Source organism: Geotrypetes seraphini, chromosome 18 (genome assembly GCF_902459505.1).
Source record: "Geotrypetes seraphini chromosome 18, aGeoSer1.1, whole genome shotgun sequence".
NCBI classification, from domain to species: Eukaryota; Metazoa; Chordata; class Amphibia; order Gymnophiona; family Dermophiidae; genus Geotrypetes; species Geotrypetes seraphini.
In genome coordinates this window covers 8,654,972-8,705,612 of record NC_047101.1, presented here as the reverse complement: position 1 = coordinate 8,705,612, position 50,641 = coordinate 8,654,972, and the positions used below count along the sequence as shown (strand labels likewise).

General features: G+C 42.1%; 1 protein-coding gene across 2 annotated transcripts; it reads right to left on the bottom strand.

Moving 5' to 3' along the window:
* Positions 1 to 3,188: 3,188 nt before the first annotated feature.
* Positions 3,189 to 39,569, bottom strand: LOC117351909 (solute carrier family 22 member 5-like). Of its 2 annotated transcripts, none has more exons than XM_033927779.1 (10): positions 38,886 to 39,569; positions 35,235 to 35,338; positions 33,477 to 33,631; positions 28,891 to 29,014; positions 25,520 to 25,646; positions 21,864 to 21,967; positions 21,155 to 21,369; positions 11,087 to 11,269; positions 9,586 to 9,721; positions 3,189 to 5,481 (listed from the first exon to the last, which is right to left on the bottom strand). In XM_033927779.1, the coding sequence occupies exons 1-10, from the start codon at positions 39,276 to 39,278 to the stop codon at positions 5,394 to 5,396; spliced, it is 1,629 nt and encodes a 542-aa protein (XP_033783670.1). In that variant the 5' UTR covers positions 39,279 to 39,569; the 3' UTR covers positions 3,189 to 5,393. The 2 variants fall into 2 exon arrangements, with proteins under 2 accessions (XP_033783670.1, XP_033783669.1); XM_033927778.1 differs by having other exon boundaries at positions 28,891 to 29,062; positions 38,886 to 39,568.
* Between the last annotated feature and the right edge of the window lie 11,072 nt (positions 39,570 to 50,641).

Genomic DNA, 50,641 nt, shown 5'->3' with positions numbered 1-50,641 from the left:
CAACGTTATTGACTTCTCTAACCCCCACTTTCCTTTCTTGCACCACCCTCACTGACAACCACTCACTTTCTTTTAGTCAAATCATTAAGCTCCTTGGGGTCACTTTTAGGAAAAACTACATTAGAACCTTAAAAGGGGAAACTGCTTATCGCTGGATTTTTAGACAACTGGGTTAAAATTGTGGTATATACGGTAATTTTTTGGGGTGTTTAAATGTTGGATGTATTTGGGATATACTCATTTCTGAATACAACTATAGAACATTTATGATAGATCATGATGTGTAATTAGTACCAATCCGTCAGAGAGTGTGAACTGACGCTTTAAATATGGCAGTGATGTTTAGGTAGGATTTTACTTCATAGCATAACTGAGAAATCAAAACAGACACAAGGAGGAGTTTTCATGACAAAAGAACAGTTCTCCCCTTTAGGGAAGCAATGGCTTCTCAAGTCACATTTACTGACATTCAAGGAAGTATATTGTCATTGTATACAGCTCTAATGTTGAGCTTTTTGGACCCCTGATGAAGGCTTCTGCCAAAACATGGCCTGTGTTGAGTTCCATCAGTGTATTTCTACAATAAAGAGCTGTTTTACTTAAATGCCAGATTCGTTTGCCTGGTGTTGCCCACTATACTATGTTGCTGTTTGCTGCGTTTTGTGGGATTCTTCTGATTTTCTACTTTGTTTTTATGGATATTAAGATAGCCCATGAATTACAATTGATATTTTTATAGTTGTATATATTTCATGTGTATGCTGATTTAAATATGTTGTAATAAAAAACATACCTGATTTTATATATGTTTTTTTAAAAATAACTTTGGGTTCCTTTTACAAAACCATTGAACAGCTTCTTACCGTGGGCTGATGGGATAAATGCTCCGACGCTCATTCAATTCCAATAAGCATTGGAGCATTTAAGAACATAAGAATAGCCTCACTGAATCAAGCCCAGTAGCCTGTCCTCACGATGGCCAATCCAGGTCAATAGTAACTGGCCAAACGCAAAGAATAGCAACATACCATGATACCGATTCAGGGCAAGCAGTGGCGTCCTTTTTAATAACAGACTATGGACTTTTCCTCCAGGAAATTGTACAAACCTTTCTTAAAACTATCTACGCTATCTGCTCTTATCACAACCTCTGGCAATGCATTCCTCGCCAACCCACAGTAAGAAGCTCTTCTGTGGTTTAGTAAAACCCAGCGATTGTTATTTGGGAATTATTGAGAGTTATGATAAAATATACATATATTTTAGCATGCATCTCTTAGTTGTATGTGTCTGTGAGAGGCTTACGAGTAAACGATTTTTTGTTACATGTCAATAAAAGGTTAAGGATTATGGTGCACCTCGCTTTCTTTCTTATCTCTAGGCTCCAGGCTTCCCTCTCCTGCAGTCTCAGATACATTCTGGAAGTCACTATGAATTCACATCTTAAAAAGAGACCTGTTAAGTGGGTGCTCCCAGGATTGGAGATGGGTGGAGTTTAAGATGCATAGATAAACTTTGCAAATTGTGTATGTAAGTCCCAGCAGATACACACATGCTTGCCACCACCAGACATATGTAAAAGGAAGTTTTAAAAGAAAGTATGCATGCCCTTTTCCTTTCTAACACTGATATCATTTACATATACACAGGCAATATTAACTTGTATGACTGGTAAAATTGCCCTCTTCATGTTACAGTGAAGCAACACTGGTGCTTTTAATTTTTTAGATATATGCAATTTTTTTTAACAAAACATCCACAAAAAAAGTAGAAGCAAGAATCTACAGGACTTTTGTAACCACTACAAGTTCCAAGTGGGAGAACACATACTTCTCTGAGAGGTGTAGAAAAGTCCATTAGCAAAAATGTTCTTGTAGACTTCCTTAGCATGAGCCATTTGACAAACTGTTGCTTCTGCCTTCCACAACACATAGGACTACCACGTGAATAAGTGGAAATGCTGTTGGCCAAGGATTTGAGTCTTATAAAGAATCACTGTTCAATTTGGTAAAGAATTAATTTGAATGTTCTGATAGCCAGCTCCATATTGGTCTACCATATTATTTACTGTGTTACATGCAAATGCTTCCTACTTCGTTTACTTATTGAATTGACTTAACTGCCCTTCAAACTAAATCATTAAGACAGTTTACAGAATAAACCAAACAGATAAAAACACAAAGAAGTAGTTTTCCTGATATTAAACAAATTCCCAATTACAACAAAAACTGGTGGAGTTATGAAGAAACTCACACCTCACATTGGATAAATACAGATTTCAGTGCAATCAGCTTGCTTCTCTCATTAGCACCAAGGTCGCTAATATTAAAGTGACCCTAATATATTATAAATATATAATGATTCTTGTTTCAAAAGTGAACTCTTTTTGATTCAAATATATCTGTTAAAATATTAAAATAAAATTAAAAGCACTGGAATTAAAGAATGTATTTAAATATTAACAGTATAAATCTATCATAATTGCTAAAAATGCAAATATAAATTTGCACACCATTTAAGTACTACAAAAGTGTAAAAAAATCAATGCAGCAACTTAAGACATTGATGCAATCATAAAATAAGCAAATCAGTGTTCACCCAAAGTATGCCAGTAAACGTCAAAATAAAGTTTATGCTACTTGCTAGTAGGGCTTTTACTAACAAGTACTTTCCTACTAACGTCTTCAAGGAAATATAACTACAGTGGTACCTTGGATTACGAGCATATTCCATTCCAGGAGCATGCTCGTAATCCAAAATGCTCGTTTATCAAAGCGAATTTCCCCATAGGAAATAATGGAAACTCTTTTGCTTTGATAGGTTCCCACCCTCCACCCCCCACGGCCAGCAGCACTGTTCCCCCCCACGAGAACCGGCATTGCTCCCCCCAAAGGCCCCCGGCGAACCGGCACCCTCCCCCCCCCCCACGACCTGAGGTCCCCCAACCCACCCGAACCCTCTTCTTACTTCAGCCTCCGCACCGGCACCGGCACCAGCATGTCCTGCCGGTGCCCGAATATCTGCCTCCTGTGCTGGGCCTTGAGCATGTGTGCACGTAGAGAACTCAAGGCCCAGATCTTCGGGCACCGGCAGGACATGCTGGTGCGGAGGCTACACTGAAGTAAGAAGAGGGTTCGGGTGGGTTGGGGGACCTCAGGTCGCGGCGGGGGGTGCCCGATGGCGGCAGGGGGGGGGGCAGATCGTGGGGGGGAGGGTGCCGGTTAGCGGAGGTGCCGATTTTGCAAATGTTTTGCTCGTCTTGCAAAACACTCGCAAACCGGTGTACTCATAAACCGAGGTACCACTGTAATTACTTCTGTAGCATCACCATGTCATCTTGTGAAGTTTCAGATGGATATGGAATAAAGGATGAAAGATGGATCATCTAAAAAAATCAGTGGTACTTACTGATGCTCTTCAAAGGCCATAACAGGTTAGATTTTGAGGATGCTCCTAATGAACATGTTTAAGATTTCCAAACAACTGAGGTAGAATGCATCAAAATGCAAATTCATTAGGGACATCCTCAAGACCCCATTTGTCTGTGGTCCTTGAAAACTATCAGTGAATACCACCGATTTAAATTCTTTGCTAGTTCAGGATCAGGGTCACAGAAAACCAAAGACAAATCAGAACAGCATGCCTTGCAAATATTGTGCATCATTTTGTACTTTATGGCAACAGTGTTATTAAGTTGCTGATATTGTAAATGAACTCTATTTTGACCATCGGGTCTTTTGTATTTGGCATTGTTCACAAGTTCCTATTGTGCCTAATGGTTAATGAAGTGGGCTGAGAACCTGGTTAGGGTTAGGGTTCCACTGCAGTTCCTTTTGATCCTTGGCCCCAGGTACAAAACTTAGGCCCCCTTTTATCAAGCTGGGTTTCCTTTTTTTTTAATCGCCGACTGCTGCGGTAAAAGCACTAATGCTCATAGAATTCCTATGAGTGTCAGAGCTTTTACTGCAGCGACTGGCGACAAAAAAAAAAAAGGTAACGAAGCTTGATATAAGGGGGCCTTAGATTCTGGGCCCCTAGGGACAGAGAAAGAACCTGCATATATTACGTGTAAACCACTTTGGTTGTACCGTAGAAAGGGAGTATATCAAAACCATGACACTATATCCTCCTATTGTTTTTTTGTTGTTGTTTTTTTAGTTTGATGGACCTTTTGTAATAATGACCTTCTTTGTCAGGGGAGAGGAGGAGATTGTTCTAAAGTATGTTTTAAGATGACCTGTGGAGCACTAAAAGTTCCACTGGGCTGCACAATTGCATTAGCTAGGCGAGAATAACTTTACAAAGCCACAAAGAAGTGTCAAGTTGTTTTCAAATTGACAATTTAAATATTTTGGTAGAACTGTTTCATTTATGTTTTATTAACGACATATCACTTTTCCCCGTGGGTATCAGAGTGGTTTACCATATATACTCAAAGGAGAATTTGACCAATTCCCCCCACACCATGGGAAAAGTACATCTTGGTAAATATTTGAGTCCTCCCTACTGGTGTCTGGCATCCCTCCCCTTATCTCTCGCTCGAGTCACCTGAGGCTAACAAAAAGGACTTTTCATGCTGAAGGTCTCACTCTGTCTGATGGTGATCCTTTTTGTGTCAGTGTTGGCTGGCCCAGGAAAGGAATGCCAAGCACTGCAGGAAGGGGCAGGGGAGTAATGCTGGAATATATAAACCCTGGGTTTATTTATCTCTGTTTATAATTGGATGGGTTTATAATCAAGTATATATGGTATTTTAACAGTATGGGCAAAAGAGGGATTCTGGAAAATCATCTCCTTCTTACCCCAACTAAAACTTCTTAGGACAGCATTCTGTCTCTGCCCCTTTTGTGACAAACAATTTTTTGTCCAATAGCAGCTGAATTTCAATACATTTTAAGGTCATATTAACAATATAGCTCTTCTTTGGCCTTGTGCCAATTCAGGTAAATTTAATATGACCTCTATCACCATGAGTTTCTGGAAGAACAATCTGACATCAGATGGCATTTCTTTAAATAAAGTCTTACAAATGTGCAATAGCTCTTTAAAACAAATACTGATTTCATTTCTTTAGGAGTGAGTGCATTTGGCCACTCATCTTATTCAGTAGTTAATAGGACTATGGAACCGATACAGCTGCCACCCTGAGAACAGTAGAACACGCTCATCTTACGAAGTGGTCCATCACTCAAGTCTATGTACCAAGATTAAACATCTAGGTTCATATCAAAACAAGTGCATTAACAGTGATATATTCCAATAAATACTTAACAAGTTCATAATCACAAGATTAGAGATAAAGGGTTACCGATAAACCTTCTTGATCCATAATGTATTTAATAAAACATCAGTCAGAAAGGTTGCCTTCCAATCCTGCAGTATGTCAGTACTAATCATACAGCAGTGTTGCTAAGGATTTTGGGGCTGTAATCACATTCTTCTGTAACCCTGGTAGTATGGGACGTTTGTTTGTGCTTGATCCTACAAATAAAAAAGTACAAAAACGATTCTATTGGGGAAAACATCCCACAAATTTAAACACACTTAACTCCGTGTCCCTGCATCTCCTTCCATAGGTGTTTAAAACAAGAGGAAAATAAGCCTACCAAGCACAATGTTAGTGCATAGCACTAAGATGCTTGCAGTCCTGTACTGTAACACAACACCATGTACATCTCTGTCTGGAGTGCCATTCAGCAGTAATATAAGCAAAATAGAAAACAAGGAATTTGAGTGGTATTTTCTCTGAATTCAAGGGCTGCTAGAAATCAGTACTTCAAAATTCAGTCTCCCAGCCCTCAGTGAGCAAGGGGGATCAGGGAGGGGGGGGGGGAATATGAGTAAAGATTCGCCTAACACTTACTAGGAACATCCAGATTACACGATCCACATGTCTTGCTTTTACATAAACACTGTCACTGTTCATGGTACAATCTCATTTTACAGACCAGACAGATTGCAATCTTTCACATCTGAGAAGTAAAAACTATCCTGTTATCTAACTCACAGATTCATATTTAAGAGAATCTGGTAAAGCAAAATATAATTACATTCTGTACCACTGCTTATAATGCACTGAACATGGATTACCCCAGATAAAATGATTACTGTTAAATAAATGACCTGAACATTCTGTCTCCCTTCACCACATCCAACCCCTTTCCCTATTCCTAGCTATGCAGCAGCAACTATGCATCTGAGACCGATATGCTAAGTGCATTGCGCAGCCTGGACCATTTTCCCTGCCATTATGTTCCACCTGCCTGCTTCCAGTCCGATGCTGTGGCCACTTGAGCCACACAAGTACATAACAAAACTTCATTACAACACAACGGGTGAACATGAATAGACCAAGTATATTTGTCACAGTCTAAGAAAAGATACCAAGTCTTACTACACACTTACTTGAGAAACGATACAACAATGTCAGTTGGGTTCTATTTATAACTAAATATTTTTGTTAATTGAAATGGCAGATGAAATGATAGAAAGATGTGGTTTGTTGCAATTGAATCAGCATCTTCTTGATTACTTAGCCAGCTGAATAACTTAATTTCTAAGACCTGGTCCCTTTTCTTGGATTATGACACATATTGCAAACAGATGTGTTTCCCATGTCTCTGTATAATAATGCACACATATACAAAAAGTGCATTATGATTACTATACTTATGAAATGCCATTAATTTACAAAGCACAGTATATGGGTAGTAAACCATCAAGACAGCAAAAGTGCTGGAAAATCTCAGTATAGCTGTGTTCTAGTTGTTCCAGTCAAAGAAAAAGTAAAGTCTCAGAAATTTACCAAAATAACCTTTCTGTGTTGCTATTGTGCGCTCCATTTTATATATAAGGCATACCGAATTCCACCAAAAGTTATAACTTAATCTGTCATAATTTTGGTAAATTTCTGAAGATTTGGAGACCATTAGCAGATTTTTGTAATGATTAATAACATTTTCCCATAATAAGAGATTTGTTAAGTGGGGATGTGGGTGGATATTATTTTATTTACCTTACAATATGTATGAATTAATTAATGCATTTTGAAGTATTAGGTTAGAGTTTCTGAAATAGGAAGGGAGGGCTTGGGGGGGCTTTTTTATTTTATTTATATTTGTCATACATATTAAATGATTTACATATTATCTAAAACATTATAAAAATATTAATATAAATGTGATATATTGTACTTAAAGTATTCATGAAGGAAAATCAAGTGTGTGTTTATAAGATTATATGTATTTTTCTGATACACTTGTTGTAATATGAAAAAATGAATAAAGAAATAAAAAAAAAAAAATAAATAAATAAAGTCTCGACTATTCAAGGCAAATCTTGCAATACATTATCAAGTGAAACCTCACATAAATAACCAGTTCAGGGCAAGAACTTGCTAAACAGTAATTTTATGATGACAGCTTTCAAGTGGGAGATATTGGTTTAGTTGCCAAGCCCAAGGTGTGCCAGCCAGGTTTGGAAATACCGCACAGGCACTTTCACATTGTCCTGGGAGGGGAAAGAAGGGAAGTGCCATTCACTACACTGCATAATGGTGATGCATGGAGAATAATTTTGTAACAGAGTGAATAGTCATCTACTCAGGCATGATTTTATACACAGAAAGGTGTCTGAGTCACAGCAGAAATGAACCTGCTTTAAAGGAGTACACATCTAATCTAATCTAATCCTTAGGTTTGTATGCCGCATCATCTCCACGTTCGTAGAGCTCGACGCGGTTTACAGTAGGAGAAATAGGAAGGAACTACAACAGAGGGTTAGAGGTAGAAGTGTGAAGAAAATTTAGAGGACTTGGGATGCCAAGATATAAGAGTTTCCTTGATTCCTAAGTTGGAGGGAGACTTACATGAACATTTACTCCTATGTTTCTATTTACATGTGTAAGTTACTGTAACTTATAATTTATGTGTGTTCTCATATGTAATGGCATGTACTTTTATACCTGTCATTTTTATAAGGGGCTATTTGCAGAAATGGTTTTATAAAATTTCCATAATAGCTGAATTCAGGGCGCACTGTGTATTAGCTAAGGATTTATGATATAATCACTAAGAGATGTTCTTTCAGAGTTTCTGCAGCTGGCATTGTGCTTGTTGCAGGTTTCCGGGTCTCGCTGCGTCTTTGTCAGGTAGAAACTGATGTTTCAGCCATCATGCTGTAGCTTTCGTCAGGGTATACTCTGAAGTCTGCAATGTGACTTTGGAAATAGTGGGTTCACTGACTTGACTGGGAACAGGGCAGTCCACCAATTTGAATTTCCACTGTGAGACCTGGAAACCTGCAACAAGCACAATGCCAGCTGCGGAAACCTTGAGAGAACATAACCCAATTCCACAGGGAGAACATCTTTAAAGCTACCAGAGACTTTTCCATTCTGTGGACTTTCAACAACATAATTCAAATTTCTGACCAACTGACTTTCCCGCCAAAATTCAACTTGATGGACTGCCCTGTTCCCAATCAGGTCAATGAACTTACTATTTCCAAAGTCACACTGCAGACTTCAGAGCATACCCTATAGAAAGGCACAGCATGATGGCTGAAATGTCGGTTTCTACCTGACAAAGACGCAGTGAGACCTGGAAACCTGCAACAAGCACCGAGAGAGAAGTAAAAAAAAAAAAAAAAAGGGGGGGTGGGGTCAGAGGAACTGAATAGAGAATGACCTGGGGATAAATTTTCCCTTTTCCTCGTGGAATCTCTCCATCCCCGTCCCATTCCTGCAAGTTCTATCCTCATCTGCACAAGCCTCGAACACTTTAAAATCATAAGTATTTGAGGCTTGTGTGGAATGGGACAGGGACAAAACTCACAGGGAAGGGAAAGGGATATCGAGATCCCGCGGGGATGAAGACAAATTTGACCCTGTGTCATTCTTTAACTCTGAAGTTCATGCTGCCATACTCCAAAGAAAGGCTAGTTGCCGATAGGTTCCTTATAAGTGTCACATAAGAATAGTAGAAAAACACATGCTCTTTTTACTTTTCCGTCAGTCAAGGCATGTAAAAGCAAGAAATACTTTGAGTATACTCTCTCATATCAAGCAGCTCTTTATGATAAAGATTTTCGATTATTGCTGCTTACATGCTACTCTTATGGACATTTCAGAAAATTGTTGAAAACTTTCCTTTTTTTCAAAATTTTTGTCAAATTAGATCTTGTCATACTCTCTCATATTGTAATCTTTTGTAAACCACATTGAACTAATGGTTATTCGGTCTAGAAGTCCGATGTAACATAACATAACAATTACCTAGAGGCCCAAAAACAGCAAAAGGAATCGACTGGAAAAAAAAAATCTAATTTTACAGTGCACCATTAAGTACAGTTTAATGAGAGATGATTTGCTTTTAGAAAGGGTCAATTCAATACCACATTTATATCAAGCCAGTTATTCATTGTTCACACAACTGGTGTGCAAAACTTGCCCATTAATATCCACTGAAGAACTAGCTCAAGCTACAGAAGATACTACTAGGCAGAAATACTATTTCTGCATTTTCCTTAATAGGTCTCTCTCACACAAACACACACACGCTCTCTTATTCCTGCTAAAGTACTTACCATTTCACTTTTAGCATCTGTTCAATAGTCTCTGGAAGGGGTAATCCATAGGTCTCTGGGAGAAACAGACTGAGGATTCCTACCAGCACAGACATACTGCCCATGAGGATGAAAGGAAGGAACCTGTCATAGGCACCTAGTAGAGCAAATAATATGTTATTTATTTATTTACATACCATCTTTTTGAAGAAAGTCACCTAGTAGTGTATAACAAGAATAAGTAGGACACAAGCAATAGACAAACAACGGCTAAAATATTCAGACAGTATGTATTATGCTACTTACAGTGTCAATATAAGTAGTGAAAGCATGCAGAGACCGACTCATGGAACGGAGCCCATTCTCTAGAGACACTTAGGAGACTGAATATAAAAATACACCCATGTAGTTTTGGGAGGAGAGGGGAGGAATTTTTTCTTTGGGTTTTAACTCAGGCAGGATATGGTGCCATGAGGCTTCATTCACAATTATCTAAGTTATGGCCATTTATATCCCCTTATCATTAAAGTTTGAATTTCATTTGCACATTTCTCAGCTTTGGCTAAAGAAGCAGAAACTAGGCACAGAAATGGAATCCAGGTCTTTCCAACAGTACTGTATTATACTCATCACTGGGTTGACTTTTTTTTAGAAGCAGATCATTTGGTTACCTAACTCAATTTTTCAGGTACACTTCTCCCTCGTTATTCACGGGGGATAGGGGCAGAACCGGACCGCGAATTGTGAAAAACCGCAAATATTCGGCTCTGACCCACCCCCGCCTCCCTTCCGCCTTCCCCTGGCATCCTGGCCTTACCTGGTGGTCTAGCTGGTTTTTGGGGCAGGAACAATCTTCCTACGCTCCTGCCCCGTGCAGATAGCCATTAAGAAATGGCTGTGGGGAGTTCCCGTAGTCTCTCGAGAGACTAAGGGAACTCCCCACAGCCATTTCCTAATGGCTATTTGCACGGGGCAGGAGCGTAGGAAGATCGCTCCTGCCCTGAAAACCAGCTAGACCACCAGGTAAGGCCGGGATGCCTGGGGGAAGACAAAAATATGGGGTTTTTTCCCTCCTTCCTCCCCCCAAAAAATCACGATTATGTGAAATCGCGAGAAGGGAAACCGCGAATGGGGAGGGGGAAGTGTAATTGTTTCCTGAAATATAGGCACAGATTGAGCTAAACCAGGGGTAAGCAATTCCAGTCCTCAAGAGCTGAAGCCAGGTCAAGTTTTCAGGATATCCACCATGAATATGTATGAGATGGATTTGCATGCACTGCCTCCTTGAGATGCAAATCTATCTCATGTATATTTATTGTGGATATCCTGAAAACCTGACCTGGCTCCAGCTCTCGAGGACCGGAATTGCCTACCCCCGAGCTAAACAAACTTAAGCCAACTGAGATTCTATTAACTTCCTAAATAAAGTAAACAGTTCATCATAGGCAGCCTCAGGACATTCAAGCAACTATCAATATCTTGCTGCTTTTTAACAAAAAGCAGGTGATGCATTTTTTCTCACCCAGGTAAACCAAGTATGGAGCGAGCATACTGCCAAATCTGGAGGCCATTGAGCTGCCTCCAACTCCCATGTTCCTTACGACAGTGGGGTACAGTTCCGCTGTGTACACATAGACCATTGCAAAGGCTGATGTGACTCCAAACTTTCCTATCATCACCATAACAATGGATAAGACACTGAGGCCTGATAAAATAAAAACACAACAAATTCAAAACACTGCTGTAGTTCCTCTTAAGTTACACTCATTATTCTTAATGTGAACAGAATGAGGAGTTAGCCTGACACACTTCGGCTGAACTATATATTATGATCTAAATATATAAAAATGAGCACTAATACATAACCAATAGAGTGATCAAAGTCTCTTTCCTATGCAGTCTGCAGAGTGTGATAAGCACAGTTTATACTCCTGCCTATTAGATATTAAAAAAAGCTATTTCTAAGGAAAAAAACCTTTGAACTCCAATGGTTAAGATAGCAATTACATTTCTAGCACCATAGTTTCAAAGGTCATTCTTCCCTTACTTTCTGTTCTAAAAAAAGGAACATGCTGTGTCAGAGGAGCCAGCGATACATCAGAGAAAGAGCTAATACAGGGAGTGGACAACCTTGGTCTTTGAGGGCCACAACCCAGTCGGGTTTCAGGATTTCCTTAACAAATATTCATTGCCTCCATTGTATGCAAACAGGTCATGCACATTCATTAGAGAAATCCTAAAAGCCTGGCTGAGTTGCAGCCCTCAGTCACTGAGGCTGCTTACCCCCAAGGACACGAGCAACTCATGAGCTGTAAACTGGGAGACCCCTTCTACTAAACTGATCCTTAATGCACATTCTGGAAAGAAACAGGATGAACAAACCAACCTTAAAAAGGTCCTAACAGCCTGATTGTACTTGTATTTTTCTGGTAAATGTTGGGAAACAGGGTACCCCACTTTATTCTAGTTCTCAAAAATAAGCATTGTATGCAATTCTCTCTCATGGATATTCATTGTGGGTATCTTGAAAACCTGACTGGATTAAGAATCCCTGCTCCATCCCCCCCAAAAAAAAACAAACACAAAACACCCAATATTGCAAGCCACTATAAACAAAGCCATTGTTACAGCAAGTTATTCTAAACATAGTACAAACTACATTTCCCTATCCGTATTTGGGGTGGTTAGGGGCAGAGCCGACCTGCGAATATTAAAAAAACAGCGAATAATATTTGGGCTGGTTCTGCCCCTAACCCCTGCTTCCCCCCGGCTATTTTAAGTCCTGAAAGCCCCCCCCCTTAAGCCTTACCTGGTGGTCTAGTGGGTTTTCAGGCAGGAGTAATCTTCCCACGCTCCTGCCCCGTGCAGATCGCTCACAGGAAATGACTGCCTTGAGCTCCCGTAGTCTCTCGAGCCATTTCCTGTGAGCGATCTGCACAGGGCAGGAGCGTGGGAAGATTGCTCTTGCCCCGAAAACCTGCTAGACCACCAGGTAAGGCTTAAGGGGGGACTTACAGGGCTTAAAATAGCCACAAAAAAGAAAAAGGAATTTAAGGTTTAAAATCGCGAATAAATGAATCCGTAGATACAGAAACCACAAATACGGAGGGGAAAGTGTATAGGCAAAACTAAAACCAGCTACTATTTATTTATTCAGTTTTCTACACTATTCTCCCAGGAAAGTTCAGAATGGTTTACATGAACTTAATCAAGCATTTTTTCCTGTCTGTCCTAGCGGGTTCACAATCTATCTAATGTACCTGGGGCAATGGGGCATTAAGTGACTTGCCCAGGGTCACAAGGAGCAGTGTGGGTTTGAACCCACAACCTCAGGGTGCTGAGACTGTAGCTTCAACCACTGCACCACTCTAGAAATCGAAGTGTAGTAAAAATGAGCCAAGTAAAGGACGATCCAGCCATTGTGACATCACTGATGAGGTTGGCTCTTAGGCATTGGTGGAATGAGGCATTATGACATCACAATAGCAGCTCTGGTCATCAGAGGCTGAAACTTTTCACACTATTTATTTATTCAATTTTCTATGTTGTTCTCCCCAGGAGAGCTCAGAATGGTTTACATTAATTTATTCAGGTATTATTCAAACATTTTCCCTGTCTGTCCTGGTGGGCTCATAATTATCTAATGTACCTGGGGCAATGGGGGATTAAGTGACTTGCCCAGGGTCACAAGTAGCAGCGTGGATTTGAACCCACAATCTCAGGGTGCTGAGGCAGTAGCTTTAACCACCGCACCATACTCTCCCCCTATGTTGATATAAAGAAATAAAACTAAAAACAAATGAAATAGGGCGATACCTTTTTTATTGGACTAAGAATGCATTTTATGATGAGCTTTCAAAGGTAACCCTTCTTCAGATAAAAAAAGCAGCACATGTAGAATATCAATATATATGAGGAAAACATGAAAGCATTTTAGGGATAGGAAGAGGGAGGGGTGGGTGGGCAGAAGACAGAACTTTTCAAGCTTATCCATATCACTCGATATACTGCTTCAAAACATCCTAAGCAGTTTACATAATACAAGCTAAAAACAATTTAAAACAGGAAGGAGAGACAAAACAATTAAATTTGATACATAGTATGAGGGAGACTGCTTAGGATACAAAAGGAAGACAGTCAGGGTTTACATTGTTTCATAAAAATAAAAAAATTGAAGAGGGAAGGAACACACAAAAGGACTAAATTCTAGTTTAACTGAAACCAAACCCCAAAGACATCGTGAAAAAGAAAGGTTTTAAGGTTTGCTTTGAATTTAGCAATGTTAGATTCTTGTCTCATAATACCAATCAGGATGCCACCTCTGTTGGACAACACTGGAAAAACTGACCACTGCACCAATGATTTTATGGTGTGAATATTAAAAGAGAACTTTAAAACAATCCAAGAACGTAAAACCTTTGAAATTAAAATAAGATATTTTGACACCTATCAGACAGGACTTAACAGAGATCTAGGCTTTCTTTCCCACTATAAAGACATTTAAAACTGCTCTGCCACCTTTCTGTCTTCTGCTCATCCAACCACACTCCCCTTCCTATCTCTAAAATGCTTTCAAGTTTTCCTCATATATACTGCTATTTGTCTACATTTGCTTTTTTCTGAAGAAGGATTACCTTCAAAAGCTTATCATAAAATGCATTTAGTCCAATTTCCTTAGTTTTTTTTGTTTTATTTCTTTATATTACCTTGGAAAGTGGACTAACATGGCCACCACACCATTTTCCTAAATTAAGAAAGCAGTCATCTATAGTTATCAGGAGGGCTATTGTACTTATGGATACTCAGGACTATATGGCTGACTTTGTTAGGCATCTTGAAGATAGCTCTGTATACAAGCCTCTAGATGCCCTTCTGATTATGATTTTCACTGATTAATAAATTGACTACTGATGGACTAAAGAGGTTTTGTATCTCAAAAAGAATATGCCTATTTGAATTACCAATTTTTTAAAGTTTGAATTTTTTTATATTCTGCCTGAAATTCATAAGACACTGAGAAATCCACCAGGCCGTCCCAATGTTTCAGCCTGTTATTAGTTATTGGAGAGATCTTGAAAATATATATATATTTTTTTTAATTTTAAAACTTTATTTTATTCAACAAAATGAAGAACAATACACAGGCAGAATGCCAACAGCAGATCAACAATCCCCAACAAAAAACACCCCCCCTCCCCCAACCGAGTGACAGAGCATAATACAGAAACAAAAGAGGAATAGAAAAATCAGGTAAAAAACAAAACAGATGCAAAACTCAAAATAGGCCCCTCCAAGAGCCATAGCTATGCCAAATACGATGAAAAGCACCACAGGTGTCATTGTTCAAAGCAGTCAACTTGGACATCAAATAAATTTGATCTACCCTAAGTAAAAGATCAGAACGAGTGGGTAAATAAGTACGTTTCCAATAAGTGGCCACACAAAGTCTAGCTGCCGTAGCAACCAGGGCCACAAAGTGGGCCTGATCGCTATCAAGGCTCTCCAAAGAATAATTAAGCAAAAACACTTCCATGCGCAATAATATTGGTATATGCAATACATCAATCACCAGTTGTTGAACCATTCTCCAAAAAGGTACAATCTTAAAACAATCCCACCAAACATGCCCAAAAGTGCCCAAACCTCCACAATTACGCCAGCAGCGCACATCTCCACAATGATAGAAACGGTGCAACTTCTCAGGCGTAAGGTACCACTGAAATAACATCTTATAACCCTGCTCAATTAAGGGAGATGCTAAAGAAACCCTAAGCAAAGTACCATAAAGGCGGTCCCATTACTGAAAATCAAAGGTTTTGCCCAACAAGGTTTCCCACCAATATTCATATGTGCAAGCCTGAGGCCTGGTATATAAAAGAGCCTTATACAAACGGGAAATAAGGCCCACCCCTGATCCCATCCTAAAGACTTGAAGGAAGGCAGAATCCGCCCCTTCCCATTCAGGAATCACCTTCTTTTTCAGGAAGTCCCTAAGCTGAGCATAAGCAAAAAAATCCGTCGTCGGAAGGTCATATAAAGACTGCAAAGAAGCAAAGGGGATCAAGTCGCCACCCGATACTAACTGATCCAGCACCCTGAGGCCTTCCAATTCCCAACGTCGAAAAATCCCAGTATCTCTGGCAGACAAAAAACCAGGGGCAAATCTAATGGGCGTGGCATAAAAATACCGCTGACGCAGAAACCAAGTCCGTCGGACCTGGCACCAAGCCTGCAGGGTACACACCATCCCATATGAAGCCACGTTCTGCAAATCCCGAAGGATCTCAAAGGGTAGCCAAGGTAGGGCTGCTAATGGGTAAGTCGGCTGCAGGGCCTGTTCTAAAGATACCCAGCGTTGAGAGGGATAAGCCCAATGGAACAACACTTGCAATTGGGCAGCAAAATAATAAGTGAAAAAATCAGGAACACCCATTCCCCCATGTAACCTGTCCCAGTACATACGTTCCCTCCGTACCCTAGGCGGCTTATGTGTCCAAACATAAGCAAAGGCCTGCCGTTGAAGCCTAAGTAAGAACTGTTTAGGAATTGAGAGAGGCAGGCAGGAAAACAAATATAAAAAACGGGGCAACACATTCATACGCAAAGCACTAATCCTACCCATCCAAGATAACCGTAAACCTTCCCAGCGATCCAGATCCGCAAAAACAGTCCACAACAACGGAGGGTAATTCAGCTCAAAAAGATCAGAAAGCTTTCGAGAAATGCGAACACCAAGGTACCGAATAGACTTAGCCGCCCACCGAAACGAAAAAGTGGTACGCAAGGCAGTTACCAATGAATCCGGAAGCAAAACATTAAGCAATTCAGATTTGTCGATGTTAACTTTAAAGCCAGCCACCTTGCCGAAAAGGTCCAAAACTCGAAGCACCACGGCCAAAGATTGAAGCGGGCGAGTCAATGTAAACAAAATATCATCAGCATACAATGAGATCTTATGTTCTTCACCACCCACCACAATCCCCTTAATATCCACATGCGTGCGAATAGCGGCCGCTAAAGGTTCCAAAACCAACGCAAAAATCAAGGGTGACAAGGGGCAGCCCTGTCTGGTACCTCGATGAATCGAAAAAAAGGCGGTATATCTCCCATTAACCCGTAAGCAAGCCTCCGGGTCAGTATATAATAAAGTCACCCAATGTAAAAAAGCCCCTGAAATTCCCATGCGCTTCAAAACCGCTAGCATAAAGGGCCAATAAACCCTATCAAAGGCTTTTTTAGCGTCTACTGATAATAAAACAGATGGAACTGAAAACTGATGGGCCACTCCAATAAGATTTAACACCTTTCTAATGTTGTCACCAGGTTGCCTCCCCGAAATAAAGCCACATTGATCACCATGAACTAGGGATGGCAAAAAACGTTGCAAACGGACTGCCAAAATACGGGTAAACAGCTTATAATCAACTCCTAACAATGAAATAGGACAGTAAGATCCACAAAGGAGGGGATCCCTACCAGGTTTAAGAAGAAGAGAGACCGCTGCCTGCCGGAACGAATATGGCAAACACTCCTCCTCCAAAAAAGAATTAAACAACCGTGTAAGAGGGTCAACAATATAGGTCTCCATTTTCTTATAAAATAAAGGCGAGAAACCATCAACACCCGGAGCCTTTGAAGTGGTCAGATGACAAATTGCTGCCACCACCTCAGCGGGCTGAATAGGGGAAGAAAGCCAGGCCGCATCAACCTCCACCAAACAAGGCAAAATCACACCAGAAAGAAAAGCATCAATCTCCCCCTCCGTTGCTTCAGACTCCGGAGTGTACAGCAACTGATAAAAAGACAAAAACGCCTGATGAATAGCCGCATCATCCGAGCAAAGCTGACCCGACGCAGTGCGAACCCGCGTGATGGAATGCTGCGCCTGCGTTTGCCTAAGCTGTGTAGCTAGCAAGCGGCCCGCCCTACCACCCCATTCAAAATACCTTTGCTTCCGCCGTTGTAGGGCCCAAGCCATTCCCTCCAAATCAAGCTCCTGTAAATCCCTTCGACACGCCACCAGTGCCACACCACCAGCCACCGACGGGGCTCGTTTATGAGCATTCTCCAATCGCCGTAGACGGGTTAATAACTCCAACCGGCGAGCAACCCGACAGTGATTGCGGTAAGACCCTCTCGAGATACAACAACCACGAAGAGTAGCTTTAAAACTTTCCCATAGCACAGCTGCACTAATGCCGGCTACATCATTAAAAGCAAAAAACTCTTTAACATCAGTCTCCAACAGAGATAAAGTAGTGGGATCTTTCAACAAAAAATCATTCAAACGCCACAAACGACGACCACCCCTATCTAAGCCAACCTGTAACTCCAAGGTCAGGGGAGCATGATCAGACCATACACGTGATTCAATACGGGAGTCTAAGACCCGCGGAAGAATAACTCGAGGCAGCATCCACATATCAATCCTGGTATACGAATCATGCGTTGACGAATAGAAAGTATAATCCCGATCACCCAGGTGTAAATAGCGCCACACATCTATCAAATCCTGCCGACGAAGAAAGCGTAAAAGAGCCCGTCTATCACCTCTAGCATAACGGATGGAAGAATTAGAATTATCTTCCTGAGGATAGCAGGTAAGATTAAAGTCCCCTCCTAAGAGGAGAGTACCCTCAGCATGATCCAACAGCACACGTTCCAACAAGGTAAAGAAAGCCCCCTGACCAGTATTAGGTGCATAGATATTCAACAGGCTATATAAGTGGCCATCCAACTCAGCTTTGACCAGAATGTAGCGTCCCTCAACATCCCGCACAACCTCTCTCAATACTACCTGTATATGTTTGTGAATTAAAATACCCACCCCCTGAGTTTTTTTTCGAATCTTATTAGAGGAAAGAAAAACATGAGGATAACTTTTATGGGTAAGCAATTTCTCATAATGGGACTGAAAATGGGTCTCCTGAATAAATCCAACGGCTACATTCAGGCAACTCAATTCCTTAAACAACAGGCGTCGTTTTTGTGGAGTATTCAAACCATGAACATTATAAGACAGCAAAGAAAGCTTAGCCATTCATATAGAAAAAAGAAGAGCACAGCAACGCCAGACCCTTACCACATTCCAAAACACCCATATCATCCAACTCATTCAATCGCACCACAAAAGAAACCAATATACCAGCACACTCCCAAACATCCATACACAAGAACACTCGGCCAGAACCCATCCCACCACCCCCACACCCCCCACCCAACCCCCCATTAACACCCCACATGGCCCAGCTACCAAAGCACCTGGAAACCACGGAACAGAAAGTGTAGAAGAATAGCTCCAAAAGGACCCCCTATACAAACCTAAAGCAACCCCTGCAGAAGAAATCACACTGCAAAAAATAAACATACACCTCACTAAATCCCAGGAACAAGTCCCACATAAGCAAGAGTTCAGTGAGATGAGGACAAAGCTGCTTCCAAAGGACGACGAGCAGCGGCCGACCTAGCCACTCTCTGCCAGCCTAGCCATCGCACAGATTTGGTAGCAGGAGACCTCTGTGGAAGCGGAGCCATCTCCGAGGCCGACATCATTCCCGCCTCCACCAAGCGAGATTGTACATCAGCCACCGTTGTCGCAGAATAGTTCTTGCCTGCATGAGTAAAGGCCAGCCCTATAGGATAGAGCCAGCGATACCGAACATTGCGCTCCTGCAATATTCGGGTACAATCTCGGTATGTGCGACGGCGGGCCAAAGTCGCAGGAGCCACATCAGGATATACATCAATGTCAGTGTCCTCCCATTTAACAGCTCCTCCAGAACGCCGCACCGCCCGCAGCACATGCTCTTTGTCAACATAACGATTAAAACAAGCCACAACATCACGGGGGCGGTTGGCATCACGAGGTCCAGGAATACAATGGGCCCGATCAAGCAAAGGCTTCCCCACTTCCACAGGTAAGCCAGCAGACTCAAGTGCTTGAATGCAAATAAGATCAATCACTTCCATGCAACGAGAGTCAGATACAGTGTCAGGCACACCCCAAAAGCGAAGGTTGCTACGCCTAGAACGATTCTCCAGGTCTTCCAGCTTCAGAGTGTTTACATCAGCTCGTTCCTCCAGCGTGACAATCCTGCCCCGCAGCTGGGTCAACTCAGCGCTATGAGCCTCCACTGCAACTTCCGCTTCCCCCACACGGTTCCCAATCTCCCCCACCTCACGTTTCAGGTCAGCAACAACGCTATGAATATCAGCCCGAACCTCTGAAAGTTCAGTCTTCAGGTCCTGGAACCAGCTGCGCATCTCCTGTTGAAAAGTCGGCAGAGCGATATCAGGAGGAGAGCCCACAGCAGCTGCAGCCGAGTCGGGCGCCATCTTGGAAGCAGCTTTAGCCGGCTGTTCGAAAGCGGCGACGAAAAAGCCTTTATATCAGTTTGTTTTTTCCGCGTCGCCATCAAAACCCTGCAGGCTGATGCCACAAACAAGCAGAGGGAAGCGGGAAGTGCAGGCGCTCAAATTTGCGCAGGAGTAGCAGAAAACAGCACCGGGGTCCACGGAGCTATTACTCTAGGCTGCCATTAGCCACGATGATGTCACTTCCCTCTGAGATCTTGAAAATATTTTGACACCTTTTTGCAACCATTGGTGTCTTTATTTGAAAGATACAAAACATTTTTCATAGTTGTTAACTAAAATTTCTGAAATTCCATTTGATTGTTTGCTTATTACATTGGCTGTCTGTTCTTTGTATACTAGTATTCCCCAACAAGAAGCTTAAGTGTGGAGCAAGAACATCTTGATTCAGAACCCCCCCTCCCAATCACATAAGGTGCCCATTGACTTTTTGGTGAATTTGACAGCTATTGCTATGTCATATAATTATTTTATTTTTGCAAATAAAGTTTACCAACAGATTTCTGGAATAGCAATGGGTGCTTCATTTGTTCCCTCTATAGCAGGGGTGTCAAACTCAATCACATAAGGGGCCAAAATCTACAACATAGGCTAAATCGCGGGTCAAATTTTTTTTATTAAGATACTTAGGGGTCCTTTTATTAAGGTACGTTAACCGATTTAGTGCACCTTAATAAAAGGACCCCTTAGTCTTAGAAGAAGTATAGGGTTACAACCTGTCCAACCCCACGCCGGCTCTGTGATGTAAACAAAATAAATAAAAAAGACTTTTCCTCTTTCTTTTAGGTCCTAGTTCACACCTTCTGTCTAACACCAGCTCTGGCAGGATACGCCTTCCAAATCTGACATATTGTAATCACAAAACAGAAAATAAAATTACTTTTTCTACTTTTTGTTGTCTGGTCATTATTCAAATCATGTTGTGTTCCCAGGCTCTGGTTGTCTTTTGATAACTCGCTTGCCAGGGTCTCTTTCTTTCTTCTCTCCTTCCGTTTCCCTTCCCTCCCCTGGAGATCTGGCATCTTTCCTTTTGGCCCGAGATTTGGCCCTCTATTCCTTCCCTCCCTCTATCCTGGTCTCACATTAAAGAGCCTGCAGAGGATCGCCGGTCAGCTGTAGCGATCCTAGCAGGCTGCCGTCAGCCTCTGTAGCATGTTCCCTCTGCTTAATGTTACAGTCACAACAAAAGATGGAATAAAATGTGTTAGGATCAGACCTGGAGGTACCAGCTGTATGAAGAGAAGGACAGCTCCTCCAAGGAATAATGTACTGGCCATGGTATAGCGTCGAGGCAGGCTTTTCAGTAACAGCCACGCTGTAATGTATGCTGGAACTTCAATCACGGCAGACAGAAAGCAGTTCACGTAGGGGTCTCCATGCAGGTTTGGGGTATTCAGTGACAGGCCAAAGTAACCTACTGATATCGTCATCCTGCAAAATAAGAAATGTTGGGGCCAAATCTCAAATCTACCCACACAGATGGGGAGCCCAGGGACAGAAGTACCTAGGATTTTACATTCCTTTTTTAAAGGGGGAAAGAGAGACCAGCATATTTTTCCCTTTAGAGATCATCCAGGGGAAAAACAACTTGTAGCAATCAGCACCTAGTTTATCTGTGCACACATTTTCCTATTGAAAATAAAGAAATGTAACCCAAGATCTCCCCAGGATCTCTTAATATGCATACTTTTATCCAGTTAAGATGTGGGCAGCTTCTAGCTACCTAATTTATCAAATTACATTGCTTTTCAAAACTGAAGCATCCCCTCTTTCTTATCAAGTTAAGTCATCTCTCTCAAAAACTCTACCCACATTCTGTATCTGGGGTAAGGATGGGAGAATTTACAGGAGACTCTAATTGTGAGTTCTAGTCATCAGGATCATATTCTGAAACTAAAAAAATGCATCTAAGCATATTTACCTACCACAGCAGCACCGAAAGAATGGTGATAATGCGGATATTGCGGGTTTTGATTAAGTCCAGAATGTTATGAGACCTCTTCTGTAGCTGAGACTTCAAATCTTGAAGCTAGGCACAGGTACATGAAAAAGAGGATTCCAAGTCAATATAATGGAATTGCTTCAACACAAAAACTCAACTGTAATGTGGTAAAAGCACACAATAAGCCTCCAAGACATAAGTATAGGCAGATAATAACTGGAAATTGCATAGCTACTGTTTCTTTTTATATTATGTCTAGTATTGATTTATTTTCTCTTTACCTCTCATGATGTGGACTGTTTCACAATATGTATATAGCCTTTGGAATTTTGAGTTACCTGATTTGCTTGTTCATATGTGTAAAAACATACTGTATTAAAATAAAAAATTTTTAAAAACAAAACAAACATAGCTAGGTCTGCGTGGTAGATAGAATACAAATAAAGTGCTAAAAAAAGAAAGAAAATTAGCAATCCTAGCTGGGTTTGTATCGCAGGCTGGTGATGGTTAGGGGGAAGCCTTCTACCTAGCCAACGAGATGTTTGGGTAACAGCTGTGTTGTTTGGATTATTATGATTAGAAATAAAGCAGCAGGAAGTAGACTATAAGCTAATAAGGATGTCTTGAATACCTAGACTAGCAGGAAGGAGTATGAGGGAAGCAGCATACAAAAGCTTTCCTGGACAAGAGGCAATATCTTAGAAGTGGTCATATTCTCACTGGCAGAAAAGAACCAATCACCCTATCTATTATATTATTTTGAATAAATAAGAATAGCCTTACTGGGTCAGACCAATGGCCCATCCAGCCTAGTAGCCCATTCTCACGGTAGTCAATCCAGGTCCCTAGTACCTGGCCAAAACCCAAGGAGTAGCAACATTCCATGCTACCAATACAGGGCAAGCAGTGGCTTCCCCCATGTACTCTTAATGGAGTTATTTAAGCATTTGAGAAAAGGGACCAACAACCTTTTGTGATTCTCATTTCCTTATTTGACATTTTAACTCTTCTCGCTTTATCCTCTACAACTTGTATCCTCCTGCTGTTCTGTACAGACAAGGATGATTTATAAGACAGGACATCATCAGGTATCCAGAAATACATTATGCATTATTGTTCTTCTTGATCTGATCATGTGTAATACACTGGCCTCCTTCACAGGCATAAGAAGCGGACAGAGATTTTAATTTAAGACTTTCACAATAGAGCTATGAAATAAAGGAAACTGTAATTAATAGGTGATTTCAATATGTTGGCTATTAATTGCGATATTCTCCCTACCTTGGAGAGGGTAAACAACCTGACCTTATCTACTAAGTCTATTCCCTTCAGTACCTTGAATGTTTTGATCATGTCCCCTCTCAATCTCCTCTAATAAGGATATAGTGGAATTGCTTAACAAATATTTCTGTTCTGTGTTCACAGAAGAAGGGATGGATCACAGAAGACAATACAGATAGGAATGGAAGCATGGCAGACTGAACAATTTTCAGAAGACTGCGTTCATGAGGCTCTAGTTAAAGGTGGCAAAGCAATGGGGAGAGATGGGATACATCTGAGAGAAATGAAGGAATTTTTAAGGAAGGGATAAATAAAGTGCTGCATCTGAAAAGAAGTATCCACTTTTATTTTACAATCCAGTGACTTTAGTAAAGTAAAAGTGGATATATGGTTATCTTTTCAAATGCAGCACTTTATCCCCTGAAGAAGCAGTATGTGAAATGGGTTCCGTCGGGATTATCAAGATAAGTGCTAGCTTAAAATTTTGAATTTGAAGATCATCTGTTATCCTATATTATAAAGTGAAGAAGCTGCGATTGTGATCGGAAAACAGCTCTAAGGATTTTGATGAAACCGGGTCAATCTACATTTTTCAGTGCAAGAAAGTGAATTAGCTAGGTCTGGAGTTCAGCAAAATTAATTTAGGAGTTCAAAAAGGGGATTTTATGCTGTTCCCGCTTCCCCTTGCAGACCATTCCAGCCAACAGACTGCAGGGAAAAACAGGACTGAAGGTTTCTAAGCAGGTTGCTAAGACACTGTCTCTGTAGGTAATGCTCCTGTCTCCCCTTGCAGCCCACTGGTCATACATTCCTAAGGAAGCTCAGCTAGCCAATAAAGTATAATAAGGGAGAGGCTGAGGGAACAGATATATAACACAGGTGAAATTTAATCTGAAGGAAGAAATGTAGAAGCTTAGACAACCAACAGGCTAGGCTGCAGGAAAAAAAACAGAACAGAAGATGGCTGCTAAGGCACTCTCTCTGTAGCTAAGGGCTTCTGAGGAAAACAAAGGCTGATGGAAGAGTTAAAACAAGCTGGGAGAGGCATGGAAAGTGATATAAAGATAACTGCAGCCCAGAAGCTTAGCCAGCCAATAGGCTGAAGAGAACCCCCCCAAAACAAAACAGCACACAAGGTTGCTAAGGCACTATCTCTGTAGCTTTTGCTTCCATCTCCCTCTCCCCTGCAGCCCTTTGGCAAGAAATTCCTAAAGAACTTTAGCCAGGCAATAGGCTGCAAAGAAAACTAAGGCACTGTCACTGTAGTTATTGCTTCCGCATCCCCCTCCTCTGCAGCCCATTGCTGAAACATTCCTAAAGAATTCAAACAGCAAGGGTCTGATAGAGGGTTCTGAGAACAGAGAATCAGCTTGGAGGGAAGAAATACTAAGGGGTCAGGAAAACAATTTAAGTGGGAAGAGTTGAGACTATTTTCATTTTCAAATTTAGGACACATACTCCCCACAACTGAGTGAGCCAAGAATCACTGGGTGGGAATATGCACCCTAATGCCAACGCAATATAACCCAAACAACCATCCCTTAATAACCATTCAGCCACTTTTTAGAGCGAAGCTTGGTCTTCTAGGTACTGTATTTAATCTTATATCATTGGTTGGTATTTGTTTGTTTTTTTATTTTTTTAGACCTATGAATGTGTGTGTGAGACAGCTGTTTTTTGATAATGTAATCTGCACATTATCAGACTCCTGAGGTCTCTTTTTGCCCCATTCCATTTTTGAGTTTATGTTGTTCAGTGAACGTGATTTTTTATTCTATTTTGTTTCAAGTGCTATGTTTAAATCATGTTTATGTTCAAACAATTTTATTCATAAAACATGTCTTACAGAAACAAACAGTAGAATACAGAATTCACACAACGAGTAAGTACAAAGCGAAGAAGGACCAGGTACAGACGTCCTTCCTATGCTTCACAGACAACCGTGCCTCCACGGACTCAAATAATAACAACCTATGGAACTGGTTACACCACTACCAAAAGGTAGGCGGCGATTCATGCAACCAGCACTGGGTTATACATTTATGGCCCACCATACAGGCCTTTTAAATCATGTTTATTGAGCAATGAGAATAAGCAATTAGGAAAACCTGTAACATTTAAAGTTCATATAAAAGAGGAAAACAGTCAACAATTGAGTCATAAACATGCTCAAATAATTTTCAAAAAGTAATCCTTCCCACCCTGTTTGGAGTGCTATACTGGGTAACCATGCAGTTCCATCTAATTTGAGCTGTCTGCTTTTAGACCTGGGTTTACTCCCATTGATTGCAGCTATAGTACATGGTCATCCTCTCAAGCTGTAGCAACAGAAAGATGCACAAGTCTGAAAAACCATACCTCTGCGGGATCAAATATGATGGCTGGTGCTGAAACACCATTTCTTTTTGCAGCCTTTTGTAATATGGCTTCAGCCTCTTCAGTCCTTCCCTGAGTTATCAACCACCGGGGAGATTCAGGTATAAACCTGCAACAAGTTAAAACGTAGAACTTATTTTCAAAATAGATATTTTATTTGTCTTCTCACTTATGCTTTATGTAGTTAGAGTTAACTGAGTTAACAGAAGATTGGGAGGTTCAAATTTAATTCTATTCAATTGCCTCTCGGTATTCTCCATGGAGGTAAAATATAAACTGGACACGTGTTCAGCTCAGTTGGGCAAAAAAAAAAAAAAAAAAAAAAATCTCTTGGCTTCAGATAAAATATTGAACACTAATCCTAGATCAGTTGATTGTATTATTATTTAATAGGTTTTAAAACACCTGCTTTGGCAACTGTCACCAAATGGTGTCTAATAGGGTGTTAACGCCCAGAAGTGTACATAATTGCTCAATCTCAGCTAAAAGGGCCTCAACTCGTAAATCAGAGTTTAACCACTGAGGGCCAGATTCTCAAAACTTTAATGTGATCGCTAAACTGGTTGCAGACGGTTTATTTTAGCTTGTATGAATTTTAGCAGCAAATTTTCAAAACGGCTTATCGCGGTCTTTAGCGAGCTTTCTAGAAATCTCCAACACTGCCATGCAAATGGGTTCTTGAATACTGAAACGAGCACTCTGGTGGATTCTTAAAAATCACCAAGTCATTCTCCATGAGCTGCGTTGGCTTCTGGCGACAAAAATCAGCGACTAGTCTGGGGTTGCCAGTACAGTAACAGCACTGTTAAAAGTGCATCTTGTGGCATGTGTTTTGACTGTGGCTAATGAGAAAAATAAAAAATTACAGGAAGAATCATAAATTGTCTTTTTTTTTTAAATGGGAGTAGTAAAAGTACGCTTCTTGAATGCATGTATTATAGCCTCCCTCGGCAGTGGGAGAGATGCCCAATCTCTCTCACCACCAAGAAACACCTAACGGGAGAGATGCCCAATCAGCACACCCCCCCAGCAGCGGGAGAAATGCCCAATCTCTCCTGTCGCCAACCAACACCCCTCTCCCCCCCGGTAGCAGAAATTCCCAATCTCTTCTGCCGCCATCTGACACCTCCCCAACCCCTCTTGGCAGTGGGAGAAATGCCCATGCAACATCCTACCCCTACCCCCGTGCCTCCAACGATCCTGCCCTCTCTCTTACCATACTTTCGGATGGCTGGCCAGAAGGATGTCTACTCCCTCCAACCAGCTGGCCTTCCCCTCCCTGGTGCATCCTGGAATGCACCAAGGAGGGGCCTAAAGCTCTGATTGACCCAGGTTGTTTAAGCCCTTCCTATGGGTGGGGCCTTTTGCATCTGGGCCATTCAGAGCCTTAGGCCCCTCCCTGGATGCATACATCCTGCTGTTACTGGGGAAGGGAGGGTGTCGGTTGGTGGCAGGAGAGATTGAGCATCTCTTCCTCTACCAGGAATGTGTGTCAGTTGGCAGCGGGAGAGATTGGGCAACTCTCCCGCTGCTGGTAGGTGTTTCTTGGCAGCGGAAGAAATTGGGCATCTCTCCCAATGCCGAGGGGGGCTATTGGGTATTTTGTTGTTTGGCGGATCAGGTAGAGGATTACTTGCGGCTCGATTTTTTGTTCAGTTTTTTTGCCCTTATTTTGGACATGTGCACATCACTATCATCAGTAATTGGCACATGCAAATTTAGTGAATCTTCGCTACTCTCCGCCAACCTTATTTGCATGAGTGTTTTTTTTAGAGAATGACTTGCTTTTTTAAAAGCCCTACTATAACAGCTGCGACAGCAGCCCGTCGATTTTTAATACGACTTTTAGAAAATCTAGGCCTGAGGGAATAGATCATAAAATTCAATAGTAGATCACTCTTGAAGTCAAAGGCAATATTCCAAACTATTTACTTAGATCATAATTACTGACCCTTTTAAAAAATATATAAATATATCTGAAGTTAAGGTTACATAAACATCTTCCAACAAAGAGTACATTTTTTCCCTTAAGCCTAAACAGATCTTGTTTAGGCTCTGGGCCAATGTTTAGTAATTAGATCTCCCTTTTGGCATCTTGTTGGCTAAAATCAACTGTAAGTCAAAAACTGAAGACAGTCTCTTGACCCACTGCCCGGACTGAGAACCTGTTAGAGGATTAAACCTTCTTTTAAATCTCCCTTTGTGCTTAGTTTGCTTGAGAAAAAACTACTAACAGCTAATATTCAGAACATTTTAAGATCTATTCTGTGCATTACAGGCAGTCCCCGAGTTACAAATGCCCAACTTAACATAGAAACATAGAAATAGACGGCAGATAAGGGCCACGGCCCATCTAGTCTGCCCACCTTAATGACCCTCCCCTACCTTTCTCTGTGAAGAGAACCCACGTGACGATCCCATTTTGTCTTAAAATCGGGCACGCTGCTGGCCTCAATCACCTGAAGTGGAAGACCATTCCAGCGATCTACCACTTATGAACAACTCGTACTTATGAAAGTGGTCGCAGCATTTCCAATGGCATAGATTCCTCTAGCACATTCAGGAACGATGCGTGGCCACATTAAGGACAGTGTATGGTTGTGCATGCTGAACCTTAGAGGAACACTGGTAGAGACAGTTGACCCCTTTGTCAACTGGGAGCAGAAGCAAGTAGCAAGAATCTTAAAATGTACAAGTTATGAGTTATATACAAATTCAACTTAGAACAGCTTTAAAAATGTTAACTCATTCTTAACCCAGGGGGACTGCCTGGCTTGTTTGCATTTTGTGCATCATTTCTGATGCTTAGGTATCCCAAAACTCCACATGCAGTCAAGTATAGCCTGAAGAGGGTCTTCCTCACTGCAAGCATGGTGCATTTGCCACTTGAGTTCACATTTCTATGTATTAAATGGGGAAACAACTTTGGTTCCTGCTGCACATTTTATATTTAAATCTATTTAATGCAAATAGAACACCACAAAATATAAATAAAACAGAAAATATTTGTAAACAGCATGACAAAATATTTCCATTAAATATATTATTTAAGGAATCAATTCTTCCACCTCAAACTAAACATGCACAAGATAAGACTGTAAGCCTCCAGGAACAGGGAAATATAACTTACCTTATGCTACTATTGAAAAAGATAAGCTAAATTCAAAATCTCTTCCTTTTTATGAATCATGCAATAACCTCTAGGGGTTTAATTTTTTTTTTTTTTTTTTGCCCTCACTCTGTAGATGGATAATAATCAGCAATGCACACAAGTTTGGGTCTGTTGTCATATCCACTGGCAAGTTCAGTTTGTCATTCTTTTTGAAGTGATTAGCTAATGCTATTATACTCACCACCACAGTGGAGCATAGAGCAGCCCAGGAAGCGTGACAGCCACAAGCAGCATCCGCCAATCTCGGATTAAGTAAGCACACAAGGGGAGCATCATGTAACCAAATGCAAAGAAGATGCAAACTCCTAATGTAGAGAATATAACACGAATGGACTTGTCAAGAATTTCTGTTCCTGTTCAAAATGAGTTAAATTGTACAAATTAGTATTTAAATATAATAAGAATTTTTTCAACAGCTGTTTAAAAAATGTATCTTTTCATTCTGAAAAGGAAACAGCCTGGTAAAGCTAGACTCATTAAAAAAACCAAACAAAACAACCCACAAACTCACTTTACCCACCTCTCTCCAACGTAATAGGCGAAAACTTAAAAATGGTGAATATCAAAACCGTATTCCCAAAAAGAGGCCACATAAATAAAGAACAAAATTTAGCCCTCAAAGTGCTTGCAGAACACAGGCTGGAGCATTAACAGTTAACCTTAAAGGCTAATAGAATTTTGTTTATTAGATGGCTCCAGGTCAGAACATGCTGAACTAGTCCTAGTAATATCCCTTACATATAGCTCATTCAGTGACATATGTTCAAATTAGAGATCCTACATAAATTTTTTTTAGAAAGGACCTGCAGAACAAGGGGGTTCACCTCAGAAGATCTAGAAGCAGATGCAAGTGGGCTCCCTTTTTCTTTGAGCGCATCTATCCAAAGCCAACCCTGTCAGAAGGAGGACTAAATGGTGGAAGCATTTGATGGGGGGGGGGGGGGGGGCGGTGAGCAGGAGAGCATTTTCTCCCTTTCCATCTTCCCTTGGCCCCATGGCCTGCATCTTCACACCTTTCCCCGTGCTACTGGATGTCACTCTACTTCTTTTGAGACTACACCAACAAGTATTCCATGCTAGTCTGGTAAGGGTGGGACACATCAGCTCTTTGAGTGCAGTCCTCTAAAGAAAAGCACTTTACCAGCACAAAATACTTTTGGAGTGGCCCTGAAAAAGCAGGAGGAAGGGAAGGGGTAAAGATGCTGGCCATGGGACTGGCCATGGGGAAAGAAATGAGATGCTAAACCTAGTTGGAGAGAGATGAATAGAGAAGAGAAGGGTTGGGTTCACCTAGGGCCTTAGATATTCTTGGACTGACTGCCTCCAACTCACAATGTGGAGGATGCCTGGGCAGATTTCATGCCAATGAGAGTACTATAGTTTCAGTTTCTGTATAATACACTAGATTATGAATCCAAAAATAACAGACCTCCACTAGGACTTGATCAACCTGTCCTGGATGATCTAGAGCTATCTGTTTACTCCAGCATCCATGGTGGATAACTGGCCAAATGTAATATACTTAGGAGCTTTCCACAATTCTTATCTAGAAAAAGCACTGAAAAAGACTATGCCTGTGACCATGAAAGGTTTAAAGCAAAGAGGTTCTTCCTGTCTTGACAAACTTTGTTATTGTCATCTTTCCTTCCCCACTTTTTTGCTGGATTGCTGATTGCTTTTTGAGGTGGCTTTTCTGTTCTTTTGCCCTGGATTTTAAGCTTTGTTACTGGCCATACTACAATAAAAACAAAGGAGGTACTAACTGGAGTGTGAGGGGCCTTTCTGATATTACTTCCATCATCAACATGCAATCAAAAAGAGGAATGGTAGGAATTTGCTTTTGATAAAACTACATCAGTCACAAGAGGGTAGCGAACGCTGTATATTCCATTTCCCCTCAATTCGCACATTCAAAATTATATTTTAAAAATAGCTAGGCTTAAATAACACATCAAAATAACCCTATTTCATCCAAAATCAACCTAGTCATTGGACCTATTTCCTTTTCTTGGATCTTCAGAACTTGTACGCAATATAGTTTAGAGAAAAACAGCTGGTTGTTTCTTCCTCATGAATCCAAAAGATTGCATATTTATAATTTTTTTGTCGTTTTAGACTTGTACACTGCCTTGACCCTCAAAGAAAAAGTGGTATTTCAAGTTTTAAAGTTCCTCCAGCTCTTCACGTCGTCTGCTCCTCCTTAACATTCATATTAAATAAGGATATGAAGTAGTTCCTGGTCTACTTTGTTTACTTTTTTATTTCCGTGCAGCCAACAAGTTTTGAAACTTCAAAACAAAAAGCAAAAAGGAACTTGATAGGTACATTGGGCTAGATTCACTAAGCAAACTGATCGTGTTCCGATCGGTTTGCGAGCCCTTTACTACCAGATTTCCTTCCGACCCGATTTACTAACGCCTGTAGCGATCCAATCCTGATCGTCCCATGCAAATTAGCCAAGCGATTGATTCACTAACAATTGCTTGGCTATTTTGAGTCGGGTTTTACTATTGGCAAACCCGACTGCTGCAGACCTGTCAGTGACTGAGTTACCATCAGGTCTGCAGGCTTTTTGACATGGAAAAAAATGAATAAAAAAAGACAGGCAGGCCTGTCAAAAAGCCTGCAGACCTGACGGTAACTCAGTCACTGACAGGTCTGCAGCAGTCGGGTTTGCCAATAGTAAAACCCAACTCAAAATATTGTTGTGAATCAGTCGCTTGGCTATTTTGCATGGGACCATCGGGATCGGATCGCTACAGGGGTTAGTGAATCGGGCCGGAGGGAAATCTAGTCGCTAAGGGGTCTTAAACCGATCGGTACACGATGGGTTTGCTTAGTGAATCTAGCCCTTTGTTGGTATAAACTTGTTGGTCATCCTGTTCAGTTCTCACTACATCTCCCTCAATCCCTTTACAACTACCACTACATCATCTTGTAATGCAGCCTATACCTTCATGGTAAATTTAGGAAATAAGACTGTACTGACCTGATTAAAGAAAAAGAGTTAGTCACAAAGGAATTAAGCTGTGAGTGAAAAAGTGACTTTATGCAAAGTTTCCGAGACAACACCCTTTTCAAAAAGTTGAATTTGAATATCAGTTCCCTGAAGCAGTAATCGAAAAGTGGCACGTCGGAACCAGAGATATTTATAAGCTAAGTCTCTCAAATTTGAAATATATTCTTAAGCTTTTAAAGTATAAGCATAAGCTTAAGTAATAATTATTAGCAACAAGTCCTGACCCATATTGAACACTGCAATAATTGGGTGGTGAGATGGTGGTAACTGCCTTCATGTCTCTGAGCATTGTTCAATTAGGAGTGGATAAGAATTATATACAGGTCATTTCGTAAGACTTTACAGAGTGATTTCTTTCAAAACTGCATCAATTATTTGTAATCATTCAACATATAAGTATTGTTGAGTTTATTGGCCCTAGAGTATTTTTTGCACAAATTTAAGCATGGCTCTAGAACACCATTTTGAGTGTTGAGGCTGAAGAAATAGCCTTCTTAATCCAATGAGCAAAATAGCTGCCTTAGAATTTGCTAAACCTTTTTTATTTTAAGTATCTCCAACCACAAAAAGCCTAATCTGACCTTTTGCAATGTCTAAGAAATGCAACAAAAAAAACAAAACAAAACCCCACCAACCCCACATGTAACATACATCAAGAAACCTTGAGATTTTAAACTCATCACCACACTCATCTCTTCTAACAAGTCTAGAGTGCTTTTACAGCAAACCATACCAACTACATGTGCCCCAGTGACCTTCACAGTATGGAAAGCATTTCACCTGCTCTGAAGTGACTGCATTGCAACTGGTCTAAAACTGCCTATCTTCACAGCACAACAGGCCCTCACTGACAAGTCAAACAGCTCCCAGTTATGGCTGATAGCAAGCCTCACTTCCACATAATGTCAGCTACTTCCAGCACAGATTCCCCTTACAATGACAACATTATTACCTTGCTACATTAAAAAAAAAAAAAGGTAGGATAAATTTCAAAGCATCTTTCCTTTTTTTAAATATATTTTTGAAATTCCTTAAAATGGGGGAAGGGGGTAGAGTGGAGATAGAAAAGAATTCACCACGCTGTGCAAAAAACCTCAGAGAGAAAGGGCGAACAGTTTAGAATCCTCTGGCTGTTCCTCTTGCTGTAGCTCCGCAACTGGACCCTGAAATCTATTCCTACCCCCCTAACTCAGTAGTTTTCCAACTGGTGCAGGAACAGTGTGTTTGTCAGTCAGTATGTGTCTGAAAGGTGTCCTATGTAGTGCAGAGCCTCATTTGATTGGCTCCTCTTCGGACTAACCTAGTAGATACCATTCACACCTGTAATGTGCCAGTGAAATAAATCAACAAAGCCAGAGATGCCATATCAATGCAAAGCAATATTCAAATCCCATGTGAAAACAGTACTCATCAGATGCACTGAGATTTCTGTCTCACAATATACAGGGACTTTAAATATGTTTATTTTTTTTTTCTTTATTAGAAAGTTACAAATATTTTAAAGAATATGTAAAAATGCAGAGAAATAGCATACTGTTTGTTTGTTTTTTAAATACAAAAAGGATAGCTATCACAGAAGCTATACTAGGAACTTCTCTATCTCTGGAATTTAAATCTCAGTAAAATTTTTGTTAATGTATTTTGCTTGAAAAAAAATGCCATTTTTTACTGACAGACACCCCCACCCCTTCCACCAGCACAAAAATCCTTGTTACCACAAGTCTCAGGACAACAGAAATGAACCTTACCAAGTATGAAAGCTGCCACATAGTTAGAGATATGTCCCAAGCCCACTATGAGGAAGAAGAAAGAAAAAGTTTCCCAGCTTGGGGAAAAGATCTGGATGAAGCTGAAGCCAGTTTGTACTGCCATGGTCACAAAAAGAACCTTCTTCCGGCCAAACCTGCCATGAACAGATGGAAAACAGGTACAAAAGAAATAGCCATATGAGTGAACAAGACAAGAAATGTTAACATCACTGTGCAAACTGTGAGAGAACAGCAAAGACGAAATGTCTGGGAACCAATGAAGAAGATCCCGATTAAGATCCAGATACATATTCCTTTTTGATCACTATCCAAAAACATGAGGGTCTGCTTTACGAAGGTTTTCCCACTTTCTATGCCAATGAGGAAAAATACTTAGGGGCCCTTTAACTAAAGTGTTGTTAATGTGTGAAATCAGTGAAAATAACTGTTCCGCCACTTATTTCTGTCAGATGGGATGATCAGTGACACTCAGAAAAGCACACAGACAATATAAAAGCATAAACAATAACCCTTTAATATACTTATATATATAGATGAATATAAAAATAGAATAACTTCACCGTGATCCTGGGCAACACCATCCTTCACAATCGGGAATCCCTGCAATTGATAGGTGGGTGGACACGGGACTGTCCCTTGGTTGCAACAAAATGGATTCTAATGTTAGGGGCAGAGTCCCGTTCTTATATAGGGTGAAAACTGCTGAGTTCATAGTTCTGCAGTAACCAGCTTCCTTCACTATGACCCAGGCATGCAACACCCAGGTCACTGAGGTCAGGATAGCAGATAAGCAGACTTGAGGAGACATATCACGTAGTATGCTGAGTTTCAGTTACCCCCTTGCCATAGGCATAACAATAACTTTGCACATGAACACAGTAACTTATTGCACTGGCATTAACAGCAAATGCTAATTCGTATGTTAACTGGATGAGCACATTATAGGAGAGAATGAATGTGAATTGCACATTCTGGCAAATTCTATGTAGTCTGCCTAAAGTCAGGAACCTATATCAGTGTGCCCAGCCAATGTAGGTGCCTAACTTAATTGGCTAATAGGCTTAATCAGTGCCGGTTGGCACTTAACCATTCATAATTGCCTTTACTTGGACTTAATTGAAAGTTAGGCACCCAACTCAAAAAATATAATTCTATAAAAAGTAGGCACCTAGTCCAAAGCACTTACCCAAAAGTGGGCATGTCTACGGATCGAGTTAGGCGCCTAACTTAGGCTCAAGTATTTAGGTGAAGAAATAACCCTGGCATAAATACTTAGGACACCCAACATCGCCAAACATGATTCTATATAGTGTTCCTAATTTTTATAGAATTGCGCTTAGTGCCGTACTAGTTGGCGCTGATTTTTTAGGTGACCTATTGGGCCCTGTGTTAGCATGATAAAGAACATTTTCTTGCAGTAAATGAAGGGGACATGCTGGGGACAGTCTGAACAGTTACCATCCAGACTCTGCATTTGCAACACTTTAGCAGCAAAACAACACATGGCAACTGCATAAAATTTACCATGCTTTAGAAAAAGGGCTCCTCAGTAAACCAAAGCTCCTCGTCTGCAATCACAAATTTATGGCAGCTTCCATTTGATTTTAGTAACTGAATTAGAAGAACTGTTTTGAAACACCATACACCCATTGATTGGTAAAATGCCTCACTTATCATACCCTAAAATGGAATACCATATTATGGTGTTACTTAAACAGTACTTTGCACATACTTTACCTGTCTGACAGCTGTCCCGAAACAAAGGATCCGATAAGTACACCCACAAAATAGATAGAGGTAGTTAATGGTGCTTTCCAGTTATTGTCACATACGAGATTCCACTGCCAAAACAACACAAATACAAATTTAACATTCAAACCTAATGTTTTGAAAGAGTAGAGCTACCAAATAATTTCTGAAAGATGATTTTGGTTAAGTCCTGTTTAAGCAAATATCAACTGAGTATCCCCGCCCCAGACCCCACCGCCATAATAATACCAATAATACTAATTATAATGCAATTTCTTCCATTCATTTTTCATATACAGACAATATAATCTTATTAATACATAATGGTAACAAAAACATTTAAAAAAAACACAAAGCACACTGTAAGCAGAGAAAGTGTTAATTATCATTTACATTTGGAGTTTTTTCAAAGAGGTCAAGGCAGATGACTTTAAAATATGCAATGTCACCTCAGTAACAACTATGGAAAAACAGACAAATACAATGGTACCTCGGAATCCGAACGCCCCAGAACTCGAATGTTTTGGAATGCGAACTTTTTTTTTGTAGTAAATTTTGTCTTGGAATCTGAACTCTGCTTTGGAATCTGAATGCCCTGCACATTGTGGCCCTGATTCTGCAAAGTGCTCCCGATTGTAGGCAGCTGTAGGTGTCCAACAGCTGTCTAATAAGCCAATCGGGAGGCACTTTTTCTTAAAAAAAAACCAACCAAAATAAACAACCCAGGCATAGCAGACACTACTACGGCCACCGGTCTCTCCCCCCCCCCCCCCCCGACGATCGCGGCAGGAGGGTGTCTAATTCCTCCTGCCGGACCCCCCAACAACCCCCTAAGATCGCCAGCAGGAGGGTACCCAACCCCTCCTGCTGGACCCCCCAATGGCCGCCCTAAGATAGCTAGCAGGAGGGTACTCAACCCCTCCTGCCGGACCCCCCCCCCAACAGAACCCTCCACCCCAGAACATCCCCTTGGGCTTACCTCGCAGTTGGCCAGACGGTTCCTCGCACCATCCGGCCAGCAGGTCCGCCTCCATCCAAATGAGGCGGGCCCACCTCTCCACTGCCCAACCCACAGGATCCTAGGGCCTGATTGGCCCAAGCGCCTATGTCCCAGGAGGGAGTTGTGTACAGCTATAATTCTCTATATATTACAATAGGGGCCCAATGTGCTTGTTTGCCTAGGGTCAACTAAATAGTCGGTTCCACTCCAGATCTGGAAGTAAAGATATGACTGATCAAACCAAAAACATTTTGCAAGCACTGAAATGAAGCCATTTTACTAAGCAATATTTATGTTTTTAATAGGTAATAACGGGGCATTTAAATTACTGCAGTACTGACTGGGTAAATGCCACATCAGGATATACTAGGCAACTGGTTCATACCAAAAGAAACTAAATATTGAATTCAGGTCCACAATGGACCTTCTGAATGATATTTTTCATGGATTTCTCTATCAAACAAGTAATTGGATTTTCTAAAGGTGACACACAAGTCACAGGGGTCTTGAGAAGTATCGGTCTAATAAACAAATAATAAACTGGTTTTATTTTTGTTTGGTTATGATGATAAAATTCACATATTTGCTTAAATGTACCCTAGTAATTATTTAATTATCTATGGAATGTTACAGTAACAGACATATTTCCACAACCTCTATGTCACAAAGGGATGATGATACGAGAGTAGATGATAAAATACAAGTATGATGAAAAACATCACAAAACAAAAACAATCATCGGTTCTTTTTTTGATATGTGTAATCTAGAAATCTTTTTTTTTTTATTATTATTTATTTATGAATTTTCAATATAATAATCAAGTATAAACTTGTACAGAAAAGCAAAATTGAAGAAGCAAAAAATACAACATAATACAAAACAAGAAATAATTGTATCTTAAATCTCACTCAAGTCCTCTATTTAGGATCCAAGATTCAAAATAAACGGAATTTAAGTAATCAATTAAAGAAGAAAAACAGTTATAGTAATACTGTGCTAACAGTCGTCTATCTTTCTTATCTATCCTGGGCTGGCTCTTTCTCCAATCTTGACAGTGATAGGAATGTTGTCAGTTGAGATGGTTCAAAGAAAACAAATTTATGCAATTTATAATGGACTATACATTTACAAGGATAACGAAGAAAAAAAAGTAGCTCCCAGGGCTGATATGTGTAATCTAGAAATCTTATCATTAAAAGACAAGACAGGCATGGAAAGAACACCTAGGCCCTGAGGCTCAAAAGCTTGCCATGCAAGTAAGAATGGTTGTAGCCAGTCTTACTTGCAAGTTAGCTCAGCCTCCAATGCACAAAAGGGTTCTTGGGAGCTTTTACCAATTGCTGTAGCAGCCACCGAGAATCCTATGTAAGGAGTTCATTAGTATTAAAATGAGCATGCTGTGTAATGTTATGCATTAATGTAATGCACTGCTGTGCAATGTAATGCATTAAAATGAGCATGCAGTGTAATGCACAGCAACCAACGCTCATCTCTTACCATGCAAACCTTTCCAGAAGGTCAGGAGCTATTAGTGATTTCACTGGTAGGAGCAGTTTGCTTGAATTTTTAGTCTGATGTGCATGTATTGTGTGCATGTGTGTCCATGCCTAACAGCTGCATCTAAACCTGACAAGTAAGTAAAAAAAAGTTAGTTCCAAACTTGGCGCTGCAAACGAAGTTTCAACTGTGGATGGAAGAGGTTTATTGTCCTTGATGTTTACCAGAGCTCCGAACTGTACAGGTCCTGCAGGCAAGAGCTGTGCCTAATGCCCAGCTCTTGTGTGCTGGCGCCAAGCCCAATTCCTCCTCTTTCCCTGTGGGACTCAGCACAAATGTGCATATAAGTTGCAAGCTATATGTGCTGAGCATCGCAGGACACTACACCACCAGTACCAGACTGCAAGTAGCACAGTTCCAAAGGCTGTATCTGATAGCTAGAGGTATTTTGATGATGATGCCTGCCTTTTTAGCACAGGAGACAATAGCCACCATTATTGGATAAATTCTGCGCTATCTGCTTAGCGCAATTTAATGAAAGGGCCCCTATGTTCGATATACATATACTTCTCCTTCCATATTCGCAGTTTCAATTATTCACAGTTTTTAGCTTGCTGGCTCCTCCCCTCAAATTACATCAGTTTGCATAGAGAAATCGCCGATTCCAAGCGTTTACAGGGAAAACTGCCGATTCCCAGCACTTTGTTCACCGTGTTTTGCCTCTCGTTCAGAAACAGGCCAGGTCTCCCACCATGTTATTTGCGGTTTCACCATATTCACAAAGGGTTTTAATAGAAAACAGCAAACAACATATAAAATAGTTATTTGCGGGTTTTCAGTATTTGTGGTTCTGTTAATCCCCTATCCCAGCGAATACAGAAGGAGAAGTGTATTGCAATTCCTCTGTGTATGTGTAGTTTTTTCTTTTAGTTTTGGGCTGCGGGATACAAGTGCATCGTTATGTCATCTGTATTGCCTCAGACCTTTTTAGCCACAGCACAGCAATCATTTCAGCTGCATGCAAAGCTATATGACTTTTTTTTTTTTTTTTTTTAATGCAGTAAAGGATGTGTGCTTTTCCAGGAGCATCTCGGTCCCTCTGTCAACATACCACGATCACCTGCTACCCCCAGCCCCCTACCTCCGTCACAATGGTCGAGCGGTAGACGTCCCGGCTGTAGATCCAGCCGTCCAGGCACTTCTCGGTCTCGAGCTCGGACACGTTGACGTCCAGCCCCGGCAGCAGCCCCCGGGCGGAGAAGTCGCGCAGGCGGTCGAGCCGGTAACGCCAGCACATGCTGTCCACCTCCCGCCCGTCCACCAGCTTCTTGGGGATGCTGACGTTCCTCCACGCCTCGCTCAGGTTGGCGCCGGCCGGCACCAGGCAGCGGTGCTCGGGGGCCGCCGCCAGGAACACCACCGACATGCCGTTGAAGCCGTTCGGGATGATGCTGGCGCTGAGCAGGAAGAAGATGAGCTGCTGGAAGGGCCCCCACTGGCCCAGGAAGCCCGTCACCTCGTCGTAGTCCCGCATGGCTCGAGCGGCGGATCCGTCTTTTACCTGGCTCCGGATTCGGGAAGGGGAGGGGTCGGGCTAAGGCGACACCGGGCTTCGGCCCGGCAGGCGAACGACGGACGCACCTTTGCGCTGCCGGGCGGCGGAGGTGACCGCTCCGGCCGAGGGGGAGGGGTGGGGAGGAGGGCGCGCCTCAGAGACCGCCGGCAAACCAACCGACCTCCCGCCGTCCTTCCGCCCGCCCCTCGCGCATGCGCCACGGCCCGTGCCCGCCCCTCGCGCATGCGCCAAGGGCCGGCACGGGCTCGCCTCGCGGCCCGCGCAGACGTTTTGAAGGGAGCACGTGCGGCGCTTGAGGCGGGAAAAGAAGAGTCAGGTCGTTGTGATTTGGTGTTAACAGAAACATGCACTCGTTGGACCCCCCCCTCCTGTGGTCAACGGTGGATTCTCGGTTTTCCAGCCTTTGGAAAACGCCCCTTGCACTAAAGGATGTTAGGTCCTGGTACCATAAGCATTTGTTTGCACCAAAACAGGATCCCCCCCTCTTTTTATAGTTCCCAGTGGCGGAATAAGGGGGGGCAGTCCACCCTGGGCGCCATGTTGGTGGCAGCACTGGCACCCCTCCTCCTCTCTGCCCCCCAGGGCAGTACTACCAGTCCTGCATTCAGGGGCCCGGAGCTGACAGGGGGCCCGGGCTCCCCCAGGGTCCTAGGCAGTGTTCCCTCTAAGTCGGGAGGAGGTGAGAGGAAGCGGCGGCGGCCTGTATTTTAAAGTTAAAAGATGCAGCGGCGGCTCCTCTCAAGATCCCCGACTGCATCGGACTTCCGACGCAGGTGGGGATTCGTGAGAGGAGCCGCTGCCACGTCTTCAGTGTCCTACCAAGGGGGGGCGGTCCGCCTCGACTATGCACCCGCCCTAAGGCTACAGTCGGAGAGGAAGTTCGGGCCAGCCAATCGCTGCCTGGCTGGGCGGAACTTCCTCTCCGAAGGCAGAATTGACGTCGGGGGATTGCTGGTTGGCCCGGTGGGACGCAGAGAGAGCTTGGGGCAGCCGCGGCGGTGGCTTTGGGGCCTGTTTCCCCCGATGGTGGCAGCAGTGGCTTTGTGGAGGGTAGGGAGAAAGAAAGGGGGCAGGCAGGGAGACAGAAGGGAAACAGAAAAAAAGAAAGGGGGCATCAAGAGGAAAAAAAAAAGAAAGAAAGGGCAAGGAGGAAGAAAAAGTTAGGGGAGGGAATGAGGTCTGGAGGAGAGGAAGCATACAGGCTGAAAGAAGGGAAGAAAGATTGGATGCACAGTCAGAAGAAGAAAGTGCAACCAGCGACTCATGAAATCACCAGACAAGGTAGGAAAAATGATTTTATTTTAAATTTAGTGATCAAAATGTGTCTGAATTTATATATGCTGTCTATATTTTGCACTATGGCCCCCTTTTAATAAATCGCAATAGTGTTTTTTAGCGCAGGGAGCCTATGAGCGTCGAGAGCAGCACTGGGCATTTAGCGTAGTTCCCTGCGCTAAAAACTGCTATTGTGGTTTAATAAAAAGGAAGGGGGGTATATATTTGTCTATTTTTGTATGGTTGTTATTGAGGTGACAATGCATAGAGTCATCTACCTTGACCTCTTTGAAAAAAACCCAGAATAGGAATGATAATTAACATTTTCTCAGCGTATAGTGTGCTTTGTGTTTTTTAATTTTATTTTTGGTAGATCATTTTGACTTGGTCATTTTAAAGTAGCTCGCAAGCCCAAAACGTTTGGGCACCCCTGAGCTAGAACGTGGAAGCTGTGTATTTCTATTTACAAAACTTGATGCAGTAAAAAAATTGATCCACTTGTACCCGTTCTATACCACTCAGGATTGTGTAGACTTCAATCATATCTCCCTTCTGTCTCTTTTACAAGCTGAAGAGCCTAACCTCTTTAGTCTTTCCCAGAACCTTGCCATTATGGGCATCGTCCCACTCATTTAATATTTTTACATGCATGTAACTTTTAATTAATTAGGTACTAATTGGCACTAATTACCAATATCAAACTATAATTGGAATTAATTGTCAATTAATTTGCATTTACTTGCATTCACTCCCTCAAAGGGCTGAGAATCCTGCCAGTACCCTGTGGTCATGCCTCATATATATAGCAAATATCAGAAATGTTTTTTCTTTGTGAATTAAAATTATGGTTCTTCACTCTGGTGTAATAAAATAATGCAATAACATTTTAATGCAAGTGAAAAACAAATATATTATCCTTATCGATTTGAGTTTGAAAAATATATTAATTACAAGCTTAAAACTCCAAAAAAGAAACTCAAATACCAGAAAAATGGTATAAAGGAAAACGAAAATATATTAGTAATGACTCCAGTCTTGAGTACCTGAATGTAAATCACTTAGACAACCTCCATTAATAGGCGGTATATAAATGACTAATAATAAATAAAATAAAAATCAATTACTACTAACGCTACTGCTTCAGGAAGGGGAGGGAGGGAGGGCGGGTCAGGACCGCTTCTGCTTCGGGGCTGAAAGGAGAGAGGGGATGGACGGGTCAGAACCACTGCTGTTGCTTAGTGTGAAGGAGGGAGGGGGGTTGGCTGGTCAGGACCAGTGTTGCTTCTGCTTCAGGAGTTTGAAAATTAGGGCTCATGGCCTCACAGTCTTGGATTGTAACCGATGCCCTTTGCTTCAGATTACAGAGGATCATGGGATCAGTGTATATAGTTAATCTTAAATCTGCAAATGACGCTTGTTTACCACTTTGTCACAAACAATAACCTATTCCTAGAGCAGGGGTTTATTATTAACGTGTTTTTCTTCAATACTTAGGACCTGTCAGTTTGTAATACAAGAGTTTATAGATTTTGTTTTTGGAATGTGGGTAGAAAGGTTGTTTTGTGTAATGGCAGACTGATTAGCTAACTGAAAGGCCCTTTAACTAAACCCTGTTAAATGCTAAAGTGTGCTCAATGTGGGAAAAAGACTTAACATAACATAAGAATTTGTCGCTGCTGGGTCAGACCAGTGATCCATCGTGCCCAGCAGTCCGCTCACGCGGCGGCCCTCTGGTCAAAGACCAGCGCTCTAACTGAGACTAGCTCTACCTGCGTACGTTCCAGTTCAGCAGGAACTTGTCTAACTTTGTCTTGAATCTCTGGAGGGGGGACAGACTCTGGAAGAGCGTTCCAGTTTTCTACCACTCTCGGGGTGAAGAAGAACTTCCTTACGTTTCTACGGAATCTATCCCCTTTCAATTTTAGAGAGTGTCCTCTCGTTCTCCCTACCTTGGAGAGGGTGAACAACCTGTCCTTATCTACTAAGTCTATTCCCTTCAGTACCTTGAATGTTTTGATCATGTCCCCTCTCAATCTCCTCTGTTCAAGGGAGAAGAGGCCCAGTTTCTCTAATCTTTCGCTGTACAGCAACTTACTCCCAAATTCTGTGTATGGCACCTAAGGCATGCATAGCCAATGTGCGCGCACAACTTAATTGGTTAATTGGCACTGATAATTGGCAATGAGGGCCTTGGGCATCCCTCCTGCTTCCAACTTCTGTGAAAGATACCTGCACTCAAAAACAAGCACATCCATCCCATTGATTAGCAATTCTATTCTATCTACTTTGGTTTCATTGTTGTTACAATTACCCAGAACTTGAAACAGATAACTCTCAAATTTTAAATTTTTTTTATTGGTTTTGCAATTTTATAGTTTCAAATACAATATGCCACGAAAAATATTTGCTCTGTTTAGTGTGCCGGAGCTAAAAATATTTGAGAGACACTATTAGATCACGGGCATGTCGGAGAGAGAAGCTATCGCATTCAAGCACAGTTTGCTTTTGTCTGGAGGAAGACAAGGCCACCCGGAACAGACCTCCCAAGCATTATAGCTATGAAGTAAAAAAGAATTGTCCTTGCGTCACACAGCCGAACTTCTGAGCCAATTTTCAGGTCGACTTAGCAGATCTGATGCACACAGTAGAAAAATAGGTGGAATTGTTTTATTTCTATTATGATCTTTGACCAACTTAGAATTGATTCTCATATCTTTATGACGTACTTAAATGGAAAAAGACTAGGATTAGGTAAACATCCATATTGTCGTGACTCTTGCTCTACAAGGCCTGATGTTTCCACATGTACTCTCTTACAAGTCGATTGGAGCAAAGAGTTCCCCTCAGCTGATTAGATTCCAGCAGGGAATCAAAATGCTGGTAGAAAAAAAACACCCATCAATAAATGATATTCACAGTGTGTTTGCCCCATAGCTTGTGTGTGAATAAAGTCATTGCCTTAGGGTCTCCTTTTACTAAGGTGCACTAGCGTTTTTAGTGCACCGCAGGATTTTAGCGTGCGCTAAACCCGACCTATGCGTCTAGAACTAACGCCGGCTCAATGCGTGTGCGACAATTTAGCGTTCATTATTCTGCACGTTAATAATAATAATAACTTTATTTTTGTATACCGCCATACCCAGAAGAGTTCTAGGCGGTTCACATTAGTTAGACAGAGTTACAAGTGGTTACATACCAAGTTGATCATAGAGTTGCGAACAGCAAAGAGAAAGTACGGGGGGAGAGGAGGGAGACGGGAGGGGGGAGGGAGTTCATTAAGGGAGGGGAGGAGAATTGAAGAAGGGGCATTAAGGGTCCTGGTCTCGGAATAGGTGAGTTTTGAGTAATTTTCTAAAGTCGAGGTAGTTGTGGGCCTTGAGGACCATTTGGGCTAGCCAAGGGTTTAGTTTGGCGGCTTGGAAGGCAAAGGTTTTGTCGAGGGATTTTTTTGAGTGGCATAGTTTTAGGGAGGGGAAGGCGAAGAGTTGAATTCTACGGGCCCTAATGCATCTTTGTAAAAGGAACCCTTAGTTTGAAGCACTTCTGCTCCATAACAATAGATCAGTAGTCTCCAACGCATGGTCCCTGGGCCGCGTGAGGCCCTTGAATTCTTCCATTGTGGCCCTCAAAACAGCTGAAATGCTCGTCAAATCCTGTAAATATGTTAATTTCAATCTCGCGCGTTTGACATAGTTACTGCAAACAATCTCTCAAGTGTGTTACTCAGGTGTCTCATTTATGAAATTGGCTATATTTATGTATTCCATTTATAGTCTACCTATATCCTAAGTGGATTCCAAAATGCAGTCCATACACAATCTAAAAACACATACGTCAACAAATAATGTGGCAGTGCAGACTGCACATATAACACTTTGCATAATTTTACTGTCAGTTGTCATGGTAAACTCACCCCATGTTACAAAGCCTCAGATTCCCCGATAGAAACATGATGGCAGATAAAGGCCAAATGGCCCATCCAGTTGGCCCATCCGCAGTAACCATTATCTCCTCCTCTCTCTAAGAGATCCCATGTTCCTATCCCAGGCTTTCTTGAATTCAGACACAGTCTCTGTCTCCACCACCTCTTCCAGGAAACTGTACCATGAAAAAAGTATTTCCTTAGATTACTCCTGAGACTCACCTCTTAACTTCATCCTATGTCCTCTCATTCCAGAGCTTCCTTTCAAATGAAAGAGACTCACCTCTTGTGAATTTATGCCATATAAGGACTTAAATGTCTCTATCATATCTCCCTCCTTTCCTCCAAAGCATACAGATTGAGATCTTTAAGTCTGTCCCCATATGCCTTATGATGAAGACCACGTACCATTTTAGTAGCCTTCCTCTGGACTGACTCCATCCTGAAAGTCTCAATCCGTTCTTTTTTCTGGAGCCATATGGTAACTCTAGGTGAAAGTGGACACTCTTCAAAATGTACCTGTGGAAATCCCTTTGAAAATGTTGAAACCCCCCAACCCCCCCCCCCCCCCCAATCTGCATATATTTCATTTTTGTGTAAATATTCATTAATGACTAAAACAGTCTTGTTCTAGCAGAGGGTTGTTGGCGGATTTTTTTGTGCTGTTTTGCAGCCCACTACTTACAAAGAAGAAGATTTTAAAACTGGCCATGAGATGGCAGCAGAACACAGCAGATACTGCTTGTAACAAGGTACACTGGTGGAGCTGGAACATCAGACCCTGAAAACTAGCTAATAATGAGATTCAATGGGAACCAGTGTCGTGTGTTCCCCCCCCCCCCCCCCCCGGCAGAATAGGAAATATATGATATATGGAAATAAAGAGGAGTAAGTCAAAGATGCACACTCTTTCCACTTTTAACCAGCTTATAATGAAATTCTAACCTTAGGAGAAGAGGAAGTCATAAATATCAATGACATAAACTTGATGGACATGCTATGTTGCTGATGTTATGTTAATATCTTAGAAAGAAAAGTGATGAGAGCTGATGAAATGACAAAAAAGAATGCCAACAGTGTAGCTATCACATTACATTACATTAGAGATTTCTATTCTGCCATTACCTTGCGGTTCAAGGCGGATTACAAAAGAGTTAAAGATGGTGGGTTACAAAGGAAGATCTCTGGTTATTTCCAGTGAAAGTAAAGAGTAGATCAGGTAGTATCGGGGAGACAGGAAGAAGATGGGAAGAAGAAAGGTAATATTTGTTGAAGGAATAAAACCAAATATAAACACCTTAGTAGTTTGATCATGGACAGCGTTTAACAGAAAGGAAACGAACGACTGGGAATCAAAAATGATTTTTTTTAGACCAAAGGGAACATAAGAACATAAGTGTCGCCTCTGCTGAGTCAGACCATGGGTCCATCTTGCCCAGCAGTCCACACCCGCGGCGGCCCCCCAGGTCCACTAGTGCCGCGAGGTGTTACTTGCTCCTTTCTTGTTTTTGAATTCAATAAAATAACGTATATACTCGAATATAAATCTATCCAAATATAAAATGAGGTAACCATTATCCCCCCATAAAGAGGGGGAAAAGGTTGACTCGAATATAAACCGAACTCACAGCAGTCTTGTGAGGTTACTGGGGAGTGGAGGGGAGACCTAGTGCTTAGAGCTGCTGCCTCAACACCCTAAGGTTGTGAGCGTGATCCCAGCCTGCTCCTTGTGACTGAGCAAGTTACTTAACTCTCCACTGCCCCAGGTACCACAGATTGTGAGCCTGCCAGGGCAGATACGGAGAATACTTAAGAGAACCTGATTACTATTCAATGTATTGTAAACTACTTTGGGTGAATCTCTTCATGAAAAGGCAGTTAATAAATCCAAATAGATAAATAAACTTGTGTTAGCCATTTTGAATTGTGAGACTGCACAGGGCAGGAGCATAGGATCATTCTTGCGCCTGGCTCATCACTGGACTTAGGCGAGGCCTGGGAAGGGTTTGAGAAGGGGAGGATTCAAATATAAACAGATCCCCATTCTGGGGCCATTTTTTTGGCCTAAAAATCTAGGTATATACTTGAGAATATACAGTACATGTGTACTTACAGCATTATTATATTGCATCGTCGTTTGTGAGTAAACACACATCATTATTATACCTAGTGTTCCAAGAGTGTAGTGCACCGGGTATAGCTCCGGCCTCAGCACCCTGAGGTTGTGAGTTCAAACCCTCACTGCTCCTTGTGACCCTGGGCAAGTCACTTAATCCCCCCATTGCCCCAGTTACATTAGATAGATTGTAAGCCCCCAGGATAGACAGGGAAAATGCTTGAGTACCTGAATGAATAAATTCATGGAAACCATTCTGAGCTCCCTTGGAAGGACTGTATAGAAAATTGAATAAATATATAAAGAAGAGCTTCAGACGGGCACCTTCCCCAACCTTGACCTCCCTCTCCCACCATGTCTGCATTGCACCTCCCTGAAGCTGTGAAGTTTCAAGTTTCAAGTTTATTAGGTTTTTATATACCGCCTATCAAGGTTATCTAAGCGGTTTTTACAATCAGGTACTTGAAGCATTTTCCCTCTCTGTCCCGGTGGGCTCACAATCTGTCTAACGTACCTGGGGCTATGGAGGACTGAGTGACTTGCCCAGGGTCACAAGGAGCAGCGCGGGGTTTGAACCCACAACCCCAGGGTGCCGAGGCTGTAGCTCCAACCACAGCGCCACACACTCCTCCACACTGCCTCTGCAGCTTCTCCATCACAGCTGACTAGCCAGGAATTGATCCCGGGGCCTTTCTTAATTAAATTAATCATGGCACGCTTTGGGTTTACCATATTCAAAATATTGGATATTAAAAAAATAAATCCTGTGGCATTCAGGGTTTCACATTTTTTTTTTTTTACAAGTTTCAGCAACTATAAGAGAGATTTTGGAGTTAATGATCCTACATTAAGGAAAGCATTACAGCAAAATGCAGTTTGCACTTGTTTATTGCATTAAAGTTTGGAACAAGCTGCCCGAATCCCTACAGCGGGCTCCGTCTCCGTCACTGTTCAAGGCCCAGTTAAAAGCCCATCTCTTCGAGAGTGCTTTCGACTCCAAACTCCTCTCACCTTGAGTTCTGCATCCCCCAACCCTTTACGTCATGTCTGCCTGTCCAAGTTAGATTGTAAGCTCGTCCAAGAAGGGACCGTCTATAAACGTCAAAACGTTCAGCGCTGCTTACGCCTTTCGGCGCTATATACGTGATAAGTAGTAGTTGTAATTACCCAGTTTACAATTGGGTAAACTGAGGCACAGAAAGTTTACGCAGCAGTTGGAAACGCCCAAAGAGACCAGTCAGACTGGCTGATTCAGGCTTTGCATGGAGCGAGAGCCCTCTCATAATAACTGTGGCATCACTATTTAGCACCGTTTAACCATGCGTTCTGGTGTGGATTTTCAGACCTATGCGTTCATGCAAGAACTTAGTTACAAAGTTGTTCCTGCTATTCCTACATTCATAACTGACCGGCGCCGTTGTCGGCGGCAGCCTTAACGGCGGCTGCCTGCTCGTGTGTCAATCACGCAATGGTGCCGGTTAGAGAATTGTGTCTCCAGCATAGGTAAACGCTGGAAATGTAGGCCAGGGGTTACCAGGCCTACATTTCTGGCACATAACTGTGACGTGAATCACAGCTCCATAGGCGCTTTATGGTGCTTAACCTATCTCCGGCTTTAGCCACACCTACAGCAGTGTCAGGTGCCATAAAGCACTTACTGGGGTGCCATAAAGCACCTACTGGGGTGATTCTGGTGCCAATTTTTAGGCGCCTTGAAAAATCAGTGAAAAAATGATTTTTAAACAGCCTTTGTCACTGAGCTTGGCCACCTACAATCTGACGCCATTTAGAGACTCCGGACCGAAACGATTTTAAACTCGCCTTTTGATAGGCTCCCACATCGATGGTTTTCCTTATTGCCCACTGTGAAACTAGTCCCGAGACCCTAGCAAGGAGGGAATTTACCATTGCTGTACAGTACTGCCAGTGGTGTAGCCAGGGTGAGCGGCACCTGGGACGCTGGCGCCCCTCCCCCGCCACCCTCCCGCGCACGTGTGCCCCTCCCCCAAACCTTTTGAACTTTGGCACGAGCAGCCACCAATGTACTGCCCGCATCGGCTTCGACCCTCCCCTCTGGCGTCACTTCCTAGGTGCGGGTCCCGGAAGTGACGGCGGAGACAGCGCCGATGCTGAAGCGGGCAGCAAGTTGGCGGCTCTTCACACTGAAGTTTAAACGGTACGGGGGAAGAGAAGGGGCACTGGCAGTAGGGGGAGGAGTGGGGCAGAGTGGAAAGGGGGGGGGCCGGCACCCTGAGCAAGATGGTGCCTGGGGTAGACCACCTCCCTTATTACGCCACTGAATGCTGCATCCTATTGTGTTCATATATAAAACAAAACTTCACTGTACAGTCCTAACATGGAACAGGGAAGCACTTTGGCAGTGGTTTCCTAGTCCCGGGGTAATCCCTTGGATTCCTTTACAATTATGTAAGCATATTTTAGCATTTGCAGTAAGGATAAACTGGGACTTTCTTGAATCTAATTGTGTATCACCCATACCATTCCATTTCTTGTAATGCCTTGCTCAGTCCACATCTGGCACGTGATTTCAGTATCCAGGAACTGTTTCATACTACTTAATCCCTCTTCTCACGCCTTCTCACCAGCTGTTTCATCGACAGGAACCATTTTATGTCAACAAAGTCCAGAATGTAAGATGCTGTTTAGTTTTTGATCAAGTGATAAGGTTACTTTGCAAATCCAACTAAAGGTCAACAGGCAAGCTGAAGGGGAGACCACTTTTGTTCACTAGTTTGGGTAGGATTCCTGGCCGTGTCCTTTTCGAGGACATGCCCAGGAGTCCGGATGGCTTTTCAAAACCTGGCACTTTGTCTGGATTTTGAAAAGAGTCCTCGAGATTGCGTCGGGGCTGGCCAGAAGCTGTACACCGGTGCTTCCTCTGCTCGCCGGCTGCTGCTACAGTGGCAGGTGAGGGAGGGAGGGGTATTGTCAGGACTGGCTCTGCTGCTTTGGGTAAGGGAGGAAGGGAGTGGGGGAGAAGGGGGGAAGAGGAAGAGGGAGAGGGAGAGAAAGTGGGAAAGAAGGGGGCGGGAAAGAAAGTGACCAAGAAAGAAGGGAAGAAGATGCTGGACCTACAAGTGGGATTAGGGGGGATGATAGAGTGAGTTGGGGAGACACAACTATTTTTACATTAACTCTCAAATAACCAGAATCTGCAGTTATCCGGCATTCCCCGTGGATGCCAAATAACTGAGATTCTACTGTACTGCTCTTACTGTGGACAGGTAAACTGAACAGTGAGATGTGATGGCAAATCAAAAGATGATTAGTTAAATATGAGGCTTGAGACAAGTTTCGGCAACACCTGCATCATAGAGTCCATTAACCAAATATAGAGAAATACTTCAATTAAAAAACAGCCAAATAAACAGAATAGAGAATAAATCATTGGGAGATCACCCAAGGACATGCCCAGGAGTCCGGATGGCTTTTCAAAACCTGGCACTTTGTCTGGATTTTGAAAAGAGTCCTCGAGATTGCGTCGGGGCTGGCCAGAAGCTGTACACCGGTGCTTCCTCTGCTCGCCGGCTGCTGCTACAGTGGCAGGTGAGGGAGGGAGGGGTATTGTCAGGACTGGCTCTGCTGCTTTGGGTAAGGGAGGAAGGGAGTGGGGGAGAAGGGGGAAGAGGAAGAGGGAGAGGGAGAGAAAGTGGGAAAGAAGGGGGCGGGAAAGAAAGTGACCAAGAAAGAAGGGAAGAAGATGCTGGACCTACAAGTGGGATTAGGGGGATGATAGAGTGAGTTGGGGAGACACAACTATTTTTACATTAACTCTCAAATAACCAGAATCTGCAGTTATCCGGCATTCCCCGTGGATGCCAAATAACTGAGATTCTACTGTACTGCTCTTACTGTGGACAGGTAAACTGAACAGTGAGATGTGATGGCAAATCAAAAGATGATTAGTTAAATATGAGGCTTGAGACAAGTTTCGGCAACACCTGCATCATAGAGTCCATTAACCAAATATAGAGAAATACTTCAATT

What these genes read in the sequence shown, in the direction of transcription:
- LOC117351909 (XM_033927778.1), bottom strand. Translation starts at nt 39,278, where the DNA reads ATGCGGGACTACGACGAGGTGACGGGCTTCCTGGGCCAGTGGGGGCCC. An exon ending in CTCTATGCTCCACTGTGGTG is followed by an intron (nt 25,647 to 28,890) that starts GTGAGTATAATA and finishes AACTTGTTGCAG; the next exon opens with GTTTATACCTGAATCTCCCC. An exon ending in CATACAGCTGGTACCTCCAG is followed by an intron (nt 11,270 to 21,154) that starts GTCTGATCCTAA and finishes TTATTTTATCAG; the next exon opens with GCCTCAGTGTCTTATCCATT.